At 46.0% G+C, this 72,089-nt stretch overlaps 1 pseudogene; it reads right to left on the bottom strand.

Moving 5' to 3' along the window:
* Nucleotides 1-43,107: 43,107 nt before the first annotated feature.
* LOC133754027 (golgin subfamily A member 2-like) lies at nt 43,108-59,262 on the bottom strand (annotated as a pseudogene).
* Nucleotides 59,263-72,089: the final 12,827 nt, after the last annotated feature.

Consider the following 72,089-nt stretch of genomic DNA (forward strand, 5'->3'; position numbering starts at 1 on the left):
TTTCATGAAAGAGATTTTCTATCTTGTCCATTAAGGATTTCTGTAGTTCAAGAATTTGTTTTTGAGAGCTTCTTAATATTCTTATCAATTTTTTGAGATCTGCTTCTTGCATTTCCTCTATCTCTTCATCTTCATAATCTTGCATTGGGGTGTCTTTTTCATTTGGGGGTGTCATAATATCTTCCTTGTTCTTGTTACCTCAGTTTTTGCATTTGTTGTTTGGCATGTTGGAGATATTTGGTTTCTTCGCTGTGGTGTTTTTCTTGTTATACTATAGCTCTAGATTAAGTGGACCGTCTGCTTTCGATGGAGCCTTAGAGGCTTGAGATGACTTTGGCCTGAGAGCTGTGTTTGGTTCCTCAGGGTTGAGGGTGTGCCAAAGGTGACACTCCCAGGTTAGGCATGGTAAATCTCTCTTTCTTTCATCCTTTTTTTTGATTCAAAGGGTAATGGAATTGGAGGTAGTTAGCAGGTGAATGATATACCCACAGGAGCCAGAGATCAGAAGCTCTTTCCCAAGGACCACACGGGGAATTTCTGCTGCCCAGTGTGGGTTCCAATTCTCCTGAAGTCTCCCACTGGGTTGCCAAGTTATATCCTAATCTCCTGTTATTCCACCCCTCCCCCCAGGGTCAGGTTTTTCTGCTAGGCTCAGGGCTGGTACAGACCTGAGGTCACTCTGCTTATGACGTATGTCCAACATGGTGCCTGCTCTTTGTCTTATTCACCTTTGAGAGGTGAGCGGAGAGAGAGAAACTCATGTCCATATCAGTCACTTCTCTCTCTCTCTCTCTCTCTCTCTCTCTCTCTCTCTCTCTCTCTCTCTCTGTCTCTCTCTCTCTTCTAGTTAGCCTGGTGAACTTTTCCCCCACAGAGTTTCAAGCCTCGTTTCCTCAAGTCTCCTCTTTCCGCTTGTCTGCCAGTGTCTCGGGCTATTGAGGTTCGGCTCACCTCGCGTTCCAATGCTGGTGTGTTGATTCTGCTGCTGGTGTCCTGAACTTGGGCTCCCACACTCTCTATGCAGGTCCACTGTGAATCACTAGTTCTAGAAGAGTTTTCCCTGCTGTTTTCTCCCCTACTCTTCCTTGAACCTGCAGTATCTACACTTTTATTAAACTGTCTCTTCCCGAACTATCAGTGTGCTCCCTTCCTATTCCGCCATCTTGCTGCTCTCCTCCAAATAAATTCACAAATTTAGCAACTACCATTGTGATATAGGCAATTGTAAGGTCATAAACCACAATATCATGTCATAAACAATGATGATATCAAAATATAAGGCGATTTTATAAACTAATACTTTACTGCCGTATCTGTGATGTCATAATTACATTGTACTATAATCAACCTTTGAAGTAATAAAGTTGCCATTTGATTTCATAAATACAATATGATGTTGACATTTAGTGTGATGTCATAATACCATTGCAATGTCATCTTTTTGGTATCATAAGTCATCAGTATTATGTAATAATCAATTATGATGTTCTAAAAAATCATTGGGCTGCTATAATCTGTTCTGATGCCATAAAAGAATTGTGATATATAAGCAACAATTGTGAAGTCACAAATCCAAAATTCTAATGTCATAAAACAAATTGTGTGAGAAATCAGTTGTGATGTCAGGAAATCAATGTGAGGTCATAAACCAATATTGTCAAACAGTAACCCTACCATTGGGAGGTTAAATTCCAATTTTTGTGATGTAATGAATGCAATTGTAATGCCATAAGTCATGATTGTCATGTCAAAATAAATTGTGATACCATAAACCAATATCATTACACCATAAGTCCACTATGGCAGTTTTGTGAATCAACCAATGTCTTTTCATAATCAATTGTGATGTTATAAACTTCAGTAGGATATAAAATTCAATTGTGATGTCATAAAAAACATTCTGCTGTCCTAAACAATTTTATATCCATACATCTAACACTGAAAAATTTAAAAATAATTGGCCTGTCAAAATCAAATCTGACATCATAAAAATATTGTGGTGTTATAAAGCAATCACTATTATTTCATAATCATAATTTCATAATAATGTTTCTGATTTATAATGAATTTGGGTATGATAAACCACTATTGCTACATCATAAGCCAATGGTATGAAATCATAATCGATTTTGAAGAGATAAAACCACTGTGAAATAATAAAATGACCTTTTTGATGGCATAATCAATTATGATGCTATCCATCATGCTGTAATAAAGAATTTTTATGTCAAAATCAATGGTGATATCATAAACCAACAATGTTTTCATATGCAATTGTGATGTTTTAAATCACCAAAGAGATAAGCAATCAACTCTAATGTCCTAAAAACATTGTGATGTCAAAATCTATTGTGATGTATAAATCCATCATTATGATGTCCTTACCAGATGAAATGCTAAAAAAAGTTGATTATTATATCACAAAATAATATCTTATTCTTAAAACTATGATCATGATGTCATGAATCTGCTACTGTTTTGTAATCATTGTAATGTCATAAACCACTGTTTGGATGTGATAAACAATTGCTATGTCATAAGTGTGATGTCCTAAAATCCATTAGTGATTTCATAATCAAGTATATGCCATAAAGTGTGATGTATAATTAGCAAAAAACATAAACATATCATCGTGATGTCATAAAACACTTTGATGGCAATGTAAATTGTGACAACATAGAAACCATTGTGCTATCATAGTTACCATCCTAGTCAGTTTTGATCTCCTAAACCTACAGTTCTGTTTATCTGTGACTCAGGTTGTCTGTTGTCCTATTTTAATTTTTTTTAATTTTTAGAGCCCTGAAAAGGTCTGGATTTGGGCTGTGCATTCTCCCTAAGCATAAGTTAGAAGCTTCCTTAGAGAAGCTGGTCAGGCACAAGCTATGACTGCCTCTTAGAAAGCTTCACAGATGAGGTGTTGGATTTAGGCAGCTTGTATGAAGAGGATGAGAAATAATATATGAAGAAGGTTTTGGAAGGGAAAGGAGGAGGATGTCAGAGATGTCAATACTGCAGTGAACTGAGGCTACTGATGGAAGTCTGAGGAAAGGAAGCATCATGGTGGACATGCAGGAGTTCCTCTCCCTTTCCACAATTGCTCTCAAGCCCCTGCACCTCTCATCTGGACTAATCCTTCAGGTTATGGTTGGACACAGCTGCCTCCCACCTGCTCCCCAGAGAAGGCAACCAGAGACATTTCTGTGAAATAGAAGTGAGGTCAAATTCCTTCAGTGCCTTCTTTACTTGGGAGTAAAAATCTGAAGCATTTCTAGGGCCCGCAAGCCCTACACAACCTTCGGCACCTTCCCAGACCTCAACACTACCCCCACCTGTCTCCCCCATCCTCCCAAGACCCTTCACCCCTTCTTTTCAGCAGCATATGAAACTTCCTTCCTTCCTGGAAGGCTCTTTTCTCAGATAACTGCATGGTTTATTCCTACTTGGGATTTACATTATCAAAATATTAGTCACCGTTCATCATCTATTTCTAAATCTATTGTCTCTTAGATTTTGGACTGACACCTAGCCAGGACTCAAGAAAGAGATTTAAGGAAAATGAATAGAGGCAAGTCTTATTTAAAGCATAAGGCACACTGACAAGCAACACAGGTATGCTCAGAAGAAAGAGCTGCTATTGTGTTATTTTTAAAATCTATCATCTATATCAGCTCTCAAAAGTTCCTACCATTGCTTGTGTCTACACCATGTGCCAGTCATATGAATTTCCACCCCTGTGTCTATAGCAGAACTTTCTTTGCTTGTCTGCACTCTGCATTCAATGATGATCTTCATGTCCTCCAGCCCCTCTGCCTGTAGCCTTGATCTTCTCTCAGTTATCCACATCCATTGTTCAAAATGGTTTTGAGCCTACCATGGAGTGACTTTATTTCCTGAGCTTCCATATCATGCAAGACTTTAGATATCTCTATGCCAGTGCTTGAAGCAATTGTCTTTATCAGATGTATCAATGCCATTTACCTATAGCCATTGTCCTCCTTATATTTCTGGAACCAATATTACCACATCCCAGGGTTTTCTCCTGTGTCTGTATGCCCAATGACTACATTCTAAACATCTCATATGTGTTCATCTGTTCTCCTTCAAAGGGCTCCAGTTACTTTGATGGCTTGGTTTTCTGGTTAATTACTGAGAAGTGATTTGACTCTATAAGTTTTGTCTACTGCCATATCTATATCTATATATAGATAGATATAGATATAGATATAGATATAGATATAGATATAGATATAGATATAGATATAGATATAGATATAGATATAGATATATGTATAGATATAGATATATATATGACCTGGAAGAGACTCCTGGTTCCTGACTTTGGATCAGTATAGCTCCTGCTGTTGCAGCCATCTGGGGAGTGAACCATGGGATAGATGATGTCTCCCTCTCTAACTCTGCCTTTCTATAATGCTGCCTTTCAAACAAATAAGTCTTAAAAATAATAATGGGGGATTTTAACACCTACCTTTCATCAATGTACATATGAAATATTCAAAATTAAATGAAGAAATATTAATAATCTCCTAACAGATCAAAGGAACCTAACTGACACCTATAGTAACCAAAGGAACCTAACTGACACCTTTAGTACAGTTCCCCACAGCTGTGGAATTTACAAACACAAGGAGATTGAACATGCCCCTTTTGAACACTGGATAAAAAATGGAAATAATAATATCTGAGGAATAAATTAAGATAGCAGCACAATATATCCAAATTCATGGGATGCAGCAAAAGGAATGTTAAAAGGAAATGTTACAGCAATTAGCATCTACATCAAGAAGTTAGAAAGGCATCAAATAAATGGTCTAACAATACATCACAAGGAACTAGAAAAAAAGAAAAAACCCAAACCCCAAATCAGTAGGATGAAAGAAATAATTAAACTTGAAAAAAATAAAACACTGAACATAGATTCAAAACCTTTCAACAAGATACTAGCTAATCAACTCCAAAATGTATCAGAAAGATCATCTATCTGAACCAAATGAGATTTATCCTTGTTATGCTGGGTTGCTTCAACATTCCAAAAAAAGTGAGCTCCATGAATTCAAAGACCTAACAAGTAAATAGCCTAAATGCCCTTCATGAATTGTTAAAGTTTCATGATTATACGTAAAGACTGCTAATAAGAGTGATGGAACTGGCACTAGATGGTTCTCAGATAGTATGAACATGAAATTTGCTCAGGCAACTTCTAGAATTTAGACAGACGATGCCTTACCAGAGACAAAGCAACATAATGTACCCTGAAATTTCTTGTGCTAGATTTGACATAAATTAGGTTGAGTATTTAGTCAGGTGGTAGATATAAATTCAAATACAACAGATAAATGTGCATATTTCTATGTATATTATACTTTGCCTACTGGGTATACCAGTGGGGAATTTTGTAGGAGCAGAATGGGTTCACAAGGAGATATACTGGATATAAGTAAAATAGTCAAAATTACTTTAAAGTACAGAAATGTTGCAGGCATTTAAATCAGAGTAATCATAATTAGTTTATTTCTTTTTGTTTGTTTAAAAATTTATTTATTTGAGTTACACAGAGGAAGAAGGTGATAAAGAGAGAGGTCTTCCATCTGCTAGTTCACTCTCCAGTTGGCCACAATGGCTGGAGCTGCACCTATCTGAAGCCAGGAGCCATGGTTTTTTCGAGGTCTTCCACACAGGTGCAGGGGATCAAGGACTTAGGCCAACTTCTACTGCTTTCTCTGGTTATAGCTAAGAGCTGGATCATAAGTGTAGCAACCAGTACATGAGCTGGCACCCATAAGGGATGTTAGCCCTGCAGGTGGCAGCTTTACATGTTATGCAACATTTCCAGTGTATTTTAATATTTTTTTCTTTTTTAAATTTTATTTAAGGTATGCAGGTTTCCTATGTTTCATACATACTGATTCAGGAACATGGCGCTATGACCCTCTCCACACTCCCACCCTCCAACTCTTCTTCCTCCTTCCTCTCATATTCCCACATATAATCTTGAAACTGTGGAAATAGTGTCTCAATCTAACGCATGGGCATTTTAAAGTGAATGGCAAATGGTGAGACTAAAAAAAAACATGTGTAAAAAGTATTTCATCAAATGTATAAGAGTATATCATCCTAAAATGATTTGATAGACCATGTAGATGGAAGTTGCTAGGACAACTTGAACAATTTTCAGTGAATTTATCACATTAAAATGTAAATGCCCAAAAGAACAATCATATATTTGTAGTGAAAAGATTGGTGTGCTTATTAATATTGATAATATGGGATAAAAATAATAAAACAAAAGAAAAAATTTTAAAAAATTCTGATGGATATGATAAAGTAATTTTCTGCTTTGATCCCCCTTACCAATAATGAATATTTTATGGTGGGCCAAAATTAAAAGACAAACATATGCATGCATATATGCTGAAATGCAAAAATGTGGTATGATGCATTTTGGAAAATTTTTAAAAAATGGAAGTTAGTTAACAGATCCAAGAATATAAAAAAAAAACTGAAACATATATCCACTACTGATAATGATTCTGCTGGCCTTTGAATGCTTAAATCCTGTTAACCTGAGTTAGGACAACTTGCAGCACTTAGAGCAAGATCATATAATGATAAAGCAACTCATGGTATCTCTGTTAGGATGGTCATAAAGTAGAGTTTTCTTAGCTATCCAGGTAGGAATAATAAATTCTAAGATAAAAATGAGAAAATGTCTCATTTATAGAAGATGTTTGATTTTGATTATAGGATGTAGTAACTAACTTGATAAAATCAGTAATGGAGTAACAATTCTATATAAGGGCTATAGATATAAAATTCTTAAAGTTGCATTCAAATTGATAATGAAAATTTAGAGATTTTAAAGCAATAAAATTTTATGCTGCCTAGTGTGCTAATATTTTATTCAACATGTGAGTACCTAGATTCAGAAAATTTTAGCAATACTTACAGATACCTCATAAACTGAGTGTATCATACAGCATAGTAGCTGTGGTATGTGCACAGTTACCTAATAAGTACACAGAAAATTATGCTAACATAATTATTGACTCCAGGCAAAACACAAAATTGCATGAAAAGCAGAAATATGGCTTGTTGTCACATTGTTTTGTGAGTTCACTGCTCACAAGACAAAACACATGGTCATGGGAAACATTAGATCCTCCAAATCAGGCATCTGGGGGCTGGAGAAGGGCTGAAATGAAGAGGTCACTGGGAGCTTCAGGCTCCCCACAGCTTGGGGATGAAGATTCCCACTTTAACAGGGCAGGACCAGGTCATTTACCCAATGAAGGTTAGAACTATCTGATTCTTCACAAATGAGGTTAACAGCCCAAAAAGAAAAAGATGATACCAATTAAGGCATGAGAAACCATGTCTGAGAGGTCTAAAATCATGGTAGTTGGCATACTTAGATATTTTCTAAAGCAGGTAAATGTGACACTAGCCAGATTGTCAAGAGAAACAAACTTGGATGAGTGCATGCAAAGGTCCAGGAGAGAGTCCATTAACAGCACACATAACTTATGTTGGCCCTACTGTGTCCCTATATTTTACAGCTCCCATTGCCCCATAACAGCTCCCATTGCCCCATAACTGCTCAGTGCACTCTCATCATCATACCAGGCTTATCCTTGGGTTTCCTGTCCTGAGTTTCTTCTCATTTATTTCTGACATGACTTGAAATCTGGAATAACAACATAAGGACTATCTCCAGCCTCCTAATGAAGATATTATACTTATCCATCCTCATTCAAGATCTTGACCAAGATATCTTAAACTATCTAATAACATCAGAAAACCATGAACCACAAGACAGCACTGTGATCGCTACTGGAGTTGCTGCACAGAGATAAGAGTATGTTCACAGAAAACACAAATTTCTATTTAGAAAACTTCAAAGAATGAAACAAAAAGCTCTTGGAATAAAAAGTGATTATGGACATGCTGTAGAATTTAAGTTTATTAAATAAACAAGTAAAAGAAAACATAATTTGAAGCTTTTTCTTTTAAGATTATTTTATTTTTTAAAAATTTTTATTTAAGGTATGTAAATTTTCTTTATTTCACATAAACAGATTTAAGAACATACTGATACTTCCCACCCTAACACTCCCTCTCCCCCATGTTCCTACTCCTCTTCCTCCTATTCCTACTCTTAATTTTTAGAAAGATCTATTTTCAGAATACTTCACACTCATAAGATTAGCCCTACACTAAGTAAAGAGGTAAAAAAATACTATGAAAAGAACCACTGTTCCTTAACAGTAGAGATGAGGTCTGTAAGCAATCACCAAATCTCAAAACATTGATTTTATTCCTATGGATGACCTTCTAGGTATTCCATTAGTGATTGCAGTTCAGGGAAATTGGAAAGAAATCACATAAATGAGCTATATATGTATCTCAAGGTTCTAGAAAAACAATAGCAAACCAACCAATATAGAGAAGAAATCAGCAAAATTGAAACCAAAAAAATATAAAAATCAGCAAAAGGAAGAACTGGCTTTGTGAAAAAACAAACACAATTGACATACCATTAGCCCAACTAGACAAAAAAGGATCAAGAAACCCAAATCAATAAAATTAGAAATGAAAAAGGAAATGTAACAGACACCACAGTTAAAAAGTCATCAGAAATTACTACAAAGTATTGTTTACCAACAAACTGGGAAATCTATCAGAAATGGGTAGATTCCTGGACACATACAACTTACCTAAATTGAACCACGAAGACATGAAAAACCTAGACAGACCTATAACCAAGTCAAAATTGAATCAATAGTAAAGGCCCTCCCAACAAAGAAAAGCCCAGGACCAGATGGATTCATTGCTTAATTATATTACACACTTAAAGAACTACCTCCAATTTGTCTCTAGTTATTCAAAACAATTGAAAGGAAGGGAATCCTCCCAAATTTTTTCTATGAATCCAGCATTATCTAAATTCCCAAACCTGAAGAAATTCTGGGTTATGTACTCCATAGAATACTACACAGCTTTAAAAAAAATGATATCCAGTCATTTGCAACAAAATGGATAAACTGGAAACATCATACTTAGAGAAATAAGCCAGTCCCAAAAGTATAAATATCATATGTTTTCACTGATCTGTGAGAATCTGTACAGCACCTAAAAGTAAATCTGTAGAAGTGAAATTGACATTTCAAAAGGGGATGATTTGAACAGCCCTTGTCTTGACTGTTGAGGAAGAGTTTTTTTTTTCCACAACACTTGTTGAACTCTTTTTTAAACATAGACTTAATCATACATGTATAAAATCAATTGAGGATGGATGTCTATAAAAAGACAGTGGGAATAAGGGATGGAGTAGGGAGTTTACAACTGTAAAACTGTAGAGTTTTGCATACATTCCTAAGGATTAAATTCTAAGGAAACAGTTTTAAAAGTTGCCTTGGAACAGCAAATCCCATTAAGCTTGGTAGTAAAAATACCATGTTAAGTGTTACATCCAGCATTAATTGTTAAAGTGAACATATAGATAGAATTAAGTGTTAAAGTGCTCATCTAAAGAGGTTCAAGTTCTGGTAATAATAATAGATAGAATTAAAATGGAGAGAATGTTCCAACATGCAAGCAGTCCACACAACAGATTCATAAAATTACAATCTATTTAAGTGTAATTATGACCTCAGAATCAGCCCTTAAAGCATCCTGGCCTGAAAGAAAAGAACATGAGAGCATTTCATGCATGCAAAGCCGGGACATTGTGGTAAAAATGTTCTACATGAAAGATCTCTGTGAGTGAGACCCCAAAAGAAAGAATGGGCCATCAAAGTATGTACTTTTCTCTGAAGGGAAGATAGAACTTCCACTTTGCTTATGCCCTTGTGTAAATACAGACAGAATTTGAGGTTTCTTTTTTAATAATTTTATAAATTAATAATTTTATCAATTATTTATTATTTAATATTTATTGATAATTAGTAATTTTATGATAATATATGCTCTTATATAAAATAATAATATGATAATTTATTAATAAATATAAATTTCAAAAGTATCTTTTAGATTAAAATGGTTTTTCCCCCATAACCACCCTCCCTGCTGCAAACCACCCCATCTCCTACTCGCTCTCCCATCCCATTCTTAATTAAGATTTATTTTTAAATTATCTTTATATATAGAAGATCAAGTCTATACTAAGTAAAGATTTAAACAGTTTGTACTGACACAGAAAACAAAGTACAAACTACTGCTTGAAGACTATTTTTACCATTAATTCCCATAGTACAACACATGAAGGAGAAAGATCCTACAAGGGGAGTAAGTGCACAGTGACTCCTGTTGTTGATTTAACAACTGACACTCTTATTTATGACATCAGTAATCACCCGAGGCTCTTGTCATGAGCTGCCAAGGCTATGAAAGCCTCTTGAGTTTGCCAACTCTGATCTTATTTAGACAAGGCCATAATCAAAGTGGAAATTCTCTCCTCCCTTCTGAGAAAGGAATCTCCTTCTTTGATGGCCCCTTCTTTCCGCTGGAATATCATTCACAGAGATGTTTCATGTAGGTCATTTTTACAACAGTGTCTGAGTTTTCCATGCCTGAAATGCTCTCATTGGCTTTTTAGCCAGATCTGAAAGCCATAAGGGCTGATTCTGAGGCCAAAGTGTTCTTTATGGCATTTGTCAATCTATTAGTCTGCTGTGTGACCTGCTATCACATATTGGATGATTCTCTCCTTTTTAATTATATCTATTATTATTAGCAGACACTTGGCCTTATTTATATGGTCCCTTTGACACTTATTCCTATCCTTATGATTAGTTATGAACTGAAACTGATCATTTTGACTAGTCAGATGGCAACTTATGGGATCCCAACTTATGCGATTCGGAGTCTCATGGCAAAATTAAAGTTTACCCTTAGGGGAAAATCCGAAGGAACCTGTGCCAAACTGTATATCTTCTCCCTCACTTAGTCCCACTCTTAGTTTTACTTGGATCAATTTTAAATTGGATTTAAACATCTAAGAATAGTTCTGTGTTAAGTAAAATTTTAAACCAATGGTATTAAATAGAAAAAAGTACTAAAAATAAAATATTAAGCTGTTCTTCGACAATTAGGACAAGGGATGATCAAGTCATTGCTTCCTATAGTGTTAGTTTCACTTCTACAGGTTTCCCTCTAGGTGCTCAGTTAATTGTTACAGATTAGGGAGGACATATTACATTTGTTGCTTTGGGACTGGCTTATTTTACTCCACATGATGGTTTCCAGATTTCTAATTTTATTGCAAATGATCGGATTTCATTTTTTTTACCACTGTGTAGTTTTCTTTAGGGTACATATCCGTTAATTTCTTTATCCAGTCTTCCATTGATGGGCATTTGGGTTGATTCCATATCTTTGCTATTGTGAATTGAGCAGTAATAAACATGGAGGTGCAGATAACTCTTATTTAATTTTCCTTTGGTAAATACTGAGGAGTGGAATGGCTGGGTTACTTGCTAAGGCTATATTCAGATTTCTGATATATCTCCAACTGTCTTTCATAGTGGCTTTACCAGTTTGCATTCCCACCAAGAGTGGATTAGCATGCCTTTTCCCTACATCCTCACCAGCATCTGTTGTTCATTGATTTCTGCATGAAATCATTAGAATTGGGGTAAGATGAAACCTCATTGCGGTGTTGATTTGCATTTCCCTGATGACTAATGATCTTGAACATTTTTTCATGTGTCTATTGGCTGTTTGGATTTCCTCTTTTGAAAATTGTCTGTTCAAGTCCTTGGACCATCTCTTAAGTGGGCTGTTTGTTTTGTTTTGTGGAGTTTCTTAATCTCTTTGTAGATTCTGGATATTAATCCTTTACCAGTTGTCGGAGGCCACCCGACAAACCACACGGAGACACGCAGCACTCAGTCAATTCATCACCATGTTTATTGCCTCATCGCATTCCAAGCCAAAGTAGGGGGCCCTTCATCAGAAGTCACATCCTGCCTGCAGGAATATGGGACAAAAAGTATTGGAAACAGGATTAGATAAGGGACAGCCTCAGCCTGCTGCATCTCATGTCGGGCCAGGGCCACTGGCCCCGACATCTCCCCCTTCTTGTTTGTACAAGAATGGCCTGGTGTTTATGGTAACCGGTGTCTACACTGTCCAGAGGGCCGCGGGGGAGGATCCATCCCCCACAAGTCCCTCGCATTAAACGCTGAATGGCGTGGACTTGTGCCTGTCTTAGGTGCCCCGCAGCACTTACTCTGCTTACCCGTCATCAAGGATATAGGAAGCATGTCCTGCCCTCTGTCTTAGGTTGCTAGAGAAGCCTGCGAGTGCTTACCCGTCGTTGACTACCGGTCCACCCTAAGAACAGTGTAGGAGCAAGCGGTCAATGAGGCAGTTAGGAAGAGAGAGACCGAGGCTTCCACGGCATATCAAATACTGCAGCCCCCTGTTTTAGAGTGTCCTAGAGGGTATGTACTGTCCTTTTTATAGCCTCTCTGTTTGCGCACATTGGAACAGTGGGAACGTTTGGTTGTATTACTTCACATCAGTCTACAGGCAGGCAGAAGACAGGTTGTGGGGGCTGGCTCCCCACAGCTCCCCCTTGTTTTACTTTAGGACCAGAGCCTATCTTAGGCGCCCCTGAGCGGAGTGGCAGCTTACCCGTCTTTGCCAGAGGGTTGACTTGCATGAGCAGTCTCAGCCCTCCGCTGTCTTAGGTTGCGTGCCATCCCTCGAGGCACTTACCCGTCTCTGGCTACTGGTCCAAGAAACCAAGCAACACCTGCTGTATTGCAGGGGGAGGGGGTTTTGCAGCGATGACTTCGAATGGGGACCAAATATCTGTGTCCAGTTGTGTTAAGAACCCAAATCTCTTGCCGTAGTTCACGCAGCAAACGAGTGAAATTACTATTCCAGGTATGGTTTAAGGTGGCACCTAAAGAGCAAGACAAATTAGCAAGACGAGTATAGTTAGGCTAGGGAAACGGAGTAGCGCAAAGCACGACAGATTGAACCAAGCAGGGGGTTCCCCACATCCCCATCTAAGATTCAGTTCTTCCTGGAGAACGTCGACCCGTTGGTTTAGTAATAAGATTCCTGAATGGATATGCTGATCCACTGCCACTCGGAGCATTCTTGTTTGATCATTCTTCTGGAGCATGGGAATAGGTGACCTTTTTTCCTTTTAGGAATTTCACAAGCCAAGACTGACCTTGTCTATGACTTGTTTATGGGCTGCCTACATCTCCCCCTTTTTTATTTAATTGAGAATGGCCTCTGTCTTAGGTTGCCCTCAGTCATCTCTGTCCTTACCCGTCATCGGTAACTCTGGCAGCTTGGCCTAGAACCCTGTCTTAGGTTGGTACAGGATGCTGAGCGTCTTACCCGTCTCTGAGTACCATTCCAGCCCAACATTAGGTGAGAGATGAAACATACAGCCAAATATTAATTATTTGTGATTACAAATATTGATGAATGTCAGTTCATACAGACTGTAGCGAAGTCAGCATAAAATGCAGAACACACAGAAAACATCCCATACCAAGTAGGAAAAGCAGTAGTGGTCCAGTCAACATTAATAACCAATGAATCCATTGAAACCCTCCAAATGTTAGGGGGTTAGTAGTAAACATGTTTTGCATTTTACTCTTAAGTTTATCAATAACAGACTCTATATATGGCACATTGTTATAATGTTAAAACAACATTTTCCTGTTACAGATTTACAACTTATATGATTTTTTAACATCAAGTAATTGTTAGCTGCATGGTTTAAAAGTACTCCTGAGTGAACTTGATCCAATGTTTCGGCTATATTGGACAGTCCAGTAGCAGTACGATTAATTGTTTTGGTCACTGAATATGCAAGCCTTCGCAGTCCATGGTTATTTCCAAAGACCAGTCCAGGAACACTTACTACTGGTACAGCCATGGCCAGGGCAGTGTCCTCTCCTATTAGGATGACGTTGCCATTACAGTCTTTAGGTGAAGCATGTTGCCGACGCGCTCTATCTGCCACTGTAAATACAGATGTCAGCATTGGGGCCACACAGTCCAGGGAGCAATTGCAGAAGTTATCAGAGGCTAACGATGTGAAGGCATATTTGCTACATAAAAAAACCCATCCCTTAGGAGTCCATGTCCCATACCAGTATTGGATTAGGTGTATTTTATTGATTGGTGATAGGATTTCTTTATTTTACCGATTGTAAAACCTTAATAACTTGTGGAGGCTGTGCACTCCGTAACTTGTCATTTTAATTTTTACTCAATCCTGAGCAGAGAGCCCATTCCTTTGCCAAAGAGGCAAACTGAGGGTCTTTCCAGCCAGGAACATCACAAGTTACACATGTAACTTTAGTTTTTCTTTTAAAGAAAGGCATTGCTTTGTATATTTGCAGATCCTGTCGACTACACCAATTTGTGACAGTAAATTATTTTTTAGCTGTCTGCTGTGCATAGACTTAGTTATTTTTAGTTTAATCTGCAAGAAATACGCTGCAAGCCTTATAGTGCACACTAAAATTATTTAGAGGAAAGATGGTAAAGGAGTATAGATTAACAGAATGTTGCAATAAACATGGCTCCATTGCTTTAATGATACTATAGCAAGATGGCCCACTGATTCCTGTTGGGAGGGCCTGAGGCTGGCCCCGCTTTCAGTTTTCTAAACTCTGCTTTTTAATGAATTACCTCCTTTATTAGTTTTGGAGTGACATTCATTGGCCCAATGCCTTCCCCTTTAGCACTAGGGGAAAATGCCAGGAGGAGCCTTATTTTGATTTTTTGACTTTTGGACAATTTTTGTACATGTCCCTGCTGTTTACATTTATAGCACCCTTATTTATTGGGCATAGCCCTCCTTGATAATTTTTGTAATGACAAACCATGTAGAGTGGCCGGTCCTGAATGTCCTGTTTTTAAGTGAATTTATTTTGTTAATTTTTCATCAAAGGAACTGTCACAGAACACCTCAGTCATAGTAGCCAATTGATTCATGTTTACATTGTACTTACGTTTAGCAGAATTTATAGTGTTGTGGGCATCACTAGGCAATCTTTACAAAGCACCAGAAAAGAATCCATACTGAGAATCAGACATTATTAGTAATCATTACAGGCATGTTTAACATTTAGCTTGACTGTGTGTTCCCCTGGGATGAAGCAGCAGTGGAGGCTTGTTCTGGCTCCCTCTTAAAGCCTCCAAGGACAAGGGTGGCTCATTGCCAAGATTTTAGGCAAGCAGTGCATCCCGACCCGGATCTTGGCCAGAGAGCCAAGACACGAAGCATGCCCACCCTTTTATCAGAAACATTCCTTTATCCTCCTCCCCGGAAACTGGCCAGGCTTCCAAGGAGCAGGAGAAGGTCATTTGGCAACAAAGTTACTTGTCCACCAGAGCTGAACCTAGATACAAGCCTCTTTATTCCAAAAATTTGTCCTTACATTTGGCCCTAGGGCTGCATTGAGAGGTAGACATAATTAACACATTATAAGAATACAATACAAATTTTTTATACAAGTATATATTTAGTAATCAAACACAATAATACTCAATGTGTTTTAAGGTTAAATTGAAACATAACTGAGGGAGAATTAGCTTCTTGGGCACCCATGTCAGGGACATAAAAAACAGTACCATTCCAATACAACAACTCAAGCTGCTGCAGACAGCCTGAGAACTGGCTAGACAATCCCATGGCATGGAGATTTGAGGCATTGTTACTTGTTAAACAGACATGTAGAGGTGCACACAGTCCAATTAACAAATGCGCTAACATTTTGCATTACTCTGAAAGTAGTGATTTGGGTTTTATGAAATATTTGTAACATCTCCTTTTGATAAAACAACAAATTTTTCAGCGGATGGAACACAGTGGGTAACCATTTAGCCATAATTATAGTAGCCTCTTACTATCTGTAATCGTTACATTTATGTAGGTTTGTGCAATCTTAACTATTTGTGGCATATTTTGATTTACATTTTTTTAAAGCCAACCACGCCCAAGCCAATCTGCCCAAGCATTCCTATCAATAATAAGGGTAGAGTTAGTACATAATACAAAAATAGAATGGGTAGTCCGGACACTTTGACACGTTTAAATGCGCATATTCCATAGTTATGGCTTAGAGGGGCTCCTGAGAAATATTTTGTATTTTAAGTCCTACACGTGCCAATTGCTCCCTCCTTTCTCCTGCAACCAGCGTCCCGGCGCTTTTTAACAAGGCCTTTATATCCTTGTCACATTTAGATGTGACTGTATATTCCCCATGGGCAATAGGAGAGGCTCCCCGGGCAAGCCCTAGTCTGCCACGCCCTACACATGCTTATGTGCCTCCCTTGTAATCCCTACGGCCTGCTACCACTGCAGCCTTCCCTCTTACAGAGGCTTACCTGTGGATGAGATGAATCCGAGTCATGGCACCAGCTGTCGGAGGCCACCCGACAAACCACACGGAGACACGCAGCACTCAGTCAATTCATCACCACGTTTATTGCCTCATCGCATTCCAAGCCAAAATAGGGGGCCCGGCAATGAGGGACTGGAGGCAGTCTCCCTAAGGAAACCCTTCAGTCTCCAGCCCCAAGCACACAGAAAGACAAGGATATATACCCCAGACTCCATACAGATAACATTCATTGTGTGCAATCATGCATAGCACAGGAATAGAGCAAGTTTACAAAGTAGCAATGATCAGGGTACAAGCTGTGCAGATAGAGCAAAGAACATCATAAACCTTCATCAGAAGTCACATCCTGCCTGCAGGAATATGGGACGAAAAGTCTTGGAAACAGGATTAGATAAGGAACAGCCTCAGCCTGCTGCATCTCATGTTGGGCCAGGGCCACTGGCCCCGACAACGAGTTGCATAATTTGCAAATAATTTCTCTCATTCTGCTGGTTGCCTCTTCACTTTCCTGAGTGTTTTCTTTGCAGTACAGAAACTTCTGAATTTGATGCAATCCCAGTTGTTAATTTTGGCTTTGGCTGCCTGGGCCTCTGGGGTCTTTTCCAAGAAGTTTTTGCTTGTGCCAATACCTTCCAGGGTTTCTCTGATGTTTTCTAATAATTTGATGGTGTCGGGCAATAAATTTAGATCTTTAGCCCATGTTGAGTGGATTTTTGTGTAAGATGTAAGGTACAGGTCTTGTTTCACACTTCTGCATTTGGAAATCCAGTTTTATCAACACCATTTGTTGAATAGACTGTCCTTGCTCCAGGAATTGGTTTTAGCTCCCTGATCAAATATATGTTGGTTGTAGATGTTTGGACTGACATTTGTTGTTTATATTCTGTTCCATTGGTCTATTTGTTTTTATGAGTACCAGCTTGTTTTGATTATAACTGCCCTGTATTATCTCTTGAAATTCAGTATTGTGGTGCCTCCAGCTTTGTTTTTATTCCATAATATTATTTTAGCTATAACTTTAGCCATGTGGATTTCACCATGCAGAAATATGAACCAAGACTCCTACCTTACACCTTATACAAAAATCCACTGAACATGGATTAAAGATCTAAATCTATGACTTGACATCATCAAATTTTTAGAGAACATTAGAGAATCCCTGCAAGATATTGGCACAGGAAAAGACTTGTTTGAAAAGAGCCCAAAGGCACAGGAAGCCAAAGCCAAAGTTAATAACTGGTATTACATCAAATTGACAAGTTTCTGTAATGCATAAGAAACAGTCAGGAAAGTGAAGAGGTAATTGGGATAAATTATTTGCAAATTATGCAACAGATAAAGGATTAATAACTAGAATCTACAAAGAGATCAAGAACCTCTACTACAACAAAATAAACCACCCACTTAAGAGATGGTCCAAAGACTTGAACAGACATTTTTCTTTTTTTAATAGTTAAGAGATTTTATTTCTAATAGCTATAATTACAGTGCTTGTTGAAATGAAAACTGAAAACAAGTATACAAAATAATTGATCACTAATTGTGTATTGAAAGCAGTAAGAGGTTCCATGACACCAAATAAAACAGTCTGATGTTTTCCTCAAGATAAATTTAACAGCTCCAGCTTCTTCAGTGTTTATCAAAACACAAAAGAAAAAAAGTAGAGGTCTTTTTTATGGCAAATCAGACCCTTGCAGGCTGAGGGAGAGAAAGCTACTTCACACATGGAGGTGGGGGTGTTTCCAAGGGCTGTGGCTGTAGAACAGGCCAACACTCTCAGCTTGCAAGTGTTCCTGCTGGTGAGACCCCACACATCCCGCCAATGTGGAACAGACATTTTTTCAAAAAAGGCAATCCAAACAGCCAAGATACACTTGAAAAAAAAATGTTCAGAATCACTAGCCATCAGGGAAATGCAAATCAAAACCACAATGAGGTTTCTCCTCACTCCTGTTAGAATGGTCCTCATACAGAAAACAACCAGCACCAGATGCTGGCAAGGATGTAGAGCAAAAGGCACACTATTCCACTGTTGGTGTGGATGCAAACTGGTCATGCCACTATGGAAGGCAGTTTGGAGATACATGAGAAATATGTATATAGCCCTGCCATACAACACAGCCATCCTACTCCTCAGAATTTACTCAAGGGAAATTAAATTGGCAAGCAAAAGATCCATCTGCACCTCCATGTTTATTATGTTTATTGCAGCTTTTTCACAATAGCTAAAACAAGGAATCAACCTAAATGCCCATCAATCAAAGACTGGATAATTAAATTTTGTGATATATACTCTCTGGGATATTACACAGTGGTAAAAAAAATGAAATCCAATCATTTGCAACAAAATGGAGGAATCTGGAGAGCATCAGGCTGAATTAAATAAGTCAGTCTGAAAGGGAGAAATGTCATGTTCTCGCTGATCTGTGACAACTAACTGAGCACCTAAAAGGAACCTTTAGAAGTTAAACTGACACTATGAGAAGCAATGACTTGATCAGCCCTTGTCCTGACTGTTGAGGAACAGTTTACTATTTTATTATTTTTAGTATTTTCTTTTTCTTATTTTTTTTAAAAATTTTTGACATGCAGAGTTAGCAAGAGAGACAGAGAGTTATAGACAGTGAAAGAGAGACAGAGAGAAAGGTCTTCCTTCCATTGGTTCACTCCACTAATGGCTGCTATGGTCAGTATTGCACTGATCCAAAGAAAGGAGCCAGGTGCTTCCTCTTTGTCTCCCATGCAGGTACAGGTCCCAAGCACTTGGGCCATCCTCCACTGCCCTCACTGGCCACAGAAGAGAGCTGGACTGGAAGAGGAGAAACCAGGACTAGTACCCGGTACCCAACTGGGACTAGAACCTGGGGTGCTGGTACTGCAGGCAGAGGATTAGCCAAGTGAGCCATGACACCAGCCTCTTTTTCTTCTTAATACCACTAGTTGAACTCTTCAATTAACAAAGAATTATTTTTAGGTGTCCAAATCCAACATTGCAGCAAAAATGACCTAAATTTAAGATCTCTGTGAGTTATATCCTAGTGGACAGAAGAGGCTGTCAAACAAGGAGATACCTGTCTCTGAGGGAGAGAAAACTTCCACTTTGATTATGGCCTTGTCTAAATAATATCAGAATGTGTGAACTCAAGAGGCTTCCACTACCTTACATCTTACACAAAAATCCATTGAAAAATGGGTTTTAAAATTCTGGCCAATAGAATGCAACAGCATATCAGAAAGATCATCCACCCAGACCAAGTGGGATTTATCCCTGGTATTCAGGGATGGTTGAACGTCCACAAAGCAATCAACGTAATACACTACATTAACAGACTGCAGAAGAAAAACCATATGATTCTCTCAATAGACGCAGAGAGAGCATTTGATAAAATACAACACCCTTTCATGATGAAAACTCTAAGCAAACTGGGTACGGAAGGAACATTCCTCAAAACAATCAAAGCAATATATGAAAAGCCTATGGCCAACATCCTATTGAATGGGCAGAAGTTGGAAGCATTTATGCTAAGATCAGGTACCAGACAGGGATGCCCACTCTCACCGCTGCTCTTCAATATAGTTCTGGAAGTTTTGGCCAGAGCTATTAGGCAAGAAAAAGAAATTAAAGGGATACAAATTGGGAAGGAAGAACTCAAATTATCCCTCTTTGCAGATGATATGATTCTTTACTTAGGGGACCCAAAGAACTCTACTAAGAGATTATTGGAACTCATAGAAGAGCTTGGCAAAGAAGCAGGATATAAAATCAATGCACAAAAATCAACAGCCTTTGTATACACAGGCAATGCCACAGCTGAGGAAGAACTTCTAAGATCAATCCCATTCACAATAGCTACAAAAACAATCAAATACCTTGGAATAAACTTAACCAAGGATATTAAAGATCTCTACAATGAAAACTACAAAACCTTAAAGAAAGAAATAGAAGAGGATACAAAAAAATGGAGAAATCTTCCATGCTTATGGATTGGAAGAATCAGCATCATCAAAATGTCCATTCACCCAAAAGCAATTTATACATTCAATGCAATACCCATCAAGATCCCGAAGACCTTCTTCTCAGATCTGGAAAAAATGATGCTGAAATTCACATGGAGACACAGAAGACCTCGAATAGCCAAAGCAATCTTGTACAACAAAAACAAAGCCGGAGGCATCACAATACCAGATTTCAGGACATACTACAAGGCAGTTGTTATGAAAACAGCATGGTACTGGTACAGAAACAGATGGTTAGACCAATGGAACAGAATAGAAACACCAGAAATCAATCCAGACATCTACAGCCAACTTATATTTAATCAAAGATCCAAAACTAATCCTTGGAATAAGGACAGTCTATTCAATAAATGGTGCTGGGAAAATTGGATTTCCACATGCAGAAGCCTGAAGCAAGACCCATACCATTCACCTTACACAAAAATTCACTCAACATGGATTAAGGACTTAAGTCTATGACCCAAAACCATCAAATTATTAGAGAGCATTGGAGAAACCCTGCAAGATATAGGTACAGGCAAAGACTTCTTGGAAAAGACCCCAGTAACACAGGCAGTCAAAACCAAAATTAACATTTGGGATTGCATCAAATTGAGAAGTTTCTGTACTTCAAAAGAAACAGTCAGGAAAGTGAAGAGGCAACCAACAGAATGGGAATAATATTTGCAACTATACTATAGATAAAGGGTTGATAACCAGAATCTACAAGGAAATCAAGAAAATCGACAACAACAGAACAAACAACCCACTTAAGAGATGGGCGAAGGACCTCAATAGACATTTTTTGAAAGAGGAAATCCAAATGGCCAACAGACTCATGAAAAAATGTTCAAGATCACTAGCCATCAGAGAAATGCAAATCAAAACCACAATGAGGTTTCAACTCACCCCGGGTAAAATGGCTCACATTCAGAAATCTTCCAGCAATAGATGCTGGAAAGGATGTGGGGAAAAAGCAACACTAATCCACTGTTGGTGGGAATGCAAACTGGTTAAGCCACTATGGAAGTCAGTCTGGAGATTCCTCAGAAAGCTGAACATAACCCTACCATAAAACCCAGCCATCCCACTCCTTGGAATTTATCCAAAGGAAATTAATTTGGTGAATAAAAAAGCCATCTGCACCTTAATGTTTATTGCAGCTCAATTCACAATAGCTAAGACCTGGAACCAACCCAAATGCCCATCAACAGTAAACTGGATAAAGAAATTATGGGACATGTACTCCATAGAATACTATACAGCAGTAAGGAAAAATGAAACCCAATCATTTGCAACAAGATGGAGGAATCTGGAAAACATCATGCTGAGTGAATTAAGCCAGTCCCAAAGAGACAAATATCACTTGTTTTCCCTGATTGGTGACAACTGTGCACCAAAGGGGAAACCTGTTGAAGTTATGGACATTATAAGAAACAATGACCTGATCAGCTCTTGTCCTGACTCTTGATGTACAATGTAATACTTTATCCTTTTTAGTATTTGTTGTGGTTGTTGTTCTAGTACTAATGTTTGAACTCTGTAATTAACACACAATTATTCTTAGGTGTTTAAATTTTAACTGAAAAGTGATCCCTGTTAAATATAAAAGTAGAAAAAGAGAGGGAGGAGATGTACAATTTGGGACTTGCCCAATCGGACTTGCCCCAAATGATGGAGTTAGAAATGTGCCTGGAGATTCCAATACAATCCCATCAAGGTGGTTTGTACCAATGCCATCTCACTAGTGCAAGTGATCAATTTCAGTTCACAATTGATGACTCTGATAGGTCTAAGATTCAAAGGGGTCACACCAACAAGTGTCTGCTAATACTAACTGATAGAATCAAAAAGGAAGGAAAGATCCAACATGGGAAGCAGGATACACAGCAGACTTATAGAATGGCAGATGTCCTAAACAACACTCTGGCCTCAGAATCAGCCCTTGAGGCATTCGGATCTGGCAGAAGAGCCCATGAGAGTATTGTAGGCATGGAAAGCCAAGATACCATGGAAAAGAAAAAAAAAGAAGAAGACCTAAATGAAAGATCTCTGTTAGTGAGATCCCAGTGGAAAGAATGGGGCCATCAAAGAAGGAGGTACCTTTCTCTGAAGGGAGGAGAGAACTTACACTTTGACTGTGACCCTGTCAGAATAAGATCAAAGTCAGGGAACTCTAAAGGCTTCCATAGCCCTGGCAACTCATGACTAGAGCCTAGGGAGATTACTGACGCCATGAACAGGAGTGTCAAATTTTTAAGTCAGCAACAGGAGTCACTGTGTGCTTACATCCCATGTGGGATCTGTCCTTAATGTGTTGTCTAATGTGCAGTGATGCTATAACTAGTACTGAAGCAGTATTTTTACACTTTGTGTTTCTGTGTGGGTACAAACTGATGAGATCTTTACTAATTATATACTGAATCGATCTTTTGTATATAAAGATAATTGGAAATGAAAAAATACCTGGTGTTAAATTGGAAATGGCATAGAAAATTAATTAATTTTAAAAAATATTATGTAGGATCTTTGTCTTTAATGTGCTGTACACTCTTATTTAATGCTATAACTAGTAATCCAACAGTATTTTTTTTCACTTTGTGTTGCTATATGGGGGCAAACTGTTGAAATCTTTACCTAATCTATACTAAACTGATCTTCTGTATATAAAGAGAATCGAAAATGAATCTTGATGTGAATGGAAGGGGAGAGGGAAATGGAAAGGGGAGGGTTGCAGGTGGGAGGGAAGTTTTGGGAGGGGGAAGCCATTGTAACCCATAAGCTGTACTTTGGAATGTATATTAATCAAATAAAATTTTAATAAAAAATGGGTTAAAGATCTAAGTTTATGACACAATGACATTGAATTATTAGAAAACATTGGAGAAAAACTGCAGGACATTTTCATAGGCAAAGAGATCTTGGAAAATATCCTTGAGATACATACAGTCTAAGCTTAAATTAACAAATGAGATTTCATCAAATTAAGAAGTTTCTTCACTGTAAAAGAAACACTCAGGACAATAAAGAGGCAACCAATAGAATAGGAAAAAATATTCACAAACTATGCAAATGATAAAGGATTAATAAGTAGAATAATAAAGAGATCAAGTAAATCCACAACACCAAACAAACCAGTTAAGAGATTAGCAAAGGGCTTAACCAGACATTTCTTAAAAGAGGAAATTCAAATAGCCAAGAGGCACATGAAAAAATGTTCAGGATCACTAGCTGTCATGAAATTAAAATCAAAACCACAAAAAGGTTGCACCTCAACCCAGTAAGTATGGCTTTCATACATAATTCAACAAACAGAAAATGGTGGTGAGGATGTGGGGGAAAAGTTACTCTAATTCGCTTTTGGCAGTAATGTAAACTGGCAAAGCCACTATGGAAGACAGTTTGTGTGGTGGAAGGAGAAGGCCATGCCAAGATGGCCACTGACAAGTGAGCATCAGTTACTCAGAAATGGCTTTGGAACCCACCTGACAACAGAGCCTGCCTGGCAATGGGCTGTGATTGGTTAGGGCATAAACAACTCCTTGACTAGATTGGCTGCCTCGGCTATTTAAGCTGCTGTACCAATTTAAACAAACAAGTCTGCAGGCTGCTCACCTCTGGCCTGGTTTCACCCAGCCCCTGGGGTCTGTGTGGTGAATCCATACCTCTTGCTCCCACCATACTCCCCCTCTAAGAAAGAATCAACCTCAACATCTGGCACCCAATGTGGCTGAGAGAGACAGCATGTTGGACTCTGTGAGGTCCCCCCTTGATTTCAGCAAATAGGCCCCTCAGTGTTTTGTGTGCTGTTTAGTTCTGGGAGGGTGAGCACAGAACCCCCTCCTATGCCCCTTTCCTTGTCCTTGTCCTCGGTCTAAGTGACTCCAGGTTTGGCACACTTCACCCAGAAGCGTAACTCCAATTCTCAGCTCCCTCCTTTACTTTTGGTTTGCCCAGTGAATTCACATAAGGGACTGATCACCCTCACTGGAGAGAGGTAACACTCTGGAGACACTGTGTGGGCATACAGCCTTGACCTAATCAATCAAGGAAGTCCCCCACTAAGCACTGGACATACTTGGGATCTGATACACCACTGTCTGTTCGTCTAACATAGGGAACCCCCTGCATAACGCCATCAGCCGCTGAGGTGCTAGGAATTTGTTTTCTTATGGCACCAGTGCTGTGGGTGTCTTTCCTTTGGCTAGAGTTGACATGGCATGGCATGCCACTCTTAAACACTCAAACATAGTAAAAATACCCCCCTCTCAGAAAGCAACACAGATTACCAAACATAATGAATCTGTGAATGATAAGAGCCTGTCACTCTAGTCCACCACCTCACAGGCAACAGTCAATGACTTAGGGAGAGAGAGCTCTGCCAGTGAAAATGACATGACAGCAGACAATGTAGCAATGCCTAGTCAGCCACCCCCCAAATATCCGTGGGATGAACTTAGACGACCTCGAGGCCATAACCCATGTGAGGCCATCCCATCCACACCCAGTGAAGATCCTCACATTTGTGGCAGTCCCTGGGCACCCCAGGCTCTCAGGGCAGTCACTAGACTCCATCCCAACCACATGTTTGCTGTTAATATAGGAGTGGACACAGAATTCAGGCCCTGGATTCCAACTCCTGTAAAAAGGCTTCTGCTAACCAAGGGTTGAGGATATGCTTGTGACTTTACAGAAAATGCAGGACAGCCCATTTGGGTACCAGCCAGAAACATCAAGCCTGCAACTGACAGTCAACCAGAACCAGATGAACAAGACTGAGAGTCCACCTTGTTAGTGGACACACCTGCTACCGATTGTCCAGTTTTTTACTTGTATTTTTAACTTGCATCTATTTTTTTTGTTTTACTTTGACACTGCCAAGACCATGTGCCTCTCTTAGTTCAAGGGTCTTCATGAATTGAAGCTTTTTCCTCTTGCACTTTCTTAACTTAATGCAAAAAAAAAAAAAGCTTCTCTTTTTGGTGTGTGCACCTATGAATTTCCATTTTGTACCTAATCCTAAGATCTTATTTTCTTTTAAGAAGTAAAGAAATGATCATCTTACTGCAGAAAGTAGTCTAAATTTACTTTTCTTTGTTGAAGGCATATTAACTCAGTATTGAATTCTATGTAATGACAGCTTCTCTGTGATCTGTCAATATTTATTTCTGTTTTCACACTATACAAGTATGGGAATTTTGCTCTTGTCTTTGTAGAGTGTCATCCTCCTTTTCTCACTTCTGTCAATCTTGTTTTCCTCTTGATGTTAAAAAGTATGAATATTAATTAAGTATTTTTATTAAATTTTCACTGTTTGACTCAATAAACTTGTGAATTCATGGATTTGTGTCTTGTGGTCAAGTTTTGAAACTTAAATAATATATGTAATTAGAATATTGCCTTTAATTTTTTCCATAGTTCAGAGAAACAATTAGATTAGTTAATTGCTTCTCATTCTAACATTTGTTTATGTAAGTTTATATTCAAAATTGTATGAATCTAACTTCACTGTATTTGACTGCACTAACTGTGCTTAATATGACAGTTCAGTAGTCATATTCTTTCCCTCAGTATAATGTTCAATATGTTTCATATTAAGTAGATCCACTCTACATTTAGTTATTTACTTGTTTTTTCCAAACATGCATTTTTATGTATATAGTTTATTGTTATTTTCATGTTAATGCTAATTTTTGTGATTCCTGATCCCCATTATATTGACTTATATGTTAAAAATATAATCCATGTTTCTGAAGCTTAGGTGATGTAGCATTTCATTTTGGTAGGTTATTTCTCATGTGAAAATAATACAAAGATTTATACTCATATAAGCAAGAAATAATCTTGGAAATTTTGAAGTTAGTTATTTATAATGCCTTTTGATCCCTCCAATCAGAACTACCCAAATAAATTTGTCATATTTGTGGTGAATCTTCCATGAATGGATTATTTGCCACTTAGTTTGCTATTTTCCCTGGACCATTTTCCTTGTCATTGGGAGTCCTCAAAATTTTTATTCCAACTTTATTAGACATGTGCATGAATGTAATAGTATTAAATATTTTACCTTTCTGCAATATAGGTTGTTAACATTTTCCCCAAAAAGTGCAATTATCAGCAGTAGAGAATGGCATTTCACATAGATTTTCTGAATTAGAAAACAACATTTCATGAGAAATCTTTTCCTTTCATTTGGAACACACTCCTCCTCACCAATGCACTACAAGGTAATGATTATTTGTAGAATATAACTTTAACACTATAAATCTGATTTCATATTTTTCACAAACCTATGAAATATTATACTCCTTGTCAAGAATGGTGCCTATATACAAGTTCAGAATTAGTTTTGCTATAGCTTTAAATTAATATTGGTAGACTTATTTTCTGAATTCAGGATTTTATCTTTTATCATCATTTTTCCTCATTGATATTCTCATTAATCTACAAAAATAATCCTTCTAAATTTCGTGTTTAAATTGTAAGTTAACCTAAACAGCCTTCATTAAATGTACATGCAGGTACATATCAGCTTTTGTGGTTACATTTTACATGATGTTTTCTATTGTCATTACAGTCCCCAGAAAATATTCCCTCATGAATTTCTGATGTGATGGATTCAATGACAAATTTTATATGTAATTTTTCTATTTAAATATTCATATCTGGTTTATAAAATGCAAATTCATCCTTTGTTCCCTGAATGATATGTTGCTTATTTATTTCTCTGCTTAGTTAATCAAATTTTTAAATAAATTACTGAAAATTATTTATGTTCATATGGTTCTTTCTTTGTTGTTTACATACTGATTGACTTTTAATGAATCAATGGAAATGGCTAATTTCTGTTATGATTTTTCTTTCTTGATACATTTGAAACTATGATACTTTTTAAAAAGATTATTTATTTATTTATTTATTTATTTATTTATTTATTTATTTGAAAGTGTTACAAAGATAGAGAAGAGGAGGCAGAGAAAGAGAGAGAGATATGTCTTCTCTCTGCTGGTTCACTCCCCAGTTGTTCTCAGAGGCCAGAGCTATGCTGATCCAAAGCAAAGGAAGCCTTCAAGTTTTCCAAGTGGCTCCTGATATAGAAGACCATAACAATGCGAGTTCCACTTTATCAGTTCATGCATGCTCAATCAGCTAGAGGTAGCCACAGTCTAAGGGAGAGGAAAACACAGGCCATAACACAAGGTAAAGATATCAGGTGCTTTCTTAAAATTCTGCTTTCCAAGCCTACTCCTCTCTGAAAACTTTGTTCATGATGCAAAAACATCTTGTACTATTGCAGAAGTGTTTTAAGAGATGAAGACTCTAAATATATTTTGTCCTATGTCTAAATTCTCACCTGAACACCCTACACATCTTTAGCAGGATAAACTTAGTTGAAGCACAGGAAAGTACTGTATTACGAAGGATGACATCTACCAATTAAAAGACAGTGCAGTCCCTTATGTGACAGCTTGAAATGTCTCCAGATAATTCACAAATTTCCAGGAAGTCAAACTTTCCCAGTTGAGCCCATGTCTCTATATCATGTTACTGCAATTAGTGGTTGCTTTTCTAGTAGTGAAGAACAATGATGATGATTGGTAGGCATTGTCTCTTTTTTGTTATAACATTTATCATGGAGTAAATTCTCCCTGATCTCATTTAAATTGTGATAAACCTATCTAAATTTGGATTGACTGCTGATATTTTATCATTTGCAATTTCAAGTTTGCATATTAATGGCGGAGTCTTACTTAATGAAATATGATAATGTCATCTCTTTTCCTTTGGTCTCTTCACTCTTTCTTTTTTTTAATTTTTTTTATTTGACAGGTAGAGTTATAGACAGTGAGAGAGAGAGAGAGACAGAGAGAAAGGTCTTCCTTTTCCATTGGTTCACTCCCCAAATGGCCTCCATGACTGGCGCTGTGCCGATCTGAAGCCAGGAGCCAGGTGCCTCCTCCTGGTCTCCCACATGGGTGCAGGGGCCCAAGCACCTGAGCCATCCTCCACTGCCTTCCCGGGCCACAGCAGAGAGCTGGACTGGAAGAGGAGCAACCAGGACTAGAACCTGGTGCCCATATGGGATGATAGTGCTGCAGGCCAGAGGGTTAACCAAGTGAGCCAGGGCACAGGCCCCTACTCTTTCTTAACTCTCTAAGGGAACTGGATTGTTCTTGCACTCAGAGCCCTACTGCCTATCACCCTTAGGAATCAGGACCCTACTTTTCTATGTCTATCTCTCTCCTTTGATCCTGGGTACCACTATATTTCATACAAAAGTTGAGAGTGTCCCTCTGCTTCCAGTTAACAATCATATTCAAAACAACCATGGCTATTCAAAAAGTATCCCTGACTAAAATTAAAGTGCAAATGCTTTGCTCTGCACATTGATAAAATAGTTCATGTATCATTTACAAGGGTCATTTAAAACTTCTACAGGAGTGAACCCTAAGTTATACAGTAAAAAGGCACAGCCTAGGGAAAAAATGAGGTCTAAAGAAAAGCTAACAGCCAAGGGTTACTGTTGATCAAGATGTCTGACCAGGATAATAATGTAGACCACAAATGGATGTTCCTCAGCCAACCTGAGTCAGCTTCATTCATCTGAAGATATTCAGAGAAGAATTTGTACTGGGTTTTCTTTTTTCTCTCATTATGGGCTTTCCAAATGAGCAACAACATTTTGATCTCTTATGCCTCCCTTTTGGGAAGTAGCTAAAAACAATGATACTGTCTTTACTCAATAGGAGACCACCTCAGCTAACTGTCTCCCTGGAGGAAGCTGGAGCTAAGGTTCCTCCATCACCATTATACTACCAGATTACATTCCTAGTACACAGTTACTCTTGGGAGCTGTCTGCAAACTGCCTGAAAACTTACTTGTCTCATAGCCAACCCCAAGTGGCTGACATTGAACAGGACTGTTGGCCTAGGAAACTTGATGGATAAAACAGTGGGCATTAATTAATCTTAAAGTCTAGAGAAACTTCTGGTGAGAAATTGCTTTGTAACCTACCAAAATTGCCTTTTTGCAATTCTTTTAAATATGTATTTTATTTATTTGAAAGACGGTGTTTGAGCCTATCCAAAACCAGGAGCCAGGAGCTTCTTCTGGTTCTCCCATATGGGTTCAGTAGCCCAAGATCATGGGATGTCCTCTGTTGCTTTCTCAGGTACAATATCAGGAACCTGGATCAGAAGTGAGGCAGCTGGGACTCGAAATGGAGCTCACATGGAAAGACCCAGAGGAATTTGCAGGCTCCTGGCTTTGGATCCACACAGCTCCAGCCATTGCAGCCAACTGGGGAATTAACCAGTGGATGGAAGACCTCTCTCTCTGCTTTTCCTTCTCTCTGTGTATAACTCTTTCCTTTAAATAAATGTTTTAAAAAAATATTGAAGGCTTAAAAGGTGGCAATTGTAGTTGTATAAACTTTCTTGTCACCAAGAAGAAAACAGCAAGCAGGTTGAGAATAAACACAAATGGAATGAAATTTCTTAGAAGAGTAGCAAGTAAAGATGAAGCAGCTGAACGCAGATTTCTGTACGACATTCTTTCAAATTCAAGAAACCCCTCAGCTTTATAAATGTTCATAAAGAAGTGGAGTTAAAATGTCTTCAAAGCACTTTGGAAAAGAGACATTCTAGGGAAAGCAGCTGAAGGTGCCCCAAGTGCTTGGACTCCTGTAACCCATATGGGAGACTTGGATGGAGTTGGAGACTCCTGGCTTTGGCCTGGTGTATCTTGGTCTGTTGCAGCCATTTGGGGAGTGAATCAGCAGATGGCAGATCTCTTTCTCTAACTTTGCCTTAATAAATAAATAAATAAATTTTAAAAGTCTTCCAAGACCATGTAGATTTTCTTCATTTCTTTTTTGTCTTATGATTTTTATACTTTGCATTGGAAACTTCAGTCTATTATGAAAGGCTGTGGAAGACAGGGTCCTCGGTGAGACAGAGTTGTTGGAAGCCAGACACGGTCAGGGTGCTTGGAGATGGAGTCTGAGGCTGGACACCCACAGGACTACTGGCAGATGGAGTCAGATACAGGTGCCCATGGGGATCTGGGAGATGGAGTCACCCTGACGTGCAACACCCTAAGAGCCTGTTAGGAGATGGAGTCCGTTGATGCTTGTTGCTTGCTTGGCTCTGGGCATTGGAGTCAGGTGGACACCAGTGGGGCTCCGGGAGATGGGGTCTGAGGGGGGATGCCCACGGGGCTCTGGGGGATGGGGTTCTCTGTGAGGGGACCTCCTATGGGATCCTCCATGAGAGAGCCCTTGGAGGCTGGACACTGCAGTGCTCTGGGAGATGGAGTCTGAGGCAGGATGCCCAGGGGGCATCTGGGAGACATGGACTTCTGCCATGCAATGCCACAAGGATCACTGGGAGATGGAGTCTGAGGCAGGATGCCCATGGGGCATTCTGGGAGATGCCCACAGATGGAGTCTGAAGTGGGCTAATGTCCCTTATAATGGTGCCCTCTGTTATGCCGCAAGTCCATGGTCCCCAAAAGTCACACCACCAAAGACCGAAGTTGAAGCTAATAAGCAGGGTCATTTTTATTACAAGTTTGAACTTGGGCCTCTCAGTGCCTCTAGGAGAGGAAGCCCCCCGAGAAGCCCCAAGCCTAATTCTTACAGAGCTTTTATTATCATATACAAGCAAGTGTTAAGGGGATGCTGTAGATCAAGTTGACACTTCTCATAAGTCCCGACATCGCAGATGCTGAATCCGGGGTAGTGGCTGGTTGTTATCTAAAGCTTTGAACCCTATAGGTATAGATAATTACTTTACATCCCTGGACCTGGATCAGGGTAGGGTCACAGCTGGCCAGATGGAGGGAAGGGGAGTGTATGATAGCGAGTGCCAGGAATGGGCAGCGGTTTGGGTCATACAATAATCAACTTAATATAGTTACTGGATTACTAAGCTCAACATCTAACATAATACATATTATAGAGTCAAAGACATCTAGCATTGCTTCTTTTTACTAATGGTTGCCTAACAAGCTAACGTGGTTACATTTTAGGTTACATTGAAATAATGATAGCACTAGTACAATGGATAATAAAGGCATAGTAAAAGCTGGTTGTGCAGGTGCCTTCTCACCTCCAAGACAGACATAGGCAGAGAGAGATTTTCCATTTCCAGCTTCACTCCCCAAGTACCTGCAACACTGGGTCTGGGCCAGGCTGCATCCACGAACCAGGAACTGCATCCAGGTCTCTCACTGGGCCGGTCTTTTTGTGCCCTCTCAGGTGCATGAGCTCAATGCTGGATTGCAAGCTGGGAGTACCCAGGACTTGCACAAGGCACTCTGACACAGAATGTGTATATCCCAAATGGCAACTTAATCTGCTGAACCAAAACATCTGCCCCCACAGAGTAGATTTTAAATCTAACAGTCTATATTATAGATTATTTTCTTTCACTGTTTGGCTTTTGGGCTTACATCTAAAAAATTACCATGGGAACTGTGCTATGGCACAGTAAAGCTGCTGCCTGCAGCCCAAGAATTCCATATAGGCTCACTTTGAGTCCTGGCTGCTCCACTTACAGTCTAGAACCCTGCTAATAACCTGGTAAAGCAGTATAAGATGAGCCCTTGGGTCCCTGCACCCTCATGGGTGACCTGGAAGAAGCTTCTGGCTCTTGGCTTCAGATTGGCCCAGCTCTGGACTTTGCAGTCTTTGGGGGAATGAACCTGTAGATGGAAGCTCTCTGTCTCTCCTTTTCTCTAACTCTGCCTTTCAAATAAATAAAAATAAATTTAAAAACATCGCAAAATATATGTTTTTTAAAAGATTTATTTATTTGAGTTACACAGAAAGAAGGAGAGGCAGAGAGAAAGAGGTTTTCCATCCACTGGTTCATGCCCCTGGACAGGAGCCAGGAGATTCTTCTGGGTCTCCCATGCAGGTACAGGGGCCCAAGGACTTGGGCCATCTTCCACTGCTTTCCTAGGCAATAGCAGAGAGCCGGCTCGGAAGAGGAGCAGCCAGGAAACTGGCGCCCATCTGGAATGCCGGCGCTGCAGGCTGGGGCTTTAACCCACTGCACCATAGTGGCAACACCTAGGTTCACATTTTTAGAAAAGATTTATGTATTTGAAAGACAGAGTTATAGAGAGGCAGAGGCAAGTTCATGTTTTAAATATAAGCATATGGGTCATTTTGAATGACTTTAAGGTGTGTGTCAAGTTCCAAGGTTTTCTAAATACATATTTATACTTTGTTAAGATTTTGCTTAAGGACTTTAATTTTAGGTAGTGCAACTGTTACTGGTGTCACATTTTAACATTTTCATTTTCTAGTTTTCAAATTTCAATGTTTCTTTTACATTGTTACTGATACATAGCAAATCAAGTGACTTCTGTCTCCTGGCCAGGCCCTTCAGTTCATGCTATGTTGGCGGCTCCAGTTCTGTCTGAATCTCCCTCCAGCCAGGGTCTGGAGCGCTGGGAGCCGCCAGCTTCAGGATCAGCGGGGCTGCCGCCAGGGGGCGCCCGACCCGGCCTCGCCGCCTGGATAGCACCCCTGTTACTCTGCGTGGTCGGCTCCTCCCCCAGGGCGACACCAGAAGCTAGTTCTCCTCAGGACTGACCCCTGCAGGTGCCTCGGCCTGGGAGCCCATGGCGGGAGCCACAGCTCCGTTCCCCTCAGGACCGGGCAGGGAGGCACTGTCGGGGTTCAGGGGGCGGGGCTGAAGCAAAGATGCAGGAAAGGGGGCGGTAGGGGGTAGAAGCCCCTGTGAGCCTCGCCCCCAACCCCCTGGAGGCCCTGGGCGGAGCCCTGCTCCTAGACCAGTAAGGATTAAGCAGCAAGCTCCTGGTTTAAAAATTCGTTTACAAGGAGTAGCTCTGGATTAGCTTTGTTTATTTATTTGTTATTATTTATATATTTACTTGAAATAGTAACAGAACGAGCGTGAGCTTCCGTCTGCTGGTTCACTCCGGACCGCTGCAGTGTCCAGCACTGGGCCAGTCCAGGGCCACAGCACTGCCTAGAGCACTCATTTCTGTGACAGCGCAGAACCCGCAGATGCCCCACAGCCATGAGGGGCCTGTGTGGAGCTCGTGGCTCTGAAGGTTTCCTATTCTGCCACCGTGCGGTGAGGCCTTCCCCCTGGGCTCCGTGTGAGATAAACTCGGCTGACCCATGGCCTCGGTGGTCCAGGGGGGACCTCTCCAAGCCTTCCCTCTGCTAATCCCCCTCCCCAGTCTTGTAATTTTAATGTTACAAGTAAGTAAACAGGCAGGTGTCTGAGAAAAGCAACAGTGTTTTAGGGTGAAGCTCTTGCTTCCTCTTGGTGTTGCACAGACATCCTGAAGAAAACTTGCAGGTTTCCCTTGGGGCCAAGCCTGACTTCCCTCTTCCAGCTCAGATGTTTATGGTGACAGAGCACTCTCCATCCAGTCGTGTTCAAGTAACCTCTTTTTAAAATGATTTATGTATTGGGAAGAGTTACAGCGAGAGAGGGAGAGACATTGAGTTAGGAGGAGAGCTTCCAGCCAGTGATTCCCTCCCCAAATGCCTGCAATGGCCAGGGAAGGGCCACATTGAAGCCAGGGGCCAGGAGCTCTATCCAGGTCTCCCATGTGTGTGTAACAACCCAGGAACTAGGATCATCATCTGCTGCTTTCCCAGGCGCATTAGCAGGGAGCTGGATTGGAGTGCAGCACTTGGGACTTGAACCAGCACCCATATGGGATGTTGGTGCTGCAGGTGTTGGCTTAACTTGCTGCACCACAGTGCCATCCCCCAAATAACCTCTTCATAACATCACTTTGGGGGTTGGATTTCAGTGATGAATTGTGGGGAGACCAAAGCATTCAGGGTATTTGTTTTTCTGAGTTCTGTGAACATCATAGCAGTGATTGAACCTGAGTAGGGAGCTATGTGAACCCTCAGTCTGTGGCCATTTCAGAGAGGAGCCTCCGTGACCTGGGGACCTGCTGCTGTGGGAGACAAGCTTGTGATGGGCGTCAGAAGTGGGAGAGGCAATCATGTGCTGCTGTGCCTTTAACTAACATCTGGGTGGTGTCTGGAGACCTGAAGCTTCCTCCTGCTTTTGGTGTTGGGGGTCCAGTGTAGAGCACAGAGAAACAACTCCTGTTCTTCTTGCAGACTTGTGGTGAGTGCACCATGGATGGAGTAGCCCAGCTCAGTCACGCATCGCTCTGCTATTGGAGGAGTCCTATTACCGTAAGTCTGAACAAATTTACCTGGTGATTTTTGTCTGGAAATATTTTTTCAAAGCAATGTTTTTTGTTTGTTTGTTTGTTTGTTTGTTTGTTTTGACAGGCAGAGTGGACAGTGAGAGAGAGAGAGAAAGGTTTTCCTTTGCCATTGGTTCACCCTCCAATGGCTGCCGCAGCCGGCTCACCACGCTGATCCAATGGCAGGAGCCAGGTGCTTCTCCTGGTCTCCCGTGGGGTGCAGGGCCCAAGGACTTGGGCCATCCTCCACTGCACTCCCTGGCCACAGCAAAGAGCTGGCCTGGAAGAGGGGCAACCGGGACAGAATCTGGTGCCCCAACCGGGACTAGAACCCATTGTGCTGGCGCTGCAAGGCGGAGGATTAGCCTATTGAGCCACGGCGCCGGCCTTCAAAGCAATGTTTTAAACACAGAGAATGTAGGTTGTAGATGTTGGATTGTAAAGTGACACTTGCTTTACCCTGGGAAAAGCACTGACACGTTTTTCCATGGTGGCTGTGCCATTGTCTCCTGCCAGCACCAAGGAGACTTCCTGTTCCTCACCCTCCTGCAGCTGCTGTTTTGTTCTTGCTTTGTGGTCTAGCAGCCCTAATAAAAATTTTAGTGGCCATATAACCATTTATTTGACCATTTTTAGTGGAGTTGTTTGTAGTTATTTTTTTATTTTTAGGAATCTCTGTGTATTTTGAATATACATTCTTTGTCAGATGTATTTTGTTAACATTTTCTCCCAGTCTGTGGCTTCTCCTTTGTTCTCTGCACATAATGGGTCACAGAGCAGCACATTTAATTCTATGAAGTTCCTGATATTAATTTTTTGTGGAAATTGTCTTTTTGTGTTGTGTGTTAAAAGTAATTACCAAATGCCAGGACATATAGATTTTCTTCTGCTTTTAGTTCTTGAATGTTTATAATTTGCATTTCAAATTTTAATGTATACACTGATTTGAGTGACTGTACATGTAGTAAAGTTTGTGTCTACATTCATTTCAATCTATATTGTTTCTCAACAATTATTTCATCATTTTAAGAAAAGACATAGGATTCAGGCTGGCATTGTGGTGTAGCCAGTAAAGCTGCCAAATAGGATACCAGCATCCCACATGAGTGCAGGTTTCAGTTCTGGGTCTCTAATTCTGATCCAGCTTCCTGGTAATGGCCTGGGAAAGTAGCAGAAGATAATCCGAGTGCTTGGGCTCCTGCCACCCACATGGGAGAACAGGATGAAGCTGCTGGCTCCTGGCTTCACCCTGGCCCAGCCACAACCATTGCAGCCATCTGGGGAGTGAGCCAATATAAGATCTTTCTTTCTCTTTCTCTTTTTCTCTTTCTCTCTCTGTCTGCCTCTCTGTAACTCTGAGTTTCATATACATAAATGAATGTTAAAAAGGAAAGAAAGCACATATAACATATTCTGGACAGCATGATGTTAGATATGTAATGTGTAAATATTCTCTTCAAATTTTTAGATAGTGAAACAAGAGGTGCACATTTGACCTCCTGTGCCTCAGTTTCCTGGCACTTAGCTGTTATGTAGACTTTGGAATGTGTGAAGTGATGTCTTTTGTGTGCTAATGGCTGGTAGTTGGAGGTTCCTGGACAGCCCCAGGCTGCCTGGTTGCCAGGAGAACCAACCCTGTGGTTCCAGGTACAAAATTTTAGCCTCTACCCCAACCTTTTACTCAACTCTCAGCCTTTGTTGAGAGAACTGAGTCAATCATTAATGAATGGCCATAAAGTCCAAAGGTAGGGGGTTCAAACAGCTTCTGTGTTGCTGAAGATGAGGAGGTAGGGGGGAGGCTGCATGTGGAGGGTTTGGGAGCCCTGTACTCTGCCCTGACTGCCTGGCCTGTGCTTGTCCTCTGGCTGTTCATGTGCAGCCTTAAGAGAGCTGTGTAATAAGCTGGTATTGGTGAGTGCAGTGCTCCCTGGGTCCTGTGAGCAACTCTAGCACATGATTGAAACTGAGGAGGGGATTGTGGGAGGCTCTGGTTTGTGACAAGTTTGGATACAAGTCATTGGTAACGTGGGAACTTGTGAGTGACATCAGAAGTGGTAGCCTTGTGGGACTGAGGCCTGATCCTGTGCTTCTGATGCTATCGCTAGGCAGACTGCATCATATTTAGACTGAACTGTGGGACTCCAGCTGATGTCTGAGACCCGGAGTCTGGTCACAGAGGTTCTGTGTTGGATATTGGAGAAAAAATACGTGAAAACAGTGGACTTTTTCCCCCTAATCTGACAGTGTTTTCAGCTGTCTTTATGGTGTCTTCAGATGTTAGTTTTGAGGTAAATCCAGTGTATCTGGTTCTACTACTGTTGCTTGTGCTGTAGGTGTCAGATCTACAAAACAGATGCTAAATCCAAGGTCATGAAGGCACCACTTGTTAAAGACATCCTTCTTTTAAAAACAGCGCGGTGCGCCTTCCGCAGCGCGCTACCGCGGCGGCCATTGGAGGGTGAACCAACGGCAAAAGGAAGACCTTTCTCTCTGTCTCTCTCTCTCACTGTCCACTCTGCCTGTCAAAAAAAATTATTTCTAAGTCTATATTCATATGAGAGAGAGTGCTAGCGAGATCACGCTAGCTCTCATTTTCTGGTTCACTCCCCAAGTACTTGATGGGATGTGGGGATGCTGAAGTGGGGGCCAGGGGGAATATTCTGGGTTTCCTGGCTGGATGACAAGCACCCAAGCCCTTTTTCCATTACCTCTGCCCCCAGGCTCTGCATTAGCATGAAGCTGGATTTGGGAGCAAGAGGTGGGCATCAAACCCAGGCATCGCAATGTGGGACACAGATGTTTCAGCTGATGCCACAGGCACCAGGCCAGGTGTCCGCTGTGAAGATATCACACTTTCTCTGTCTTAATGCATTGGCTCATTGTCAAAAAACAGTTCACTGTAGATGTGTGGTTTTTTCTGTACTCTCAGTTGAGTTCAGTGTCTTCCTTTCTTTGATTTCCATTGTTTAGTGTTAAGATTTGAAATGGGGAAGTGTAAGTCTCCTTAATTTATGTTTCTCTGTTCAGGGTTGCTTTAGCCATTTAGGTAGCATCCCTTGAAATTCCATGTGAGTCTTGGGATAATTTTCCCAATACATTGCCCATGGAGAAGACAGTTTTGGCTTTCCTCAGCAGGAAGGGCGCAGTCTCGCCTGTACGACCTGAAGCCCCCTGACCAACAGAGGCTCCCCTCTTAGATTTATGAGTCTGTGGCCACTGGCATCTGGCCGCCTGCCCACCCTGCCTCCTCAGGGTCCCCTCAGAGGATTCCTGGGATTTTTGAGCACCCAGAGGGGCCTCCAGCGCCCCTTCCAGCCATCCTTTTTAGCTTCACACTCCTGGTTCAAGCAGTGCTCTTCCTCCTGTCTTTCTCCATCAGGCCTGCTGGCTGCCATGTGGTCCTCCCAAGGCTAGTGCTGGCCCTGGCCAGTGGGTCCAAAGGCAGGGCCATCAGGGAGCAGGGAAGCCTGAGAGGAATTATCAGTGTCAGGACTGTGGGTGTCCTGCCTGAGTGGTGTGTGAGAGGTGGCATGAGTGGCAGGGGAGGCCCTCTCCAGCCTCCAGCCCGACTCTCTGGAAGCTCTGGCCACCCACTCCAGCTCCTCCTCCTATCCTCCTTTCCCTTCCTGTCCATGTCCTTTTCCAGAAAGCTCACCCACATGCCCACCTTCTGCTGCTTCCTGCCCCTGCCCTGCCCACCACTGCCATGGCCTGGCTGCTCCTGCCTTACCACCTGTCTCCCTCCTCTCTCTCCGCTATTCTCTCTGCTTTCTCTCCCACTGCCAGCCGATTGGGTCAGGCAAGTCTATCCTGTCCTGAGAGCCCCAGGCCCCCCTTTGACCTCTAACCAGATCCTTCCTCTTCCTCGGAGACCTCCCTTTTCAAGCCTGCCTGGACAGCTGTTCTGTGACTTGACAGAGGCCACTCAGCCCCAAAGCCTCCCCTTCATTTGTGACTTTCTGTTGTGTGGTGAGCTGACACCTCCAGGCCTGACATTGGTGAAAATTTGTGCCCCTCTGTGGTCCTGCTCCTGTCCTGTTCTATAAATATCTATGAATACACACATGTGCACACACACACATATACATATATATGTATATATATACATATATACATACATATATACATATGTATACATATATATATAGCTGACACAGCCTCGCCTCTAGTGTTGGGAACCAGTCACCATACTGTCCTTGTAGAGTCTTGTGGCTCAGTTACACGGGATGCTACCACCCTGACCTACTACTCCAGTGTGTGCCACTTCCTGTGAGCCATCCTGTCCTGCCCAGCCTGTGGACAGGCAGCCCTGTTCCCTGGCCCCTCCCTGCCTGGCATGGGGTGCTGTAGTCGCAGCTGTGTGATTCCCTGACCTTCACCACCAGTCCTGCTGTCTCTTGGCTGAGAATAAAGCCCGTTTCCACACAACAGGAACACTCTGTCCTATGCTGGCTTGTGTCCTCTGTGGTGCTCTGGGGGAGGGGAGGTTTCAAGGTTCCCCCCTCAGGGTGCTGTGTGGGAAAGGGTGCTGTGCAAGGTGTGGGTACAAAGGCCCCTTCCTTTCCTAGGTGGCTTGGAAAGTGGAGGTTTCCTAGTTCTCAATCCTCTGAATCCTGCTCTGACCACCAGGGGGCAGGACCAGAAACTCAGCCTGGAGGTGGGCTGTGGGGCTGGAGGCTTGCACTCTAAAGGCATGGACAGGTTAGGGTGGGCTAGTGCTGGAAGTTAGCACCCTTGGTTGCTGGCACGTGGCATTCCCTACATCCCTCCACCATTAGCTCAGAGCCTGTGTGCCACAGGGCAGAATTGTCCCTTGCAGCCCCCGTGGCAGTGCCCCTGGACTAGCCTGGAAGATGCCTCTTCATCCCACTGGAAGCTCAGCACAGCACAGCAGGCTGCCTGCTGCTGGCAGGCCCTGCTGCCCTGTGCAGTGCCCACCTGCAGCACAGAAGACCCTAGGCCCTGTGACAAAACTGCCACACACGGGGCCAAGCAATATGGCTCAATCTGTTTATTTCAAGATAAAAGAATAACAGGAGCCACATCAGCAGGGTGCCACAACCCTGTCTCCACCTCTTTCCTGGGCCATAGACTATCAATAAATAAGTTTCTCAGCTCCAAATAATTAAGACCTCCTCCTCATTTGCAAGCTCCAGCCTCAGCTATGATACAGGGGGTGGCCCTACCCCCAGAATATACAAAATGTTACAGAAGTACAATATGTACATGGGGGCGGGGGTGGGGGAAGCCCACTGGCAGCAGCTGTCTCCCCTCATCAGGCCTACAGTTAGCCCCAACTGTCATAGAGCCTGACAGAATGCTGCCTACTGCCCTGCCTGGCTGGTGTACCTCTCAGTAAGAGAACAGGCACCCCTGCATCGACTGCCCCAGCTGACCTTTTGAGGGTTGTTGACTGTGCCCCCCAGCTGGCCTGCCTGGGGGCACAGGCACGGAGTGAAGAGCTGGCCCAGGCCTGGCCTACCATGAGTGCCACCTGTGCTAAACACCCGGCCTCCAATTAGCCTCAGCTTGCCCAGGCCACCCTGCCATTCGGGGACTGGGAGCCTCCCTGAATAAGGGACTGTCCTTGCCCAGAGATGACCCTCGCCCATATACCTCTGCCCAGAGATGACCCTCACCCAAGGAAGATCCTCATCCAAAGATGCCCTCCTCACGCAGAGATGCCCTGGCCCATAAGTGACCCTTGGCCAAAGATGACCCTCACCCAGATACCTCTGCCCAGAGATGACCCTCACCCAGTGATGCCCTCATGCCTTGGGTGCCCTGCCTGGAGATGACCTTCACCATAGGATACCCTCTTACCCAGGATAGCTCCCACCCAGAGAGTACCCTCACCCTATGATGCCCTCCTCGCCCATATACCCTTACCCATGATGCCTCTGGTCCAGAAGTGACCATTGGCCAAGATGTCCTTGCCCAGGTGTTCCTGCCAGCAATGACCCTCACCCAGATGCACTCGCCTGAAAATGACCTCACCCAAAGATGCCCTTGGCCCAGAAGTGACCCTTGCCCATGATGCCCTTGCCCCGGAAGTGACCCCTGCCCAGCGATGCCCCTGCCCAGCAGTGACCCTCACCCAGATGCCCTCCTCACCCTGATGCCCTTGCCTGAAATTTACCTTGCCCGAAGATGCCCCTGGCCCAGAGTGACCCTTACCCATGATGCCCCTGGCCTGGAAGTGACCTTGCCCAGCGATGCCCCTGCCCAAAGATGAACCTCACCCAGATGCCCTCCTCACCCAGATGCCCTTGCCTGAAAATGACTTCACCCAAAATGCCCCTGGCCCATTAGTGACCCTTACCCATGATGCACCTGGTCCGGAAGTGACCCTTGCCCAGCAATGCCATTGCCCAGGTGCCCCACCTCACCTAGATGCCTTCCTCATCCAGATGCCCCTGCCTGAAATTGACCATGTCCAAAGTTGCCCCTGCCCCAGAAGTGACCCTTACCCATGATGCCCTGGCCCAGAAGTGACCCCTGCCCAGCAATGCCCCTGCCTAAAGATGACTGTCACCCAGATGCCCTCGCCTGACAATGACCTCATATGAAGATGCCCCTGCCCTAGAAGTGACCCTTGCCTAGTGATGCTCTTGCCCAGGTGCCCCCGCCCAGCAATGACACTCACCAAGATGCCCTCCTTGCCCTGATGCCTTTCCTGATATTGACCTTACCAAACGATGCCATTGGCCAATAAGTGACCATTACCCATGATGGCCAGATCACCCACCCAGAGATGATCCTCACCCTCTGACACCCGCCTCACCCAGATGCCCTTGTTTATGATGTCCCCTGGCTGAAGGGAAACTCACCCAGACTGTCCTTGCCCATGATGCCCCTGTCCTGGGAGTGACCCGTGCCCAGCAATTTTTGACCAGGTACACCCACCCAAAGATGACCCTCACCCAGATGCCCCCCTCACCCAGATGCCCTTGCCTGAAAATGACCTTTCCTGAAGATGCCCCTGGCCCAGAAGTGACCCTTGCTCAGCCATGCCCTTGCATGGAAGCCCTCACCCAGCAATGACTCTAACCCAGAGATGATCCTCACCCTATGATGCCCTCCTCACCTATGATGCCCTCCTCACCTATGATGCCCTCCTCACCCAGATGCCCTTGCTTGAAAATGACCCCACCCAAAGATGCCCTGGTGCAGAAGTGATCCCTGCCCAGCGATGCCCCTGCCCCAGAGTGATCCTTGCCCAGATGCCCTCCTTGCCCAGATGCCCTCGCCCATGGTGCCACCTGGGCTGAAGTGAACCTCTCCTAGACTGCCCTTGGCCCTGATGCCCCTGGCCTGGAAGTGACCCTTTCCCAGCGATGCCCCTGCCCAAAGATAACTCTCACCCAGATGTTCTTCTCACCTAGATGCCTTCACCTGAAAATGACCTTGTGTGAAAATGCCCCTACCTCAGAAGTGACACTTGCCCAGCGACGCCCCAGCCCCAGAAGTGACCCTTGACCAGATGCCCCTGCCCAGAGATGACCCTTACCCAAATGCCCTCCTTGCCCAGAAGCCCTCACCCATGATGCCCTGTGGCCCGAAGTGAACCTCCCCCAGGCTGCCCTTGCCTGAAAATGCCCTTGTCCAGACGCTATTGCCCAAAATCTCCCTGGGCCTGGAGATGCCTTCATCAAAGATGCCCTTGCCCAAAGATGATGCTTGCCTGAATATGCCCTCCTCACCCAGATGCCCCAACCCAGAGATGACCCTCACCCGAATATTCTCCTTTCCTGGAAGTGACCCTTGCCCAGTGATGACCTCACCCAAAGATGCTGCTGGCCCATTATGAACCTTGCCTAGATGTCCTCACCCAAAGATGCCCCTGGTCCAGAAGTGACCCCCACCCAGAGATGACCCTCAACCACTGATGCCACTGGCCCAGAGTGACCCTTGCCCAGATGTCCCTGCCTAGTGATGACCATTGCCTGAAGATGCCTTTTGTGCCCAGATGCCCTCGCCCACAGATGACCCTGGCCTGAAGATGGCCTTGCCCACAGATGCCTGTGGCTTGGAAATGACACTAGCCTGATGCTGTCCTGCACTGGAGATGTCCCTGCCAGGGCATGGCTCTTGCCTCTCATGTCTGTGCCTGCTGATGCCCCCATGTGATGTTCCCAGGCAGATTATGCCCTTGCCAGGCTGACAGTCCCAAGAGGGGCAATAAAAACTACCTGGCTGACTTGCCCAGGGAGATGAGCATCCCTTGGTCTCGGCTGTTCTGGGGGCCACACAAATGCTGCCTATGTTGGTTACAGCCTCTGAGGATGGAGCTGGAAATGAGGAGGCCCCAGGAGCCCCTGGGGGTCCTCCAGAGAGGCAGCCTAAAGAGGCCTTTCTCTCCCCATCAGGGGTTCTATCTAAGGAGGGAAGGGAACTGGGAAGGAACAGCAGGAGATAGGGTGGCTAGCAGGGGTGGAGTGGCAAGGATTGGGTTGGGGCTTTCCAGGCTGACAGCATCTGGTATTAAATGATCATGATCTTAACATCATCATGCTCATCAGCCCAGTAGAAGAAGGGGTTGCAGGGGTTCGTGCCCAAGCCTGGGCGCTCCTGGGGGTGCTGGATCTCCTGCAGCAGCTTCCTGACCTGCTGAGCAGTAGGGTTCTGGGTGGACGAACCTTCCCCAGCCTCTCCTCACCCAGGCTCCATGGTGTCAGCGAGGCTCACCTTGCGAAGATCTTTGGAAAGATGGAGGGCTCTGAGCAAGCTGCCAGCTCCTCTGCTCCAGTCTGCCCTCCCTGTGCCCAGGGCACTCTCCTCACCAGCCTGCAGGTCAGCAGCATCCTGGAGAGCTGGGGAACCAGGAGCAGGATGGTCAGCGCGGTCTGGGGTGGCAGCCAGGATTCAGCCCTGCCACTCGCTGCGCTCACCCATAAGCTGCAGCACCAGTGCCTGCAGCTGCAGGAGTTTGATCTGGAAGGAGAGGTGCTCAGCACCCCTGTCCTTGTCCTCGCCTCCTGCCCCAAGAGGCAGCAGGGTCCAGGGCCCCTACCTTCACGTCCTCCTGACCTGGGCCAGCCAGCTGGTATACTCCTCCTGGTGCCGCTCCGTCAGCACTGCCCTCTGGATTTGGTAGAAGGCAATGTACTTGCCTGCAAAGAGGGGGTGGTGGAATAGCACTCAGAGGTGGGGCACACCTGACCCCCATGCAGCTCCTCCCTCTGCCAGGGCCCTCAGCTCCCGGCTCACCAATGGTGTCCATCTCTCCAGAGAGCTGGATGCAGCGGTGTTCTAGCTCCTCTATCTGCTTTCAGAGCTCTGCTTTCTCCCCCATCACCTCCAGAAAGCAGATCTGGAGCCACAATGATGGGATCAGGGCTCAGTGGTCACTGGCCCCACTCCCACCCTCCCTGGCCCATGGCGGGAGAGAACCCCTCACCTGCAGCTTCTTGATGTCCCTCTCGAGGGCCTGGTGGGTCTCCCCGGACATAGACTCACCCCCAGTCCCAGAGGCTGAGGTCTCAGGCTCCCCCTGTGATGGCACAGCAAGGAGAGCCAGGCACCAGCAAGCAAGCCTTCTGCTCCCTCAGCTGCCTGCAGAGTTGGGCCTGCTCTTCCTCGGCTCAGGTGAGAGCCAAAGTAAAGAACGTCACCTAAGGGCAAGAGGTGAATGAGTTCATGTGTGCAGGTGCACCTGCTGTTCCTGGGTGGATTGGTATCTGACCACTGGCTCCCAGGTTAGGTGTGAGGACAAGAAAAATCAAAGTGGGGGGGATCAAGATGTAAGAATGGATAACAGAGGGAGGCAGGCAAAGATGGGATGGAGAGGGCACAGGGCACAGCCTGGCTTACCATGGCCTCTCAGCTCTCCAGGTGTTCCGCGACGGGCAATTTGGCCTGAGGAATTTCTTCCTCCTCCTCCCCATCTCCTGAGGGCACAGCCAGAGGGATCCCAGATGATCCAGTGAAAGAGGGAGGAAAGCTCAGGGCTCCCCTCAGTGCCCACCCTCCCTGGAAGACCCAGGGCAGCGACTGCCCTGAGGAGAGGGCTCAGCCATCCTCAGAGTCTCTCTGAACTCAATGCTGTGCTGCCAAGCCCCCCCCCCCACAGCTGTGTCCTCTCCCGTGGGAGCCTCACTCACCCTCTCCAGGGAGGGCCAGGAGGTTCAGCTATACTTGCAGCTGCTGGTTTTGCTGGGCGGCAGCTTCCATGTGCTCCTAGGGGCCAGGAAGAGTGAGAAGGCACACAGGTGGCAAAGTCCTCCACTCAGAGGCCCCACCCCATGCTCATCAGCCCCTCTCCTGGGTCTCCTGCAGCTCTTGGCGAGCCACCTGGACCCCTACCTTGCCCTGCACGTCCTCACACTGCAGCCGGTCCATGAGCTGCATCTGCAGCAGAATCTGCTTGTGTAGTGCCTCCTTCTCAGAGCTCAGCTGTTAGTAGGCAGCCACGTGCTGCTGGTAGGTGGCCTCGTACTGCTGAGGTGGACCAGGTACTGGTCACGCTGCTGTTGCAGACTCTGAGCCTCCTGGCTCTTCAGCTCCATCTGCAGGGAGACACAAGGGGGGTGGGAGGAGCATGAGGGCAGGTGTGGGTTTGCTAACCCATTACATTGGTTTCAGGGGGTGGCACAGACCCATGTCTCCTGCACCCATCCTCACACCTCATCCCCTTCTTTCCCATCACTTTAACTTGAGGTGACACGCTAGAGGGAAGGCATCATCTTTAGGGCACTCTTGTGTCTAATACTTTACATGCACAATCTCAGCTAATCTTCAATACCTGTATAAGGGGAAACTGCTAAGTTCCTTTGTCAGGAATCTGAGGATTATCAAAGGGTAGCCTTTGTGTAGTGACCAGTAGAGCTGGGTGACATGCCTCTCCTGGGACAATGATGTCCAGACCCAGGAGGAGCCCAGGGCTACCAGCTCTAAGAGACACAGGACAGTCAACATGAAGGTCACCTGTCACTCCAGACTGGAGAAGCCTCCCTCCTGGGCCTAGCACTGCTCTTCCCAGAGACTTGTACCCATGGCCCAGTCCTTTGCAGTCAGGCTGAGTGTTACTATTTCCTTCAGCTCTCCCAGCTTCTCCTGCAGCTAGCCAAGTTTCTTGGCCAGCTCGTTCTTGACGTGCTTCTCTGCCTGCAGTGAGCTGGTGAGCTCCATGTTGTTATTGCTCTGCACAGAGAGAAGCAATCCGCTGCCACCCAAAGCTGCTGGATCTGGATCCCAGAACTGGGTGCCCACCTCCCACAGTGTCAGGAGGGCTGGAAACTCAGCCCCTCCCCTCTGACAGACATTTGGCAGGGTCCTGGCTCACAGGGAGCCTTCCTAGGTCTACACCATCCCCTTTGAAAGTGGGGGGAATGAAGGCCCAGAGGGAAGTGTTTTGTACCAAAAGGCCTTGCCCAGGGAGGCTGAACACACCAGTCTCACAAAGCCATCCTGCATCTCGGCCAGCTGCTCCTTGAGCTCCCGGTTCTACAGAAGCACACAGCTGATGGTCATGAGGTTGCTCTGCATGCGTGCCAGGATCTGCTTGTGCTCCTCGGCCTGGTTGCCCCATGGCTCTGCCTCCTGCTCTAGCTGCAGCAGCCAGTGTTTCTGCTGCTGGTTCAGGTGACTCAGGCCTTCATTGTCCTGCATCTGGGCCTGAAGCTGTCTGGCCAGGATCTCCAGCTCCTTCTGCAGCTGCTCAGCCTCCACCTGCAGCTGTTGTTCTGCCTCCAATGGCCCTGCGGGGGGCGCTGGGGACTCCAGGGTGGGAGGCTCAGCTGAGAAGGGAAGCAGCCATTAGGGGCCCCAGCCTCTGGGTTTTCAAAAAGCTCCTGCCTTGGTCCTTAGCTCCTCAGGCAAACTGCTTGCCCCCACCTTGGTGCTGGCTTCTTGGCTAACAACTTTCCATATTCAGATGGTCATTACCTTTCCAAGCCACTTTCACAGAGTGCTTGACCATACATGATGGACAGTGGGTACGCCACCCCTATTTACAGATGAGGTCACCAAGGCTCAGAGAGATGACAAGACTCGCCATCCCCTGGTGCAGACCTGCTTCCCTCTGCCACAACACCCCTCGCCGGGGCAACTGACACCCATCCTGCTCCCAGGCCACCTCCGCCCCTGCTTACCCATGTGGCTCTTGAGCTTGGCCAAGTTGGTCTCCAGCTCCAGCACATGACTCAGGCTGCGCTCCTTCTCCTCCCTCAGTGTGCAGAGCTGCCCAGAGCACAGTGAAAAGAGCCATGAGCAGGGGCCACCACCTCCCTCTGCACCAACGCAGGCCCCAAAACCCAAACATGCAGCCACCTCTGGCTGCAGGCCACAGCAGGTGCACTTGATGTGCCCATTTACAGACACCCAGAAAGATCAAGTGAGCTGTCCATGGGGGTCTGCCTCACCTTGGCAGACATCTGCTGCATCTTATCTTGCCACATGGCACGCTCTTCCTCCAGGCCCTCTGCATAGTGGTCCCTGTCCATCTGAAGGACTTGTGGAAAATTGTGAAAATTTACCAGACTAACCTGCTAAAAAAACTAGGAAGTTTCAAGAAAGGTTAGTTAAAAAGTTTTAAGAAAGGTCAGTTTCTGGGAAACTGCAACTTAGCAGATAACAGGGAATACCAGTTTGGAAACCCCCCTTGTGCAATGGTTAAGATAAGTAAAACTGATGTGTACTGAGATAAGTAGAACTGCTGTATACTAAGATAAGTAAAATTACTGTAAACAAAAATCCCCTTCCCCTTTGTATTCACTTGCTTAAGATAATTTTGTGGTTTTTGCCTTTAAATACTGCCTGTAACCCTCGTCCAGTACCTCACTCTCTCAGGAGGGAGGGGTCCATTTTGTGCAAAACAAAAATAAACCGCCTCTTGCTGTTTGCATCGCCGGTGTCTGGAGTCTGAATTTCTGGGTCCCAGGGTGCTACCAAGGACCCCACCAGCTTTGGGTCCTTCACATCCACAGTCGTCTCTGTGTCTCCAAAAGCTTCAAGAATGGACACAGAAGTTTGGAGGATGCGTCGTGGATCCTCACCTCCTGGTCACCTGGGGCTCTAGTCCTCAGACAGCACCCCCCTCCTGCCAAGCCTCACCTGTTGCATGTGTTTCTCCAGCAGGGCCTGATCCTCCATTACCTGCTGAAGCTGCTGCTTACCATCAGAGACACCAGACTCTCTAGAGTACTGAATGGGGAGGACATGTTGAGAACTGGAGAGCTCCCACAGCCAACACAGGACTCAGGTTCACAGAGAAGGTAAAGTGTTGGCTGGGGCTCCCAGATGAAGCAAACAGGCTCATGGGGAAGCTGTACCAATGGCATGGATAAAACAATGGTTTGGGGGTGTGTGTGGTGCAGTGTGTAGGTGCTAGTAGGCATGCCTGTATGCCATAGCAGAGTGCCTGGCTCCAGTCATGGCTACTGCACTTCCCACCCAGCTTCCTGCTACTATGCAACTTAGGAAGCAGCAGGTGACAGCCTCCTGGGTTCCCAACACCCACACAGGAGGTCTGGATTGAGTTTCAAGCTCCTGGCTTCCACCTGACCCAGCCCTGGCTGTTGCAGGCATTTGGGAGATGAACTAGTGGATGGAAGATCTCCCTCCATCTCTGTCTGACTTTGCCTTTCTAATGTAAACTGAGATGCTAAAATAAAATTTTTTGAAAAGCTGTATCACTAAGATTCTGATTTTGTAGGTCTAGGCAGGGGCTCTCTGTGCAGAATTCTAACAATTTTGGGAGGTCTATGGCAAGGCCAGAATAAGGATTCAGAATTTCCAGCTCTTGGCTGGGGTCCTCCCTGAAAGTCCCTGGGGATGGTGGCCCCAGCAGGCTAGGGCTAGGGTTTCATGGGCTGCAGCATCTTACTTGTTGCAGCAGCAGATCAGACATTTCCAGCTTCTTCTGCAGCTCCTCCATCCCCAGCTGCATGGTCTTCTCTATCATGAGGACTCAAAGCCTCTCTTGGAACTCAGAGTTCTGCTGCTCCAGGTCCTCATTGTTTTTGCTATGGTGAGAGGTGGCAGCAAGAGGAATGAGCAAACAGAGAGGACTACTTTGGTGACCAACCCACCTTCTTACTGCACCTCCCAGGAACCTTGGTGTTGGAGGGGTCCCCAACAATCAGGTCACTCATGTGGCAGGCCAGAGAGAGGACCTGAGCTGCCTGAAGCCATCGCATGAGCTGGTGGCACTGCTGGCACCAGAGCTTGGCTCTGCACACTTCCCAACCTATATAGACACTTCCTCCTCATGCTCCCAAGCACCCCTCCCCTCATCACCCATACTAAGGTCCCCCAGACTCCTCCCCCAACCTTCCCCTTCTTACTTGTTCTTGTATAACTCCAGTTTGAGAGCATCTCGCTCTTTAGTCAACTCCTTGTTGTGCTGCAAACATAGAAATGCTACTTCAGGACTTGGCAGGACAACAATAGAGCTGGGGTGCTGGTCACAGTGGCTACAGGAACCATGCCACAGCCACACTTGCACACCCTCACTCTCTGTCAAGGCACTGCCAAGCCCAAGGTCCCATTGGTTTTTCCTAAGAGCTTTGTAAGGGCAGAAGAGGAAGGGAAGGAGATCTGACTTCCTCTGGATAGCAGAGGCTCAGAGACAGTGGGCAGCACTGTCTCTGGACAGTGTCCTGTACTCACAGGGTCTGAGAACATGCCAATCCTGCCCTGGCTCCCTGCCCACCCCCTCTTGCTCTGGGAGTGGAGTAGAGGGGACATCCTTAGTCACCTTCCTTTCTTTGACTTTCCCCACAGAAACAACAACGATGTTACCAGCATCACTGTGTAAACCTTTCCCAGTGCTCCACCTGGCACCAGGCTAATGGCCCTGTTTTATTCTCACAGACACCCTAGGAGGCAGTGACTATGCCCTCCTCTTTGCTGAGTGACACAAAACAGAACAAAATGCAGTGCTTGTCTGAGATCTGAACATCCTGGTCGAATCCTCTGGGCTCATTTTTGCCCCTAGGGAGGAGGGCACAGACATGGAGGGAAATCAAGTTTGTGTTTGAATCTTCTGTTCACTTGTTGAAGGGACGGTGCAGCATTCACATAGTCTACAACTCAGTAAGAACAGAGGTCAAATGACTCCCAGCCACCATGTTCCTCTCCCTGGGGTTTATGGCCCATTTCCTATCCTAAACAGCACCCTTTATGGATGATAACTGGCATGTGCTTCTGTGCCTTCCCAGCCCAAGCACCCCCTTCTCTCAGCACTTGGTCTCCAGTGCTCACCGCACAGCCACCTGCACTCACCACCCATCTCAGTCCCAGGTTCTTTTTCACCAATGAAAGCCACATGAAATGGCTCGGACTGCATCTGGGCCACTCCAGGCTGCAGAAGGGACCTTTCCACACACTCCCTGCTTGGAGAAGCCAGGCTGCTAATGGCTCACCCTGTCCACCTGCTTCTGCTGCGTGGAGACAGCAGACAAAGTCCACTCCTGATCTCCAACATGCTGGTGGGTAGTCTTCAGGCAATTTGCAAGGTCCTCAGACTCTCCTGGAATCAGAGGGGTTGAGATGGAGCCCTGAGGCCTCCCCTAGAGGCCTGCCAGGTGCCTGGCTGAAGAAGGGAGGTGCTCAGTCCCACCTGCTTTCTGCCTGGCTGCCTGTTGGGTGTGATCCAGGAATGACTGTAAATCTGCCTTCTCAGACACAAGAATCCCAATGGTTTGAATGTGAACCTTTAGAAGGAAGCCAAACAAGTGCTCAGAGTGAGAGAAAGGACTGTTGTCCTGGGGGACACGAGGGGCCACCACACCAGTCACTCACCTGGAGTTGTTCTCTTAAAGCTCCCTGTTCCTTGGCCAACTTTTGCTGACATTCTTTCTTTTGCTATAGGAAGAGAAAGGAAACCTGCCTTACTGGGGGAGGCACAGATGGCATGGCAAAGGACACGTCCCCAGAATGCCACCATGGTCCTGGATGGGCCCACTGATGAGGTCAGATCTCAGGGACCCTGGAGGCAGAGGGGGTGGGGTGCAGACCCAGCAGCCATGCAATGAGAAGACATAGAAGTCACATTACTTTTTCCACTTAATCCAGAACTTCTTGCTTCTGTTGTTTCTGTGGGGAGAGTCAAAGAATGGAAGGTGACTAAGGATGTCCCCTCTACTCCACTCCCAGAGCAAGAGCGGGTGGGCAGGGAGCCAGGGCAGGATTGGCATGTTCTGAGACCCTGTGAGGACAGGACCTGCCCCAAGGCTCCCAAGGAAAGAGCATGTGGGTCTTTGCTGGTTTTTGCTCATAGCTATGGAACTTCATCTGAAGACGGGCCTTCTGCTAGGTTTGGATTTACAGGGGTGCGCTCATCGTTTGACAGCTCAGCACGTGCTACATAGGGGTTGGGGCTGCTCTTAACAACAGGGATACAGGAATGAAAAGCACAGGTAAGATCCCTTCTCTCCCTGAGGTTTATGTCCCAGGGAGCCTGGAAATCTTGGATTCTTAGAGCTAAAAGAGACCTTTGACAAGCACCATTTCCACCTCCTTGGGAAACTCAAGCCCAGGGCAGAGAGGTGCTTGTCCAAACTCAAAGCTCAAGTCAGGGCTTGAGTCAGGGTGGGGACATGAGTCTCATGGCCAGCGCTGAACAAGAGGCCACAATCCCAGGAATGTGTGGCCAGGATACAAGCAGGGGTGCCTGGAGAGAGAGGAGGCAGAGAGGGCAGTGACAGAACAAGAGCCATGCTGTATGCTCCATGCTCTGGGGTCCCTCCAGCTGAGACCTGGCCCACCCAGTACCCCACTCTCCCTTGCAACAGGGCCCCAGCCCCTTTCTTTAGAGCCCTGTGGAGAAATGGGAGCCCAGGGTGGGCAGCATGGAATCAGGGGACCCCACTGGGCTCTTACCAATTCCTCCATGGTGTTACTGAGTTTGTTAGATAGCTGGAGTCCAGGGCTACTGCCAGCTCTTGGTACCGGCTCTGAGGTACATGCAGAGAGCAGGAGTTGCAGGAGGGTTGGGGAAGAGGTAGAGAGAGCAGTCATTAGTGCTGGGGGGCATGGGCTACCTCAGCTGGCAGTGGGGCACCAAGCCCCCACTAGGAGAGGGGAGGGGGACTGGCCTGCAGAGCCACTCACCTCCAGATCCTTCATGATAGAAGATGTGAGGCCCTCTCCATTGATGTAGGATATTGACTAGAAGAGACAAGGGCTCCTGTGGAGATGCTATGCCCTCCACTGCCAAGTCCCTACCCTCAGACTGCCTCTCTTCCCCCACCACCTGGCAAACTCCTCTACCCAGCTTGGCCTCTTCCTCCCATGACCCTCTATGCCAGCTTCTCCTGGGTCTCATCATCATCCCCCTCCCTTCCCATGTTCTGCTCTTCCTATGCTTCTCGCACCAAGATAAAGTGTCACCGTTCTCCTGGCCACGTCCTCCATCTGCATGGCTTCCAAGAATAAGCCGTCACCCAGCATGCCCAAAACTGCCCAGCAGGTCAGTCTGTCCCAGGATCTCCCCACTCTCTCAGCAATCCCAGCCTCCATTTCTGTACTTTCCTCTCTCTCCTCCCTTTCTGAGTCCCAGTTTCTGGGGCACCTCAGACACAAGACCATTGAGCTGCTGAGCAAGTTGATGCAGGCTCTCTGTGGATGGCAAAGTCCTAGGGACAGACACACAGAGGTCAGGAGTGTAGGGGCTTGATGCAAAAGAGGTCCTCAGGCCATAGCTGGCCCTCACTCCCATGGCTTAGGGACTGCTGCCCACACAGGAAGACACTCACTTGGTCTCATCTATGAGGACAGGGCCATGGTCAGCTCCATGGTTCTGAGGGAGAAGAAAGAGACAGTGATCACCTGATTTCCAGTAAGAACCACCCAAGGGTGGCAGGAGCCCAGTGCTTTCCAGCAACCTGCCACTGCCACAACCTCAAGAGAAAGCCCCATTTGGCCTCCCCCATCCCAGTGCTCAGGAAGGGTGTCTGGCCCTGGGAACCAAGCTGCAGGAAGAAAGGAGAAGAGAATGCAAAGCAGGCACAGTCCTCTGAGAAGGGAGATGGTGCAAGCATACAGAGGTAGCAGGCACAAGGACAGAGGCACAAACCTGAGTTGGCACCATGCTAGTTAGACTAGCGCCAAGGGATGCTACACCACCAAGTAACATGGTGGCATCAACAGAGGGTGGTGCAGGAGCAGCACAGTCTTTGGGCACCTGTCAGAACAGAGCAGGGGGCTAGGGGGCCATGCAGGAGAGGAGGTGCCTCACTGCCATGGACACAAGGGCACAGGGCAGGTAGGACAGATCTTGTAGCAGTCAGAGTGACAGTCACACATGCTGGAATCCACAGGGGTTGTGGGAATGGCTTGCCCAGGCTTGGGGACACATGCTATCTTTTCAAGTGGCCAAAGCTCAAAGGAAGGGGGCTACGACCTCCATGGACACAAGGCCCTGGTTCTCCCTGGACCTCAGCAAGGGCTCTGACCTCCAGCAGCTGCAGCAGGCAGAAGGAACGGGCACCCACATCAGGGAGCACGGCCGTGTCTTCCAGAAAGCCAGTCTCTGCCGTACAATGACCCTAACTCTAGGCCCCTGCTGGGCTGAGGCTGCTGGTGGTGATGGGGCTCCCTCGAGGTAGCTCTCTGCTGCTCCCCTCTCCTGCTCTCCACCCTTTATCCCTGCTCTCCTCTCTGCCTCAACCATCAGCTGTTTTTTTCTCCAATGCAGGCCTTTTCAAGGAAAAATGTTGCCCAAGAAGTCTCTCCCTGCTTTCTGGAGGTAAAATCAAACACAGCCGCCTCATGGGCATACCTCTCAGCCCAATCTTGCAGCACCAGAAACACCTACTCTACCAAAAATAAGCCAGGAAATCACAGTTAAGACATCTGCCCTGTAACTTGGCATACTGGCAATCATGACACCTCATCCCCAGAAAAAACTGCTAGGAAACAATGTGGGGATCTAGTACTTGGAGCCATGGAGAAGCCTCTCCTCCTCTCCCAGTGGGACCCCCTCCCTCGTCCAGCCCAATCCAGCTTCTTCCCAGGCTCAGGCCTAACTCTCAGTCCAAGCATCTGGCTCTAGAGACCACCTCATGTCAGCAGGCTAGATCGCCACAAACAGCCAAGATGGCAGAACAAGTGACAGCAGCCAGGGAAGCTGAGTGGAGGCAGGGATTTGCTGCCTGCTCTCTGGACCCTTCAGCCCTGGCCTCTGAAAACCACAATCGGCTGCCTCCTTAGAGTCCAGGCTGCAAAGCCTACAGATGAGGATGAGGCGTGCTGAGTCTGCAGTTATACCGTGACCATGGCCTGGAAGCCACTGCCCACAGCGATTGTTGTCCTCAGAACCCACTGTTGCCTTGACAACATCTGTGACTGCAGCGGGCCAGGCATGATACTTTAGGGAGGCTGCACCCCCAGCCATGGACCCAGGCTCCAGGTCCCTCCTAGCATCTTAGTCCTCTCTGAGCTCTATTTTAGACACAGAAAGAACAGGGGAGTGGGGAGAGCACTTGTCTGAGCAGTTTCATTTACTTTTTAGGTTTATTTTATTTATTGGAAAGGCAGAGTGACAGAGAGAGAGGGAACTCCGAGAGAATCTTCCATCCACTGGTTCACTCCTCAAATGGGCACCATGGCCCAGACTGGGCCAGGCCAAGCCAAAGCCCAAGAGTCAGAAACACCAATCAGATCTCCCATGTGGTCTCAGAGGCCCAAGAACTTTGGCTATCTTGTGCTGCTTTCTCAGGCACATTAGCAGGGAAGTGGGTCAGAAATGGAGCAGCTGGGACTCAAGCACTCACATGGGATGCCAGTGTCATAGGAAGTGGCTTAACCCACTGTGCCACAACACCAGATCCTCTGAGCAATTTTAAATATAGGTACTACAGCCAGTGCTGTAGTTTATCAGGTAAACCAATCACTTTCAGTGCCAGCATCCCATATGGGCACCAGTTCAAATCTCAGCTGCTCCTCTTCTGATCCAGCTCTTTGCTATGGCCTGGGAAAGGAGCAGATGGCAGCCCAGGTCCTTAGGCCCATGCACCCATGTGGGAGACCTGGAGGAAGCTCCAGGCTCCTGGCTTCAGATCAGCCTAGCTCTGGCTGGTGCAGCCATTTGGAGAGTGGACCAGCGGATGAACACCTCTCTCTCCCTCTCTCTTTCTCCCTCTCCCTCTCTCTCTCTCTTTCTCTCTGTCTCTGCTTCTCTGTAACTCTGCTTTTCAAATAAATAAATAAGTAAATAAAAATTGAATGTATGTACCATGATTATTTTTTGCACAACCAAGGTCACAATTTTAAGTCTTAGGGTGAGAGCTTAGTCTAGCAGTCAGGATGCCAGATGAGAGGCCTACATGTCACTTCAGAGTGCCCGAGTCTGATGCCTAGCTCCAGCTCCTGATGCCACCTTCCTGCTCATGTGAACCCAGGGAGACATGGTAATAACTCAAGTAAACTGAGCTCCTATAAGCCATATACACAGTTGTCAGGACTTCTCTGTGCCTGTGTCCTGCCCAGACTATGTCACTTGGTGCCTCCTCTGAGGCAATAGAGTGAGTCACAGCCCCTGGCCAGACCTACCTGGGTGGAAGCAGCCATGATGGTTGATCAACCACCTGTCCCTTTGCCCAGGCTCATATGTGGATCAGCCCTGCTACACTGGCTTGGCTGAAGGCCCTGGGGCAGTTAGACAGGATGTGCCAACATCATCTTCAGGTTATGGCCTACCTAGCCCCTTGTGCCTGTGCCCTACCCCTCCCCCACTCCCAGGCTCCCTGCATCCCTAAAAGGTGTTCTATGACCTCACAATGCCACCTATGACCTCATCGCTTCCTCTGCCTCCCCCATTCACCACTTGGATGAATATTACCCACCTTTAATCTTCACACAGGCCTCAAACGCAACCTCCTCCAGCCGCAAGTCCATTTGGAACCCACCTCCCTCACCTAGCCATGCAGCTGGCCTATTGCCATCTTTCCCCTGCCCCTCTCAGAGGACTCTGTCACCCCCACGGTGTCTCCTGTCTTGTTCTTCTACTTCCACCTCTGTGCAGCCAATGCCTTTGCCATCCATGGGCCCAATGAACATGGTTGAGCATCCCATCTGATTTGTGTCAAAGAGACGAGGGGCAGGCAGATTGTCCTAGCCACTGGTCTGTCTGGGTAGCCTCACATCCTTGCTGGTTAGTTCCTCTGGAAAGCTAACTTCTATCCTTGTGATTATAAAGCAAATTCATTTTTTTCTTAATTCTACCTTCTCTACTCTCAAACCAAAATGGAATTAAAAATTTTAAAAATCATTAACTTCCATCTGATCTACTTGCCCAGAGGGCAAGACTTAACAGCATCTGTATTTTTTCAAATCTCTCATAGTCTTAACTGCACTGGGCATTCAAAACCCCAAAACCCCACAGACCTGCTCTGAAAGTTATTCCCAAATTACCAAATCTTTGAGGTATGCCTTAACCTCTCCAAGATGATAAAAGACATGAGGGGAGGGAAAAAATTCAATTAGCCAAGCAGGAGAGGAAGCAGACATAAGCAGACCGAAGGTTAATGGCAGCAACATAAAACAAGCCAGCGGCAGAGGCTCCCCCAAATGAGACAAGCCTCAGGGACATGCATACCTGGGAGAGAGCAAGCCAGAGATGGGTTCTCAGCACTGCCTCCCCTTCCACTGGTCTTATGGGGCAGCGCTACCCCATCAGAATGGTTAAGGTCGAACACTAGCACCTTCAGTATGTCCTGAATCTAGAGGCAGTGAAAAGGGAAAAACAAGGGCAGGGAACACACAGAGACATGGCTCAGAGAGAGGTGAGGATGTTGGGGAAGGAAGAGGTGCAGTCAGGAAACAGAAGCTGAGGAAGAGCAGAGATCCACACTGTGGTCCCCCAGGCCATCCTCTCAGACTGGCCATTGCTGCCTCAACCAACAGAAGGAAAAGTCCCCAGGCCCCAGAGTCACATTGAAGGACTTCTGAAAATTTACCTGCTAAAAAACTAGGAAGTGAACAACCCTGACAACGGTCACGCCATTTTAACTACCCCAGCACTATCTTAGGGAACTCTAGTAAAACAGTTCCTGGAAATTGGGCCGAAACCATAAGTCAAGGGCAGGCAGCTGCGGTTTGAGATAACGGCGCCAGATAAAGGCATGGGAAGCACCCAACCGCCCCTTATCTGTGGGTCTGGGCAGAAGGCAAAAGTATGCAAGGTATTTTCTGCATGCCCCCACCCCATTGTCTTATTGAAACCCTGTAACCACGTTTTTTTTCTGCTTCTGTATCCTCCGCCCTGCTTACTTAAGAAACTGCCAGCACTACCCCCTTCCCTAGCCCCTTACCCAGTAACCATTAACATATCCAATGGAATTGTAACACGACTAGATATGCTAATGTTGTGGTTTTAAGCTTTAAATACCCTGTAAAACTGATGTTCGGAGCCGCTCTCTCTGCACTACACTAGAGGGTGCTGTTGAGACGGCCCATTTGCAAATGAAATAAACTTTCCTCTTGCCTTTGCATCGATTGGAGTGGAGTCTGTGTTTCTGGGGTCCGGTCAATTTGTGGGACGCCTGCTTAAGGGGTATTACAACATAAAGTGCAGTCACGGACCAGCATGGCTCTCAGACCCTTCCCCAGACACAAGCCTCATTCTCCATGTTAAAACCAGACTTCTGCATAAGAGTTCACTTGAGTACTTGAGGCAACAGCTGAACAATTAGAAGACACTGTTCAAATATAATAATATCTGACCACCTGAAACTGAAGCACAGGGGAGGATGTGACTTTTCTGAGGTCACCCACAGCCATGACCACATACCATTGCCTGGGGCTTCCTAAGGGGACACCCCAATGGCCAGGGCTGCTCTCATTGGCCTGGCTTTTCCTGAGGCCAGGGATGAGGAAGTAGCAAATACCAGCGACTATGAATGGTTACAAGTCCCTGTATTCTGGATTAATATGAGAACAGCAAAAACTCTCAAACTTTGTAAGTAAAATATCAGCCCTATCTATTTTACAGACGTGGAAAGAGAGGCCCAGAAAGTTTAAACAAGTTGCCTTAAATCATATCCCTAGCAGAGGGAAAGGGAGCATTCAAACCAAGAATTCTTGACCAATATCTAACACTCCCTTCCACCATCTTCATTGTCCTCTGGATCCCCAACCTCCCGAACCCCCTATTGTCCCTTAGCCCCCTAACTCCCAGGAGCCTGGCCAGCCAAGACTCACATCCTCGGTTTGAGTGACAACCCCCAGAAGTGGTTGTCTCAGGGATATTGACATTTTTAAGTTTTTTTTTTTCTTTTTTGCTCCTGCAGGACCACCAGGCCTGTTCTTCCACTGATACTCTCTTAACTGTGGAAAGGAAAAGCAGTTAAGACTCTGGGATGCTCTAAGCCCCTGTGGTCACATCCTATTTCATAGTGTTCACAAAACACTCTCAAGTCTACCATCTGACTTTATGCCAACAACAACCCTTCAAGGGGCTGGAACAATCAGTATATGTCTGAAGAACTGACAACATGCTTTAATAAAAGGGAATAATGGAATTTAAAATAAGTTTCTAATTCTCACTTCTGTGGTTCTGCCAAGTATCAGCAGCTGCCATGGGAAAACCAGAGGTAGAGGTAGAAGATTAAACATTATGTCATCAGGAATTGTACTTTGTGTGGTTTGGAAACAAGACAATGGGTCTTTTCTTCCATATCAGAACCTCACAGAACTCCGAGGGTCACCCCAAGTAGCCCTGGAAACCAAGGAGAAAGAGTAGAACCCAGGCATTATTCCTGCAAAGGGCCCATTATAACCTCACAACAGGTTCCTATCCAAGCCACAGGGCGGCCTCACCAAGCTGCTCCCTTGCTCCTCTGTGGCAATCCCCTCACCCCAGCTTCAAAAACTCCCCTGGCAAGGCTTCAGGCTATAAAGTTTAGTCTTCTAAGGTCTGTTCCATAGAAGGTAATGCAGCTGTCACTCGAGAGAGCCCTGACTGTGGGGCACTCTCTGCTCCCAGGATCAGGGAAATTGAATGTCAGTCTGAGAACTCGTGCACCCCTCAAAATGTCTCTGCAGAGTAGAAACCTGGGGGAACATCAAGCCAGTTTTCCCACAGTCACCCAGAAACACTGCCCACACTTCCAGCTCCCCAGGGAACAAGACACATCTCACACTGTCAGTGTCTGAGCTGAGGAAGGGGGTCCCCAAGTCCCCAGTCTCCTTGCAGGCGGAAGCAGTATGGGGGTGAGGCCTCTTAGGGGACTGGGCCGGGAAATCAAAGCCCGAGCTTGAGGTAATGACAGTCCAGAGGGCGACTTGGCCTCAGTGCATTCCACTCAGCCCTCCCTATGCTCTGCGCAGGGGAGGGGCGTGAGGGCCGGGACCCAAGTCCTTGGAGACTGCAGCCCAAGGACCTCAGCTTCAGGAGGCAAGAGGCAAGGTCTGAAGCTGGGCCGAAGAGCCCTGGGAGCCAATGGCCCAAAGTCACCTGGGGGCAATGAGCGTGTGTGGGGGCTGGGCGCTGAGAGGCGGGGCTGGCTGAGAGGACTTGGGTGGGGAAAGCCAAGGGGCGCCAAGGGGATCTACCCCAGTGTCTCAGGAGCCACACAAACCCTGACCATAGACCAGCCGTCAGAGGGGCGGTGGGCTGGGCCGGGGGGCGCGACCCCGACGTTTTACCTTTTTCTTGGCTGCAGCCAGTTTGCTCTGTCGGGTTTCCTCCGACATCACAGGGCGGGGAGGAGGCAGGGGGAGGGGGTCCACATCACCAGGATCCCATCAACCAATGTGAATTGCTCCCGGCTACTACCTCACGGATGTGTGACTGAGCCAGGAGATGCAAGTTCAGGGCAGAACTTGGCCAGGCTGGGTGGGCGTGGTCTCAAGACTTCAAGCCCATTGGTCAGTGAGAAAGACGAAACAAAGAGGGGCGCGTTCAGGTCTCTGCCTGTTCGGAGGCATCAAAATGGGAACTGCTCGTGCAGCTTTGTCACTGCCCACTCTAGGGGCGGGGCGATTTCCCTTGGGTGCACACACAGCTTTCTGGGATCCCTCCCATGGCATCCACCACAGAATTCTAGTTAGTCAGCGGACCCCAGAGGCTGCTCTTGGGCCTGTGCCCTGGACCCCTTTCTCCAAGGCGCCCCCGAACCGGGGCCCTCGGACCCCGGGGCTCAGGAGGTGGGCGCGGAGCCCAGAACAGGGGGAAATTGCATCAGTTCACGACCCCTGTGTGACTCCTCCCAGATGAGCCCCAGATGTTCTCGTTTCAGAAAACCCCTCAGGGACTCCTTTCAGGTCCTCCAGACACTGCCCCTCTCACACCCAGCCCTTCCTCGAGGGGCCCCACACTGATCCCGAAAGCGCGCTGTCCCCGCCCAGCTGATCCAGTTGGGCGCTCCCCAGTCCCAGCTGTTCCTCCTCTCGCACCCCAATGGCCCGCTTTCCCCTCAGAGCAGCTCCGGGGCCTCAGCCTCTCCCAAGCTTCCCTCCAGGACTGAGCAGGACCCAGCTGGAGCTGCCGTGAGGCCTTCCGATCGCCTGCGAGTAGCCTGCGCCCGCCCCCCACACCCGTGCCTGCGTCTCCAGACCCGTGTGTGTGTCTGCACCCCCTGGATCCTTGTGGATGGTTCCGGACCCCATCCCGTGAGGGTGGCTGCGCCCCCCAACCCCATGAATGTGCCTGCACCCCCTGACCCGTGAGGATGTCTGCGTTCCCGAGCCGAGAGAGTGGCTGCGGACGCCAACCCCGTGAGGGTGGTTGTGGTGGACTCCAACCCTGTGAGGGTGGCTGCACCCCGACCTCTTGAGGGTGCCTGGGCCCCTCGACCCGTGAGAATGCCTGAAGTCCCTGACCCCATGAGGGTGCCATCACCTGCTGATGCCAGCACCTCTGACACCATGAGTGTGCCTGGGCCCCCCAACACTGTGAGGGTGGCTGCAGATACCAACCCCATGAGGGTTGTGTTCCCACAACACCATAAGGGTGCCCGTGCCCCCTGACCCGTGAAGGTGCCGGTGCCCCCCAACCCATGAGGTTGAGGTTGCCAGTGCCCACCAACTTGTGAGGGTGCCCCCTGACCCCATGTGGGTGCCAATGCCCTCCATCCCGTGAGGATTTCTGAGCCCACCCAACCTGGGAAGGATGTCTACGTGCCCCAAACACACAGTGGCAGTCACAGCTGCCCACAGCCTCCTCCGCCCCAACCATAGCCAACAGGTGCACCTTCTTCAGTCTTCCCAGGCAGACAAAACTCCGGGAGGCTCCTGAGCTGCCTTTCAGAATCCCTATCAGTGCCCCCTGAGGAGCGTCAGCCAAGGTAGGTACCTGCCATACCTGCCACTCTGCCTGCCTCAGGATCGCATCTGCCCGGTGCACCAGCCGCACACTGGGGGGCACACCTGGGACCTCAGGGTCAGGCCCCTTCCTCTCCCTACTGCAGCTCCAGACTCCCTCTTTCCTGTTTCTGTCCTTGTGCCAGCTGGCTTCTCTCCCTTCCCAGCCAGCCTCGGGGCTCACTGCCGCTGCCCAGGGCCTCTGTGGCTGAGCCTGGGGGTTCTCGGGACAGGATCTGCACTCACTAGCAGACATGGGTGCCCTCTGGAGCTGTCAAAGAGGCCAGGGAGTTTGTGGTTGATGGTGTAGGGGCTGGGAACTTGGAAGGTGTTGTCATGGGACAGCCAAAGGCCTTTGAATTTCCTCCTGGGCATGCCACACCTGCCCCAATCTGAACTGTGCTGCTGGGGGCAGGGGGCAGGGGGGTATCCAGGCCCCCAGCCTGGGAGCTCCACCACAGGCCAGGGGTGACGGCCAGGGGTCACCTCATCCCTTGGGTGTGCAACTGAGCAGTGGCCAGGGGTGAAGCCTCCAGTTGCTTGATGACCTCAAAGACTGAGAATCCTCTGCACCCTATCAGCCCAGGCGAGGCAGGAATGTGTAGCCTCCTGCCTCCCTACAGGGTGTTGTCACACCTGCTACTGGCTGAAGTGTCCTCAGCCCCAGATGAAGCCCCATAGCCAGGGCAGGTCAGCTATTTGGAATTCTGCCCGGCCGGGCCATAGAGTTGTCCCAGGGCAAAACCTGCCACTCTTTGCTGGCCTCTGACTCTCCCTCTTCTGCTTTTCCCAAGCAGGAAGGGTACAGCCTCGCCTATACGACCTGCAGCCCCCTGACCAGCAGAGGCTCCCCTCTTAGATTTATGAGTCTGTGGCCACTGGCGTCTGGCTGCCTGCCCACCCTGCCTCCTCAGGGTTCCCTCAGAGGACTCCTGGGATTTCTGAGCACCCAGAGGGGCCTCCAGCACACCTTCCAGCCATCCTTTTTAGCTCCACACTCCTGGTTCAAGCAGTGCTCTTCCTCCTGTCTTTCTCCATCAGGCCTGCTGGCTGCCATGTGGTCCTCCCAAGGCTAGTGCTGGCCCTGGCCAGTGGGTCCAAAGGCAGGGCCATCAGGGAGGAGGGAGGCCTGAGAGGAACAGGCACATGTCAGGACTGTGGGTGTGCTGCCTGAGTGGTGTGTGAGAGGTGGCATGAGTGGCAGGGGAGGCCCTCTCCAGCCTCCAGCCCGACTCTCCGGAAGCTCTGGCCACCCACTCCAGCTCCTCCTCCCATCCTCCTTTCCCTTCCTGTCCATGTCCTTTTCCAGAAAGCTCACCCACATGCCCACTTGCTGCTGCTTCCCACCCCCATCCTGCCCACCAGTGCCATGGCCTGGCTGTTCTTGCCTTACCACTTGTCTCCCTCTTCTCTCTCTGCTATTCTCTCTGCTTTCTCTCCCACTGCTAGCCAATTGGGTCAGGCAAGTCTATCCTGTCCTGAGAGCCCCAGGCTCCCCTTTGACCTCTAACCATATCCTTCCTCTTCCTCAGAGACCTCCCTTTCCATGTCTGCCTGGACAGCTGTTCTGTGACTTGACAGAGGCCCCTCAGCCCCAAAGCCTCCCCTTCATTTGTGACTTTCTGTTGTGTGGTGAGCCGACACCTCCAGGCCTGACATTGGTGAAAATTTGTGCCCCTCTGTGGTCCTGCTCCTGTCCTGTTATATATATATATATATATATATATATATATATATATATATATATATATATATATATACATGCACACACACACACTCACACACACACACACACATGGCAGTGCCCCTGGAGTCACAGTGTAAGGAGACCAGCCTGGAAGATGCCTCTTTACTCTATTGAATGCTTGACACAGCACAGCAGGCTGCCCACTGCTGTCAGGCCCTGCTGCCGTGTGCAGTGCCCACCCACAGCACAGCAGACTCTGGGCCCTGCGACGATGATGCTCCTGGTCCAGAAGTGACCTTTGCCCAGCAATGCCCTTGCCAATGCACCCTGCACAGAGATAACCCTCACCCTATGATGCCATCCTCACCCAGATGCCCTTGCCCACAATGCCCCCGATCCGAAGTGAACTTCACACAGACTGCCCTTAGCCATCATGCCCTCCTTCCTCAAGGAACAGTTTCCTGGAGTCTGCCGAACCCCAGGGTCCCCTGTGGATGCTGAGGCCAGGCTCTGCCACAATGCACTGAGGCATTAGGACCCTCCCTCCTCAGGGAACAGTTTCTGGAGTCTGCTGAACCCCAGGGTCCACCGTGGATGCTGAGGCCAGGCTTCAGCACAGCGTACTGAGCTGTTTGTGTAGATTTGCATCTGTTTCAGGGGTAAATCCTGGCACAAAGAGAAAAGCATGGACAGCTGGCATCTGGCGAGGTGAGTGTTGGTAGCAGCCAGCTGCAGTTACTCTTCCATGTGTGATTCAATGGCTTTGTTTTTTTCAGTGTTCAAGCATTTGCAAAGTGGATGTTTTAAAACTCAAAACACTATATAATTATAGAGTTATGTGTGTTAAAAGAGCTCTGGGGGCTGGCTCTGTGGCATAGCAGGTAAAGCTGCTGCTTGGGACACTTGGCACAGGTTTGAGTCCTTCCTTCTTCACTTTTGATCCTTCTCCCTGCTATTGGGCCTGGAAAGCAGCAGAAGATGGCCCAAGTGCTTGGGACTCTGCACCCACATCAGAGACAGAGGAGAAGTTCCTGACTCCTGGCTTCTGGCTTCATCCTGGCCCAGCGCTTTCCATTATAGGCATGGGGGTGAGGGGGTGAGCCAGTGGATGTGTAGCAAAATCTGTACAGAGATAAGAAATCAAGGTCTTTTAACAGTCTGGCTTTCAAATAAATAAACTAAATAAGTAAGTAGAAAGAGCTTTATAGAAAATAAGTGGTTCATTTGAACAGAAGAGTGATGTATTTTTACAGAAATCTGAGGTGAGAATGTTACTGGAGAAATTGCAAGGTTCTTGTCTTCACGCAAGAAAGAATTCAGGCATGAGACAGAGAGTAGTGGGAGGTAAAAGTAGCAAAGTTTATTAGGGTAGGGACATCCATAAAAACGGATGGGCACCTCTCCAGACAGGACCTGAGAGAGAGTGCCCAGTCTACATTTAGGCTGGGGTTTTTAAAGAAGTGGGTCTTTGTCTTCACATGCTTCCTCCTGGAAAGAAAGACTTAATGGATGTAAATGTTAAAAAGCTTCTCCCTGCGGAAGGTCTGAAACAAAGGACTTTATGGATGCAAATGTTGTCAGACAGGAGAAAGGTAGCAGGGTGTTTGAGATGCAGATACTGGGCTACACCTGGGAGATGGTGGAAGATTGTCAGGCAGGAAGCAGGAGGGGTGGGGGCCTCCACCTGGCAGGTTATCAGGTGGAAGGGGGCAGGGCAGGCAGGATTCAAACTCTGGGCTGCCCCTGAAACATTGTTAGGATGACTTTGAGATGCAGATGCATATGCTGGACATAGATGTCTTCTCTTTAGGCCTGTCACACACACATAAGCTCATAACTGACTTCCTACCTAACAAACCCTCCCCTCCCTCACAGGGGTGGTTGCAAAGACAGCCAATGCTGAGTGGGAACCACATGCATGGATGCCCCACATGCCAACGATGATGATTGTCAACCTTTGTATTGTGGCTGCTGCCTGGCCAGCTTTGGACAGCGTTGTCCAGCAGTGGGGCTGGGAGCACATGGGCAGATCAGATGGGGACTTCCGTGATGACCCGCGTGGATGTGATCACCTGTGGCTCTCAGGCCAAACCCAGCCCAGTGTCTGTTGGAGTCAATAAAGTTTTATTGGAACAGGGCCACACTCATCTGCTGACACACGGGGCTGTAGCAAGAGAAAGTCCCCAGGGACCCTCTGGCCCTCACAACTGAGAACATTTCCTGGCTGGCCCTGCCCCCAGAGAGCTCAGGACCCCAGCAGGAGAGCTATGCTGTTGTTCATTTGGGGTGTTCCTGCTCAGGCTGTGTGGATCCTCTCCTGTTGCTTCATTGTTCTTTTTTTTTGACAGTCAGAGTTAGACAGTGAGAGAGAGAGACAGAGAAAGGTCTTCCTTCTGTTGGTTCACCCTCCAAATGGCCACTATGGTTGGCGCACTGCACTGATCTGAAGACAGGAACCAGGTGCTTCCTCCTGGTCTCCCATGTGGGTGTGTAAGACCCCTTAAGCAGGCGTCCCACAAATTGACTGGACCCCAGAAACACAGACTCCACTCCAACCGATGCAATAGCAAGAGTAAGTTTATTTCATTTGCAAATGGGCCGTCTCAACAGCACCCTCTAGTGTAGTGCAGAGAGAGCGGCCCCGAACATCAGTTCTACAGGGTATTTAAAGCTTAAAACCACAACATTAGCATATATAGTCGTGTTACAATTTCATTGGATATGTTAATGGTCACTGGGTAAGGGGCTAGGGAAGGGGGTAGTGCAGGCAGTTTCTTAAGCAAGCAGGGCGGGGGATACAGAAGCAGAAAAAAAACGTGGTTACAGGGTTTCAATAAGACAATGGGGTGGGGGCATGCAGAAAATACCTTGCATACTTTTGCCGGGACCCACAGATAAGGGGCGGTTGGGTGCTTCCCATGCCTTTATCTGGCGCCGTTATCTCAAACCGCAGCTGCCTGCCCTTGACTCATGGTTTCGGCCCAATTTCCAGGAACTGTTTTACTAGAGTTCCCTAAGATAGTGCTGGGGTAGTTAAAATGGCGTGACCATTGTCAGGGTTGTTCACTTCCTAGTTTTTTAGCAGGTAAATTTTCAGAAGTCCTTCATTCCCCCCTTTTTGTTTTTGACCAATTTTAATCTTAAAATTTTAGGGATTACCCTTAACCCCTGCCTCTATTATATCCTTTGTTCTTAGACTAGGACACAGAAATCATTAGTATTTGTCTGAGTCCAGTTGAGGCTGGGGGTTTTTAAGGAGATGGGTCTTGTTTCCCCACCTCTGCTCCTCTTGGAACAAAGGGCTTTTTGGATGTAAATAGAAAAACTTCTCTTGAAGGTCTGAAACAAAGGAAGGGAGCAGGGTGTCTGAGATGCAGATGCATATAGATGTCTCCTCTTTAGTCCTGTCACACACACATAAGCTCATAACTGACTTCCTACTTAACATTTCCCCCCTCAAGAGGAATACCCAAAATTTTTTGGGATTATGGATGGAGTTCCATCTTCTGTAACTTCTTCAAAGCTGGCATGTGGGCGTCGAGGGAGATTTGGGTATTTCCTCTTGCTATCTGTCTTATGGCGTGTGACAGTGGCCTTGGAAAGACTGTCCTGCTCAGTCCAGAGGGCTGCTCAGGTCGTCCAATGGAATGGGCTGGAAGCCTTGTCTGACGACCATTTGGAGTTTGACAGCCTTTAGTCTGTTGGAGACAAAAGGAACAAGGGCATTAAAAACACACAGTCCAAAGAGAAGCAGCAAGATTACAGACATTATTGGGCCAAGGAGAGAAAATAGTCAGGATTTCCATGACCAGATTTCAGGCCAGAAATCCCAGCCCTGCTTGGCCTGGCCCTGGAGCTGTTTGGAATTGTCCAGAAAAGTACAAATTTGGGTTTGTACCTGTCCAGTCTGATTGACTCAGAGACAACATTTTTCCTGGAGCATGGCACAGATACCCCCTGGAGCAGTAGTTATTATGTTTAACACTTTTTTTATAACCTTTTGTGACTTTCACATACCCTTTTTAACTTACTTTAAACATTTTACCATTTCCATTCCAGTCTAGAGTAAACTAGCCATCAGGATAAAGTCATTCTTACAAACCATGTTCTTTCCTTATTTAAAAAGCTCTTTCCTTTTTAGCCCTTCTTACCAACAACACTCTTTCCTTTTAAACCTTTTTACCAAGTACACACTTTTATACTTGGTGTTTTTTATAGAGCCTGGTTGGCTCTTCTTACCTCACCAGAAGACTAAGGTCTCCATGCAGAGTGAAGATGCCTTAAAACCCCCTTGTGTGATCTAGAGCTCTGGTTAAGGCAATCAGTTCTGCTAGCTGAGCAAAAGTTCCTGGGGGCAGAGCACGTTTCAATAACGTGCCATGCTGTAACTGTTGCATACCCTGAGAAGCAGGTCCTGTCTGACAAAGCTGTTTCGATCTATGAACCAAACTTCATCTGCATTAGTCAGGGGGCTTTATCATAGCATCCTTTAGCTGAGCAAAGGCTATGGTTTGTTCTTTCCCCCAAAGGAGGGGGCTCTGCTTTGGCTGCCTGTCAAGAGCCTGGTTTAGGAACTGTGCCATTTCCCTGTATCTAGGAACCTGTAACCTGATAGAGAAAAGCTGGGACTGCCTGAAGTTTGCAGAAGTAGGAATTTGCTGCATGGCCCATATTCTCTCTGGGGCTGGTTTTCTCTCCCCAGGGGAGAGAATAAGGGTTAAATATTTAACACTCTAATGGACTAGCAATGCTTTGTTTTCCTCCAGATACCTAGTAGCTAGTTTTGCTAGGAAGTTAAGACTCTAGACTAGAGTCTCAGACTGGGAAAGGAGACAGACTACAAATTATTTACATTTAATTATTTACATTATGGATTATTGTGCACCCCCCTCAAGAGATAGTCCCTTTAAGTCCTCAGTGAGGACCTGTCCAAATAGGTGCAGGACTGAGTTAGCTGTTACTGAAAGCCCTGTTTTTAGGAACAGGCAGGGAGGGCTTTCTCTAAGCTTAATACTATTGGATAGATGTTTAAGGCCTGGCTGGGTATGTGAGGCCCAGACCTATGCAGGGGGTGCTGGAAGAGAATTTTAAGAGATGTGAATCTCCTTTAAGGGAGGCACCCTGTTGACTTGCATTACCTGGCTGGACTAGGAGGAGAGCTTTAATAGTAGGCTGGTAGAAATAGGCAACTTGCGTTTCACTGACCCTAGGCCATCCCCTCAATAGCAGTGGCTGGAGCTAGAAGCTAGGCAGAGGCTGGGCAGAGCTAAAGGCTTTTTAGCTCGGGGCCACAAGGTCTGCGGTTCTGAACCAGGAGTCCTTCGACACCCAGGGCAGTTCCATGTCCAGTGGCTGTGCTCTTGGCAGAGCTGACAGAAGGCAGTTTCTGTCTCGACAGCTGCTTGTCCAATGCCCTGGCTCCTTATATCAGCAACAGGTGCTGTTTGGGGTGCACTGGCCTTGCTGGGTCTCCTTGACAGCAGATCACCGTGCAGAAGCCATTGATTGGCCTGTTGCCTATCCTTATCTCGCTCCTGCTGCTAGCTTGCTCCTCGTTCTCCTGGTCTCTAATAAAGTAGACCAAGGAGGCAGCCTCTATGTCAGTCAAGGGGGTGCTCAACCCAACCCTGATTTCTTTAATATCAGGGTGAGCTAAAAAAAACTACGGTCATGGGCAAATTCTGACACTTAGTATTTTTCTGCGAGTTAAGACCGTGCCCATGAGGAGAACTATGACCTTTTAGGTAAGATCAACTGTGGTGACCTGCTTGCATACTTTGAGGTCATCAGTACAACTTTTTATTTATCCCTTAATTTGGTCTAAAAGGGGAGTCCTGCCCATTTACCATGTACACTGAAAAATTAATCTAGCTGTCACATTATTTTATAGTTTAACCTCTTATTGTGGCTGTGCTGTTTGGTCCTCCATACTGTGGCCAGGCATTATTACAGAAAAGGTCAACCATTCCTTACATAAGGTCTGGGGATCAAACCGTACATCACAGTGGAGAGTCCTGCAGAACTGTAGTAACTTCCCTTCTGGAAGAGAAAAGAGGAGAAGTGAGGCAGCTGAGTCGGGTCTCCAGACTGACTTCCTGGGCTTCCGGGCTTTCACCGTGTAGCCTGTGGACACTAGAGTTTTCTTGGACTCCTGGAACCTGGTTCTCTAGCACCTGCCACATAAACATCTCCCATCGTCTCCAAGTCTCTTTTGGAACACTCTCTCCCTTTTGGCTAGACCTCCCATTTGATTCACATTTAAACTAGTAATACATTTGAACTAGCAATGCCTGGTTGTTTAGCATGAGCTGGACGGAGACTTCATCAGTCCCTCTTTAAAGGATCTGGCTTCTGAGCCAGAGACTGGAGCAGCTAGAAAGAAACACGTTTATAGCTGAAGTTTAGCATCATTTCACATTTTGGCACCACTTTTAATCTTAAACAGCCGATTGGTTATTATCTCTGCAAGATGAGAGATATCTCTTTTGACATCTCCAGGGGCCCTCTGGGGATGTCAAAAGTCTGGATAATTTAGAACTTTGATTTTTAGAAAGTCTGTTAAAGGTGCCAAGAGAACTTAGAGTATCTGGTCAAAATAGAATTTCTTAACATCCTGAAATGATAGCCATTCATTAGTCAGGGTGATTTTTACACTTTTAAACCAGATCTGATCATAATACTTAACAATACTTTTCATTAATCTGAACTTAACAGAGACAGTAGAGTACACAATAGATTACTTTGGCAGAACATGAATTCTATGTTTCTTGTTTGTCGAATAAACCAGAAAAAAAAAACCTTGAACATAAGGGTTCACATAATTCAGAACTATTTAACAGAGTTAAAAAGAGCTTACAGGACCTAACTCTAGAAATGGCAGAGCAACCGATTAAGCAGACACTGTTAAAATAGACATTACAGTTTTTGCAAAAACAGATTCCAAGATTTACGACTTAGACCATTTTCAGATATTTACTAACATTAGTGTACAATTTTTTTTTTAAAAAAAAACCTCATTGTTGTAACAGAAGATCAGACTTTAACTTTAGGTCAATGTAATTTTGGCATTAGCACTCAACTTAAACAATTTTAAAGTTGTAAACCTTTTAAAACTTTTTATGACTTGCTCACACCTTCTGAAACTTTACACCTGTAGTTACTTTTACATAGTCTTGAATTGTTATGTATAGACAATCTATGAGAATACATGTTAACAAACTTAAACAGTCTCTCTTATCGAATTTAAGATGTGAAAAGTACAATACATTTTTCCACATTTTGCTTAGCATTGATGCCTAGATGGCTTAAGACACTGAGTTATTACTGAATACCACACCATTATTTGAATTAAAAGTCAAAATTACATTTTTATGTTTTTAAGTAACATAAGAATAACTCCTCCTGGACAGCAAACATGGACACAACTTTGAAAATATCTTCACGTTAAGAGAAACATGTTTAAAGCATATCAAAGACATGTAAAACCAAGCAAGTGAGCTACCAAGCAAACCAAAGGGCTTTGGCATTAACTTAATTCTCTGAACCAATGTTAACAACATAAAGGCTTGTATACACACAAATTTACTCTTATTTTTATAAGACCACTCTAGCTGGAAAGCAAAAACATGCATACAGCATAGGTCTGACACCATTTACAACATTTTAATACATTTTAAATAATTTAAATTCATTCAAGCAGCTGTTACTTTAACAAATTTTAGAGTCTCATCCTTTGAGAGTTCCAGGGATCCGACTGGAAGCCCAAAGTTGGAAGACTTGGTTTAAAATTTAAGCTGTCAGAGTCAAGTGGTTTAGCCAACAATTAGTACACTTCTGATCAGTTGGGTAATCACTCAAACACTGAAAACAGATAAACAACATAAACAACTTTGCTTTGCAGTTTTCCCAATCAAGACTCATAATGGCAATAGAAAAACGTGAAACCTTCAAGGCACTTATCTCATCAGATAAGTCAGGGACAGCAGCACAGAAAAGAACTAGACATCAGCATATGAACCATTTCTTAGGCTTCCATCAACTGCAAAGAGAAAAACCCATCAGGTTGGAAAGGGTTAATGGCTTAAGGTTCTGGCTCCCTTAGGTAAGGCCAGCAGTAGTATTGAATTGGAAATTCCTCCAGAAGAGGAAAAAAAAGCAGCCCTGGGGGGGCGCTTTCCATAGGGATATCTGGCTAAGCCTGCTTGGGTGCAGCAGGCCACGTGGACTGGAATAGAGTGCAGAGAAAGGCTGTGGTCCCCCATTTACAGGGAAAACTGCACACACTGGGGCCTGGCAGGACTGGCCATGGGGTTGGGTAGGTGCGCCATTTCACCAAGAGTGCTGGGAATCTCCTATAATTTAGCCAAAGCCAGATCAATCAGGACTACTGCAAACACTCAGTCAATTAAAACAGATAGTTAACTTTATCTCCTTTCCAGATTCAGTCCTCAGACAATCAAAGCTTAGCAACAGTAATAGCTCACAAAAACTTCAAGACGCACCAAAGCTACCATAAGCTGCAAAGACGGAAAGCCTTCTACCAGGTTGGAAAGGGTTAACTGGTAACAGCTTATCCCTAGGTGGAATTCCCTCTTACTTTCTCCTGGCCAGCGGTATAGGAATGGAGATGAAGAGAGCAAAGAGTGGGGGAGGGAGCCCCTGGAGAAGGGCGGAAAGTGACAGAGGACAAGATGTGAGCGACTGCCCTCACCTTTCCCTATGGATCTCAGCTGGAGGAGAGCACAGGGAAAGGCCCTGGTGTCTGGGGGCTGAGCGGGGTTCGAAATCTCCTATCGCTCAAGAGTGCCCACTACCTAGTTGTCTGAGTTTACCTGGAGGGCCAATATTAGCCTCGACCGAAGCTAAGCCCTGCTCACATAGCAGTAGGCAGCATGACCAGGCGTCCCTCCAAGAGAGAGACCTGGTCCTCGGGTCGCGGTCCGGCCGCCGGGAAGCCAAAGCGAGCTCAGGGGGTCTCCAGGCTCTCAGGCAACTGCCCTTCCTAATCGCCCTCCCATTCCTTACAATCCCTCTGGAGTTTCGGCTGTAGCTAAGCCGTGACTGGGGGCACTCCACGTTCTCGGAGAGCTGTGGGGTGCCGGACACTCAACGGTCACTTCCACAGATCCAGTCCCACTTGAGGGAAGGAATACTGACCTCCGATGTCTTCTCAAAGTTGCAGGGTTCTTGTCTTCGCGCAAGAAAGAATTCAGGTGTGAGACAGAGAGCAGCGGGAGGCAAAACAGCAAGGTTTATTAGGAAGGAACATCTGTAAGGACGGATGGGCAGCTCTCCAGACAGAGCCTGAGAGACTCGGGGGAGGAGGAAGGAGGGAGGCCCGAGCGGAGAGGCCACACCTGACCAGGCTAGGCGGGCGGCCCAGCAAAGACGCAGAGAGCTGAGCGTGCAGTCCAGCCAAGGCTCAAAGGTGTGGTTAGTCCCTGTCCCATATTGAGGGTAAAATGCAAGTAAATTGTGACACAAAAGACAATCACAAGACTCACGAAGACATTGCGCGCGACAACCGAACGGA

The sequence above is a fragment of the Lepus europaeus genome, chromosome Y (assembly GCF_033115175.1).
Source record: "Lepus europaeus isolate LE1 chromosome Y, mLepTim1.pri, whole genome shotgun sequence".
In the NCBI taxonomy this organism is placed as follows: Eukaryota; Metazoa; Chordata; class Mammalia; order Lagomorpha; family Leporidae; genus Lepus; species Lepus europaeus.